The sequence below is a fragment of the Salvelinus fontinalis genome, chromosome 38 (genome assembly GCF_029448725.1).
Source record: "Salvelinus fontinalis isolate EN_2023a chromosome 38, ASM2944872v1, whole genome shotgun sequence".
Lineage (NCBI taxonomy): Eukaryota > Metazoa > Chordata > Actinopteri > Salmoniformes > Salmonidae > Salvelinus > Salvelinus fontinalis.
The window spans coordinates 31,136,447-31,197,394 of record NC_074702.1 but is presented as its reverse complement, the minus strand read 5'-3'; the positions used below and the strand labels follow the sequence as shown (position 1 = coordinate 31,197,394).

Genomic DNA, 60,948 nt, shown 5'->3' with positions numbered 1-60,948 from the left:
CATTTCTACAAATTATGAGCTATTTACACTGACTGGAAATATTGTTTCATGCATTTGCCTATTTTCATTTATAATAAGAGGTCATATTTTCTTAATGTAGGCCTTCCACTTAATATAACGTAGAGTTCCTTATATTTCAAAACTTGACTCTAACTAGACAATATGAAAACACTGGCAATAGGCCAGTTGTTGTAGCCTATTACCTGTGAGGCACATCAGAGCATAAACTGAACTTTCATTTTTTTTTTTTTTCACTGGACTGATGGTCATTTCTCAGCCGAGGGAGAGAGTGCGAATCGAAGTGAAGAGTGTTTCATGATTTCTAAAAGTGCTGAATAAAAACAGCATTGTAGTGCTGATCATTGTCTCTGAATGTAATGAAACTGAAAAAAATTGAAGTGAGCTTTGCCCACTTGTTTTTGCGAGTCTAGCTAGCTGGAGTAGCCTACACAGCATTAGCTACTGTTCACTGCACATTGTATCAGTGCGAAGTGACAGAACCCGGCCATTATTATAAAAAAATAAGCTGATCGTTTTTTGAAATGTTATATTTTCCCTGTAAATAATAAAGCAACATTCTAATTCATTATAGGGCTAAATGAAATAGATTTAATATATAGTACCAGATTTTATGTAAGATGTCCTTCAAATGTATCGAGTGTCCTGAAAGGCATCTGCCCAATAAAATGTTTTATTGTCAATATATACCATTTCCCCCCCCCCCCTCCTTGCTATGAATTTTACCCAACGGTAAATGCATGTTTAGGCCAGTGCTTGATTTGGCCTGAAATAGGTGCCAGTACTCATTTATATTTAGGTGCAGGAACTCAATACTTTTGATATATTATATAAGAGGTTCAGGAACTCTATCAGAAGAATATCCGAGGTGCCTTTACTCAGTTCCGGTGACCTCCTGCCCATGTCAAGTACTGCGCTTAGGTAAAAAGACAACTAATGACCCGTTTAACCACGCTGCTAACCTTAAAGACCAAATAGCTAATTTTTGTTTTCATGAATTATTACTAAATCCAAATTTTGACTTTGTGGCTGTGCTTTTGGGTAGAAACCATTCCTGGGTGCAAAAAGGTGAAAAAGAGAGGAAGATGTCTGGTGTCATGAAGAGCATGGAACAGTCATGCTGATGGAGGTATTAGGAAACAGTGCACGCAGTATTGGTCCAGTTTCATAGCTCTCCCTGATGTGGTGCTGAAACCCTTTGGTTGGTCTTGATATGAATTATTAATATACACTGAAGTCATCCCATCATTTTACATTCAGCAGCTTCCATTCAGCCGCTTATCCTACCAGTGCCAGTAAAATATATAACTACAGATGAAACAAACAAACATTGGTTAGCTAGTTTATTTGTTGAGTATTTTTTGTGGTTACATGTTTGAGAGTACAGTAAAATGTGTAAAGTAAAGAAACACAAAAAATGTCAGTCTTAAAAAACAAAAAAGTGTAGATCCGTATCCGTCAAGATACAAGCAAGGGGAAGTCATGAGGACATGAGAGGATAAAACATGGAGATGGTAGAGCGCTGTAGGGCAGATATGGACCCTGCTTAAAAAAGCGTCCTTCTTTCCTCTCATCCTCTGTGTCAGCACTGATCCAACATACTTGGATAGAATAAAAGTAAAGGTTCCACTTTATAGCTTTCACCAATCCAGACATGTCAGATCAGTGATCACTTCAAGAAGGGGAAGGAAGGATACATTTTCAAAGTATTCAAACAAGGCCAGTGTACTGCGAAGCAGGATGTATTTTTCGGGTTGTGCTGAAGCATGGGTAAAGCACGACTTAGGCTATAAATGGAGTCCCATCTGCTGACGCCCATGGTGGTTTTTAGGCCATCAGTGGAGCATCTACATGGCCAGATCACATCTTCCAGTTGAGCAGGCTGGATGACTTCACACACCCTGCAGCATCCAGTTTTCGACCACTGTTACACATTTTCGCCAAGTTCTGTCGATTGCAGAGAAGATGCCAGTCAGTTAAAAGCAAATGACGGTAAGATGAATATTATTGGAAATTGCACATTGTTATGCTTACATTAGCAGCCCTGGCAATGCTGTTGGGAGACTGTAAGGCAGCAAGCTCGTTGAGGATCCTCTTCAGATCGTTATTGTCAGGAGGTGCTGAAAGGAGATAGAGGAAGACAAAATTAAAGCTGTTGTAATTCCTTTTCTTATTAAAAAAAACAACAACTTGGTATTATGGCAGGTATAAGTTATAAATATGCATAATGTGTGGGCGTTTATGTACCTGGCACGGGTGACTGTTGCTGAGACTGAAGCTTTAGGTATGAATGCTCCAGCAGCTCTGCGATGGAAATCCGCTCTCTTGGGTTTCGTACCAAGCACCTCTGGTGGTAGAAAAACACAACAACATATCCCATCAGATCCATGTAATTCACAGTGAATCAAAACTCGGCCAAAAAGCCAATACACAGCGGAATCACTCACCTTCAACACATCTAGCAGATCCTTCTCTGCAATGTCAGGGAATTCTATCTCATGGGTCGGGTCAATGATGGCGTGTAGCTTGGTGATCTGGTTGGTGATGGCCTGGAATGGAGTCTTCCCATAGGTCATGCAGTACATGATGCAGCCAAGGGACCACACATCACCTTTAGTACTAATCTATGAATCAAATCAACAAAAACATTTAGTATACATCATTACACATGCATAACCGTCCAACGTTGATATAAATGAGTCCATATGGAATATGCATGTATTAAAAAGACATTGTTTTGGAAGGAAGGGACATCAGCTCACCTTAAAGCGTGCCTTCCCTGGCTGGGATGAAGTGTCTTTGATGGCTTCGGGAGGCATGTAGTTCAAGGTCCCCACCTGTGTTGAGGATTTTTTTCCTCGAAGATCAATATCCTGATTTTGGCAAGCTTCTGGTTATGCATACATACATTATGAACTACAGTTGGAGATGGGGGTTGTGCTCTTACCTGAGAATCTTTCATAATGCTCGTCACATCAGGCTGGATGCGGTTTGCAATGCCAAAGTCGATCAATTTCAGCGAGGCATTCACAATCACAAAATTGGCTGGCTTCAAGTCACTATGGACAATGCCTACACACACAAAAGTTACTGAAAAAACTAAAAAAAGATTCTCATAGAGTGCAATGTTTAGGTATGAGGAACTTAGAAAACATAATTGTTACTGATGAAGAGAGATATGGAGTTCAAGACAGATGGAGAGATAATAACCATGTTTGTGGATGGTCTGGACTGCCTCCAGCATATTCTTCCAGTAGAACTTCCTCTCCAGCGGGTTGACAGTTTTACGGTTCCGTAGCCAGGTGTTGAGGTCCAGGTTACCACATTCCATTAGCATGTAGATGTAGCTGTTGGTTATTTCACTGGAACACAAGAGAACTCGACTGATAAAATGCACTGCTCACGGGGAATCCCATGACATGTATAGTGGGATGGAACAGAGGACCACAATCGAAATACGTTGTGTTGGGGCCTCCTGAGTGGCACAGCGGTCTAAGGCACTGCATCGCAGTGTTGAGGCGTCACTACAGCGCGGGGTTTGATCCCTGCAAGCTGACTTCACTCGTCAGTTGAACGGTGTTTCCTCCGACACATTGGTGCGGCTGGCTTCCAGGTTAAACGAGCAGGTGTTGAGAAGCAGTGCAGGTTGGCGGGTCATGTTTCGAAGGACGCACGAGTCGACCTTCGCCTCTCCGTTGGGGAGTTGATTCAAGATTGATGAGACAAGATCGTAACTACCAATTGGATATCACGAAGAAAATAAAAAACACATATATATAACATAACTAAAATAAAAAAATAGAATTACGTTGTGTTATCCTTAATCTTTTTTTCTTCTCAAAAAAAAAAAGGCCATGTGACTATGTATTTTATTTTTATGTATGTACCAGTACCACCAGTTTTTGTGTTTTGGATGTACAGTGTATGCATTTATCAAAAAATCGAAATAATTTATTGCTAGACCCAAGCGGAATAAGTCAGAGTAACAAACACTGAACACTCACTAATCATACAGCTTGATGATCTGATCACTGTACTGCTGCAGGTGATTGAGATGCTCTATCTCATTCTTGTAGCTCTCCACTGTCTGGGGATCAGCCTCCTCCAGGTTCACATACTTCACAGCAAACAGCTGATTCCGTTGGTCCAGAACCTGGTACACCTGAAATGACAGAGGACCTACCATCAAACCAGCTAATCGGCCATCCAACCACCTGTAGTACTACTTCCCTGGTATCTTCCGGTTTCAAACAAATTGAAACAGGGAAGTACAATCTTAAATTGTCTAACAAGTAACTATCTTTTGTTTCCCGTTGCACAATGTTTTTGAGAGCTTTTGTTACATTGTGCCCTAATGAACAAGACAACTAGCCCCTACCTTACTGGATCCACCTCGGCCAATCATCTTCAGGACGAGGAACCGTTTGCCCTTTATCACAATGGACTCGTTTGAGAGAGCAGCGGTGGAACCCTGAAGTAAGGGACAAGTGCAGACATTCAACCATCACATTTCACTTGACATGGGCCTATAACTTAAACAGAAAACTCACACATAGAGAACATAACTAGGGCCATGAGTTCGCTCCTCCTGACCTGATGGCGTCTCAAGTGATCAGGGAAATCCCATGGATGGCGTTTGTGCTTTACCTGGTGGGTCTGTTGGGCATAGGACACCTGGCTGAGGGGGGTGCATGGCTGCTGCTGGGCAGGGACGGCTTTATGGGCTGCTGAGAGAGGGGCCGCAAATGGGGGGTTCCTCTTGACCACGGGGGTAACGTAACTGAGGAGAGAAGGGAATTCAAAAGTCAAAGAAAGTCCTATTTTTTTTGCATCACTGCTTCCCATCTATCCTCTTAAATCCAAGACGAAACACTCAAGGATCTCACCACGCTGTCTGCCGTGACTGAAGCCACGTCACAGGATGGATGACAGTCTAAACTTTGCACTACGACGGTTCAGATTAAAATATGATCATTTTTCAAGAGGTAGTTCTCAAAGTAACCTTTTCAAAGTAACTTTAGTTAATAAAAATATATTTTGTTTGGAGGGTAGCTTTGCTGTAGCGCAACTTCTTGCAGTGGGAAGTAATATTTTTCAGGGTAGCTTCCCCAACACTGACAATACCATTTCCTAATACATCTCAAGACCTGAAATAGAATCATTAGATTATGGTGATTAGGATCACTGCACAAGAGCTTTTATGTCAGATATATGTCCACTCCAGCCCCCTCACCTGTTGGCCCTGGGGTCTTTGTAGTTGGGCGTCTGGCAGGCGACGGGTGGGTTGAGTCTGGACGGGAGAGGGAGGGATGGGGTGGGCAGAGAGTCCACCAGACGTGGAATGGGCCTGAGATTAGGAGGAGTGTGCTTCTCCTGATGACGACCAAACACACACACAGATAAACCCAAAGGTTAAAATAGAAGAATCCAAAAGAAAACATAAGTGTTATGTGTCAAAACAGAGGAAAAAAGAGAGACGGAAATGTAGTTAACTCAGCCATAAGAATGAACAAACTAAATTGGAGTTTGATGCCAGCACTTATCATGTTGATGACACAGTAGTAACCCCAAAAATAAAAGAGCAAGCCAAACCTCTGGAGACACGACTCGGCTGACACGGGCTGGAATTTTCCACCCTGAAGACAGCTCCATGCTAGAGGGTTTGGGCTGTGTCTGGCTCAGAGGTAAACGGGCGGGAATCTCCGGCTCCCTCTCTCTACCATAGTTTGACAGACTCAATGACCCGTGGGACTGCGGCTCTGTAAAAAGAAACACGCATAAGGAATCTATTCAACTAAAACTTACATCAGGTTTGCAAGCTTTAAGCCGTTATCACTTTGTAGTCAGGATGAACAGGGTCATGTTCATTAGGTACCAAACAGGAGAAAACAGAGGGACTGCATTCTCCATTGCATGCCCTAACGAACACCACCAAGACATACAGCATAATTGACTAAATGTAAATGAAACCTACCTGGGACACACTCTCTGTCTTCTGCGGGGAGAAACTGGTAATTCCCGGCTTTTAGCTTCTGCATTGCCGTCTCAATTAGTTCAGTGGGCTTTGCGTTCACCTGAAGGGCTTTCTGTAGTATTGAGGTGCCTTTCTTGACCTGACCTATTGGAAGAACATGAACAAAAATCTCTTTAGTATCAAAACTCTATATTACGCACAATCGTTTATGTAAAATACAAAATGGGCAATCTACCTTGAGCCACCTCAAACTGAGCATGTGCTATGTGCACAAAGGCAAAGCCTTTGCAGTTGGATCTCACAACGATGAAGTTGTCCCGAGCGTCGTCTGGGTCATCAATACTACGGAGGACATTTTTAGACAGCCATCAAACCAATTCTAGAACACTAGAAACACATCTGAATACATGCATGTTTTTGTTTTTTTTGTTTTTTGTTTTCAAAAATATCCTGAAGTACACTCACCCTTTGAGTTCGGCAAATCGGACCAGCATCTTGACATAGCTTTCGTTTCTGCTGTACATTCCCAACGGCAGTCTGGAGAACACTCTGGAATAGCAGTCCTTAAGCTTTAGGAGAAGGTTGGTGTCTGTCTGAGGATTGCCCCTCTTCTCCAGCTTCGTCAGATAGAGCCGGCAAGCCTCAGGGGAGTTGGAACCGATTATCTGGTTTATATTGTCAGTGGTATCTACCATTGAAACAGCAGAGAACATAAACTCGATATGAGTGAGAAACTTTTTCCCCCACAAGTTTACCATTCCGTTAGTGAGCACCTCTTTGAATATGTGGGTGTGCGCCAACTAATGCTTTTCACTAAACACAGCTTTTTTGCACCGTCAACTACTAGGTCAAAATGGTTTCACTTCAATATAAAAAGGTACCTACCTTCCATCCTAGTGGCATCTCTCCTATCTTGCCTGTGCAGCAGTGTAGTGGTGGAGTCCACCATTCCCATGTCCTCCCATGGGCGTGGCTCAGGGCTAATGATCGGTGTCTGAGAGAGCACATCAAGAATGATATGATTGTCCAATCAACTCGTCTTTAAAATAGGATTATGTAAGATATCACATGCTCTGCTCTCCATGTTATTTTATATAATTGTAAACAGTTGGACCGGGTAAAAAAAATAATAATCGTACGCAATCTATAATTACAACTGAACCGGTGGGATTTTCATTCACAGACCTTTAGATTGAGGAGGTCCCCATCTTCAACACGCTTTTGGGCTGAGGACAAGGTGAACATGGCACTTGAACCAGATGTTTGCCTAAAACAAAGTTCCATTCATCAGTTTAGGCTTTGTAATCCGGTGTTTCCTTGAAATAGGTAAAAAACCTGGACCTTACCTGGACAAGTTACTTGGGATGAGAGCCTCCCTCTTCACTCGTCTTCCATCACTATCATCATCATCCATTTCTGAGAAAGAGCGGTGGACTACAGGCACTCTCCCTGGCTAGAAGGGCAGGATAATAAAGAACAAGAGATGATTTAAAGCCAGATAAGTGATGGGAAAAACTACTTTAAAACGAGGGCTCAAGATATGATATTCTCACGATACTTAGGTACCGTTACGACATGTATTACGAATCTCCCGATTCTATATGTATTGCGATTCAAAGTATCGATACAATATTGGAGTAAAAGTATCGATACAATATCGTCCAAAGTAATATTGCGATATGTAAATGTATCAACCCCACCCCAACACTATTTAAAACTACTACTAATAAAAACTCATGTAGGATCTTTAAAAGACTAAAATCAAACTTTACTATGCCAACGGCTCTCTTTCGTTGAGACGCAGACCTCCAAGCTGGAGCCTGGTCCTCTAGGGGTCCATTCCGTGGTTCCATTGTTCTAAGGGAATGAGAAGAACAATGTCAACATCAAAAATTTCACGAGACAGAATAGAAGAATGTAAATCCAAACAGAGAGAAGCTTGGTGTGAGAACTTGGCACTGTAAAAACAAAAAACTTGTCTTTTACCCTGAAGAAAATATACTGGATAGCTGCAAGTCGCCTGTACCGTCTGAGTTTCTGGAGACTTTGTGAAATTCTTTGCCATTTTTTGCAGAACCATTTATATTATAAGTTGAGACTGAAAGAAAAATTGTTTTGACAACACATTAAGACAATCAATATACAGTACTAAAACCCTAAAGCAGCATAATAGTGATTTCATTCAAATCTAGGGTGAAGAAACATGTTCATGTATTATACTATTTTTTGTCTTTGACGTAAAAAAAAAATAAACGAAGAAGATGGGCTTCCGGTTAATACAGATTTCAAATTGGATTGGAAATTGGACACAACTAACCTGGTACATTTTCCTTATCCTCAGAGGAAAGAAGTTCTGCTTTGCCCAGTGTCAAGTTCTGCATAGCAGCCTCCAGCAGGTCATTGGGTTTGGCATTCAGTTCAATGGCCCTCTGAAGTATCCAAGTACTTTTCTTCGTGTTGCCTTTTGAGATGGGATGGTAAAGACATAATAATCTTACTGACTAGATACCAATAATACTTTCCTGCAGCAGTATGGAGTTCCTGAATGGGAGTTTCACAGATTGGACTGATGCATTCATCATTGTCAGGATATGAATAACATGTTAGAGATTCAATAGTTGCTCTGTATTGGGTGAATATGAAAAAGCTGGTAAAACCATGGAGCCAAAGTTGAGTAAATAACCCAAATTGTGTTGCCTGTGTGTATAAATCATCTATGCCAGTCGACCCAAAGATTGTTGTGCATCTCTCTACCTTGAGACAGTTCAAACTGAGCGTGTGCAATGTGGACAAAAGCGAAATCCTGGCAGTGTGTAGTCGCAACGTTGAAGTTGCCCTCTGCCCCACTGGGGTCTTGAATTCTGAAAGAAATTAAAAGGACTCATTTCGACCATATGAAGGAAAAAAATAAATACCAAAAAGTTGTCTGTTAAAGGGGCAATCTGGGATTGGTACATACATTTCTAGACCTAAATTCTGAAATAAGCCATTGATTTTTTGAATAAAATAATTTACTGGTGTAAATGAGCTTAGTTCAACTGTCGGAATGCGTCAGAGACCCCAACATATACGCTTATTTTACTTCCATTATTTGTAAACCATGTAATTGTAAACAAACACTGAATAGCTTCAAAATGTTGATAGAACTGTAATGAAACAGCAGGGAGCAGGTCTCGAACCCTCGACCTCCTAGCCCGAGGTCCGGCGCGCTATCGACTGTGCCGCAAAAGCATGCTCAAGCGGCAGAGTCGATTTCCACGCTTATAAACCCAAGGTCGTTACAGAACTATTATTTTGAGCTCATGGATGGTCAGTCCTTGCATCCATGAATTTGAGAATGGTTACATCTTTGCTAGCCTTATCCCTCAGCTGTTAACCAAAAAGTGGCAGTGTGGCCACTTTGTAGTTTTCCCAAATCCTAGATTGCCACTTTAATATTATTAATTCACACCACACATTGTATTTAACTGATGTAGCTAAGTACAGTCAACAGAGGAACATGTTGCAAAACAAAGCTCAAGCCTCTCATGGTACACAGTATGATCATGGTTCACTCACACATTCAGCTCTGCAAATCTGACCAGCATTCTGGCATAGCTCTCATTTTGGCAGTGTTTCCCCAGTGGCATAGTTGAGAATACACGGGTATAGAAGTCTGTAAGCTTTGTGAGATGACTAGGATCCAAGTGAGGGTCTCCTTTCTTCTCCAAGACCATCAGATATGCGAGACACGTTTCAGGCGAATTTGAGCCAATGGCCTGGTTGATATTATCAGTGTCATCTGCATGAAAATGGGAGGAAAAAAGACAGTGAGTGACCGTTTGCAAACTCAGTAGCCTTCTATGGGCATATCATTATGTACAATATATGAGGCATGTTGTCTTCGCCATGGAACGAAGGAAATGGTTTTATTACCTTCGATTAGACATCTTGTTTTAATTCGGTCGAGCTTCTGACACAACATGGCAAGTTGGTGCTGTCTGTCTGTATGTTCCTCCTCCAACATCTCTGCAAAGAATGTAGCTAACGTCACCGTCGATTCGTTAGCTAATGGATATTGAGGTAGCTACTGACTGTACGCCTAGCTAGCTATTCACAGATATGTCATCTACGCTATAGTGCGATATATGCTTCTGATGTCTGAATCAACAAGCAGACAACGGACCCTGATGTAAATAACCAGCTCGCTGCGATATGTGTTGCTAAGTTAACGTCCTTAGCTAGCTAACCATTTGCATCTCGTCTAGCCAAAGCAAAGCTAGCTTAGCTAATAACGCGTTAGCTACTAGTTCTAGCTAGTTAGCTACCGGATTGTGGCGTATGCCGTAGCACAGATTTGCAAGGAAAGAAAACTATAAAGCAATCAAAAATATATATATTTTTACGTCGTACATTAGATTAAACCGCATCTCACCTTTTTATGAATGTAGTTTCACGTGAAATAATTACACTTCCCAGCTAAAAAAAAAATCAACAACTTCAGTCTGTCTGTTTAACACACATTCAAATCTACCACGTCCAAGTACTTCGTCAGCTCATTGGCCAGTTTGTATGGTTGACTACGCCCCAAATATTCAAAATACTCCGCCCACTTCGATTAAAATTATTTGTCATTTTGTAATTATGGAATTGCTCAAATGTACTTAAGTATCAAAAGTAAAAGTATAAACCATTTCAAATTCCTTACATGTTTTATTGACGGATAGCCAGGGGCACACTCCAACACTCAGACATATGTGTTGGAGTAAAAAGTACATTATTTTCTTTAGGAATGTAGTGAAGTAAAAGTAAAAGTTGGCAAAAAATATAAATAGTAAAGTAAAGTACAGATAGCCCAAAAAGCTACTTAAGTAGTCATTTAAAATATTTTTACTTAAGTACTTTACACCACTGGTTAATGGTCCTAATTATTTGGTCATAATAAATCCAGTTTGCCTGGATGACATTTATACTTTTATTAACCAAATGCTGTTTCTTTTTTGTTGCCTATTACATTTCACATAACAGCTCTTCTTTCAAGGAAGACAAAAAAAGCCAAAGTCCTATGATATGTTCTACCACTGGGGGGCAGAAGACCAACGCCTACCATAGCCCAGAGATACTTAGTGTGCCTCTTGCCCCGGCTTTGGTTCCACATCCTCTCCCCAGTTTCAAGATGGCAGCCATGAGGCTATGAAGAAGCGACAAATATTTATGGAATAAATAATGAGAACGGATGCTAGGTAGCAGCTGTTAAACACATACGCTTGGGATATGACTGGTGTCATTGTTGCAAGTGTGTTGTTTCGAGAGTGAAATTTACAAGGAAAAATACGTTGCATATCGGTGTGCTGATTTGCTAAGTTAGCGCTAGCTAGCCAAACACATGAATTCTGGGGACGGCCACATCTGATTCGCCAGCTGTCAACTAAGCAAGTATATTGAGCTGTGCGGTGAGTGTCTATTTTAGCAATGAAGACAATTAACTACCTGTCTATATCCGTTTCAGGCCCCCAAAAATCTAGCTAACGTTACCTAGACTTGATTAGAATGCCGCGTTCAAAACAACTGGGAACTCTGAAATCGCCGACTTAATTGCGTTCAAAACAACTCGGAACCCAGAAAAAAACGATCTCCAATGGGAAATCGATTTGAACGGTCATCCAACTCGGACCTCTTTCTTGAGTTCCGACCTGCATGATTTGAGATTTATATTTGTATGAGTTCTCAGTTGTTTTGAATAGATGATGCAGCAATTGAGCCCCACGGTGGTGGTCTCATAATATCCATAAACCTAGCGTTCAAACAGGGAAATTTACATTTAAGTCATTTAGCAGACGCTCTTATCCAGAGCGACTTACAAATTGGTGCATTCACCTTATGACATCCAGTGGAACAGCCACTTTACAATAGTGCATCAGATCTTTTAAGGGGGGGGGGGGGACAGAAGGATTGCTTTATCCTAGGTATTCCTTGAAGAGGTGGGGTTTCAGGTGTCTCCGGAAATGGTTCCAATAGTTCTTCGAACTTTAATTTTTCCCTTAGAGGATTTTCGAAACAATTAAATAAGGGTTGTTTCGTGTAGGCTTACCCTGGCGTGACGTTTTGATAACCATGGAAATCTCTCGGACAAGGTGACTTATCAATACATTTCTTTTTTAACCTTTATTTAACTAGGCAAGTCAGTTAAGAATACATTATTATTTACAATAACGGCCTACCAAAAGGCCTGTGTGGACGGGGGCTGGGATAAAAAAACATAAGACAAACACATCACGACAAGAAAAAACACTACATAAAGAGAGACCTAAGACAACGTAGCGTGGCAGCAACAAGTGACAACGGCACAACATGGCACAAACATTATTGGGCACAGACAACAGCACAAAGGGCAAGAAGGTAGAGACAACAATACATCACGCAAAGCAGCCACAACTGTCACTAAGAGTGTCCATGATTGAGTCTTTGAATGAAGAGATTGAGATAAAACTGTCCAGTTTGAGTGTTTGTTGCAGCTCGTTCCAGTCGCTAGCTGCAGCGAACTGAAAAGAGGAGCAACCCAGGGATGTGTGTGCTTTGGGGACCTTTAACAGAATGTGACTGGCAGAACGGGTGTTGTATGTGGAGGATGGAGGGAGTGAGGCCTAAGAGGGTTTTATAAATAAGCATCAACCAGTGGGTCTTGCGACAGGTATACAGAGATGACCAGTTTACAGAGGAGTATAGAGTTCAGTGATGTGCCTTTGGCTACTCCCTTGGTGACAGACAGTGGCTGAGATAGCAGATGTTCTGACTTTATACACTGCACTCTGAGAGAAGTAGTTAGCAAACCAGGCCAAAGACCCCTCAGAGACACCAATACTTCTTAGCCGGCCCACAAGAATGGAATGGTCTGCCGTATCAAAAGCTTTGGCCAAATCAATAAAAATAACAGCACAACTATTTACTCTCAGATTCGAAAATGCTAAGTAGCATCAAAGTAGACATGTTAAACTACAAATCCCTGCACGTTATCAAGCTGACACCTTTTCTAACAGGCATTATCAATTAACTTGCACAAGACAGTTTACATTTTTAAAGAAATATAGCCAATTTATTCATTACTACATTTAGCTAACATAGTTAATCCAGAGATTCCTACCTTTGCCTCGATTCGGCAGTCTCGTCCAGATCATGGCATTTGTAGTTCTTTATGATAGCCACATTAGCAGCTAATTAGCATTTCATTTTTGGGGGGCTAAATACAGGCAGATATATTGTTAGTCACATTGTCCTAGAGAGATTTACACGGTTATCAAAATGTCACGCCAGGATAAGCCTACATGAAACACAGCCCTTATTTTGTTCTAAAATCCCATATGGGAAACATTAATGGTGTAAAAACAATTGGAACCATTTCCCTGTTTGACCGCTAGGTTTTATGGGTATTATGACTCATAATGTGATACTTTTTTTAATTGCCAGGAGGAAGTAGTAACCAGGAAGAAAATAGCTAGCTAACTTTCTAGCTATGCTAATGCCAAAAGCTATTACAGCTAGCAAACTGACTCATTATTAGATGGATGTTGATGACAGTCTTGTTGGAAAATTCAGATTTATAAATCCAATTTGCTAATAATGGTATGTCCTCCTTTTAGCTCAGCTTCACCATGGCCATCTCTCAGTTTCGCCTTTTTAAGATTTGCACATGGCTTGCAACCTTCCTTTCATTCTTCAAAAGGTTGATATGCAGGTAAGGAACACCCATTATGGTGTATTGAAAGAAGCAAAACTGATCTAGAACCCTTTTGCCGTGTCAGATTTGGTCAAATCTGAAAGCCGTGGTCTGTAAGCTTTCCAGTCATTTTACTCTATGTGGAAATTAATGATATGGAATGTCACTCCTTGAGCACAACCAAACACATTAGCATAGAAATCAAATGCTATTTGCATGTGAAAATTGCTTCCTGTGGAATGCCTTTACTCTAAAATGTGTGTTTTTGTGGTGGCCCACAGTAAGCATATTTCCTGTTTTGACATAGATCTGGGAGGTTGCGAAAGCTAAGCGGGGATCAGATATCTCTTCCAACGACGGTTGATTTTTCATCAGTACCCAAACCGGTCAGTGATATACAAGTTTATAAGATGCATCATGTTAGCAATAATGTGCCGCAAGTGCTTAGTCGATTCCCCTAACAAACCTGCTTTCCCCCTATTGTCATTAATTACATCATCACCATTTATTGTGCAACCAACAGTCAATTTTTACTTTGTGGCATACTTAAATCCTTTCTCTTTATTTTCGTCATATTATCTGACCAAACCCTGTGCAGGCAGAGATTGAAGAATGGAGCTCGTGGGATGAAGATGGTCCCACAAGTATCAAGATCGAGGGCGGTAATGGCAATGTGCCACCACAGCCTGGCGAGGAAGAGGAACCAGACTACTTCAAAGACATGGCTCCCACCATCAGGAAAACACAGAAAGTAGGCTGGGTCTTCATTTAAAGCTGAAATTTGTGCCATTGTTCAACCCAGCGTCTTTTGTTGTTGTATTTGTTTTGTTTAGTTGATGAAACTCGGGAGAGGAGTGTCAGGCAACATGTAAACATTTTTTTGCAGTACTCCTTATACTCTCGTGTTATGTGCATGCAATGATGTCCAAGGGGATAAAGGTATTTGTTGTTTGACTTAACGTCTTTGTTGAAATATCCCAAATGGATGAGGCATTTTCACTAATTACGGATTCCAGCTCTAAGTGCATTTCTCAACACTAATTGGAGGTAGACTCAGCAATATACGTTTACCAGAAGGGAGTAGCAGGGTAACTCCAAACAAAAATAGTCTAAAGGGCGAGGCTGCACTGTTCAACATTTGTTTTCACCGAGCTATCACATGGCATGAGAGGGCGACGCAAACTGCCGTGGACATGCATTGATGCTTAACAGTATTTGTTTTGGTGATGACAACGAGTGCATCCTCTTGCCTCACACTCTGTCGACAATAACGCTGGCCACACTGCTGCTTGTAGTCACGCCATATCATATTGTTGAGTCTTAGTAGTTTTAACTTGTCTCCTTTCTCTCTGTCCCCACCCCAGATTGTACTGAAGAAGAGGGAGCCACTCAACTACTTGGTACCCGACGGCAGTGCGGGCTTCTCCAGCAGACTGGCAGCCACTCAGGACACCTCCTTCATCCAGCCATCTGTGAGTTTGTGTAGCATCGCACAAAGTACAGTGCCTATAGAAAGTTTACACCCTCTTGAGCTTTTTTTTCTCACATTTTGTTGCCATAAAATGTCATCTAAAATTAGATAAAATTGTAATTTTTCTTCCTACAGAGCTACACAACCTACTCCACCTTTTCAAAGTGAAAGTTATAGAAAATGTTCTAAATTAAGAAACACAACTGAAATATCATAGTTGGATAAGTCTCCTCCCCCCTATGTTAATAATTGGTGGAAGCACCTTTGACAACCTTTGCAGCTGTTAATAATTTAGAATGAGATTCTAACAACTTTGCACAACTCTCAGGGCAACAAACTCAGAAAAAAAAGAAAAGTCCTTTTTTCAGGACCCTGTCTTTCAAAGATTATTTGTAAAAAGCCAAACAGATCTTCATTGTAAAGGATTTAAACACTGTTTCCCATGCTTGTTCAATGAACCATAAACCATTAATGAACATGCACCTGTGGAACGGTCGTTAAGACACTAACATCTTACAGACGGTAGGCAATTAAGGCCACAGTTATGAAAACATAGTACACTGAAGAGGCCTTTCTACTGACTCTGAAAAACACCAAAAGAAAGATGCCCAGGGTCCCTGCTCATAAGCGTGAATGTGCCTTAGACATGCTACAAGGAGGCATGAGGACTGCAGATGTGGCCAGGGCAATGCGTTGCAGTATCCCTACTGTGAGACGCCTAAAACAGCGCTACAGGGAGACAGGGTGGACAGCTGATCGTCCTCGCAGTGGCAGACCACGTGTAACAACACCTGCACAGGATCGGTACATCCGAACATCACACTTGCGGGACAGGTACAGGACCGCAACAACAACTGCCCGAGTTACACCAGGAACGCACCATCCCTCCATCAGTGCTCAGACTGTCCACAATAGGCTAAAAGAGGCTGGACTGAGGGCTTGTAGGCCTGTTGTAAGGCAGGTCCTCACCAGACATCACCGGCAACAACGTTGCCTATGGGCACAAACCCACCGTCGATGGACCAGACAGGACTGGCAAAAAAGTGCTCTTCACTGACGAGTCGCGGTTTTGTCTCACCAGGGGTGATGGTCAGATTTGAGTTTATCGTTGAAGGATTGAGCGTTACACCGAGGCCTGTACTCTGGAGCAGGATCGGTTTGGAGGTGGAGGGTCCGTCATGGTTTGGGGGCGGTGTGTCACAGCATCATCGGACTGAGCTTGTTGTCATTGCAGGCAATCTCAAGATTTTGACCCCCCCCTTTGTTCAGGGACACATTATTCAATTTCTGTTAGTCACATGTCTGTGGAACTTGTTCAGTTTGTCAGTTGTTAAATTTAGTTACGCTCATACAAATATTTACATGTTAAATTTGCCGAAAATAAACACAGTTGACCGTGAGAGGACGTTTCTTTTTTTGCTGAGTTTATTTCCATTGTTTTTGTCAAAATTACTCAAACTCATAACATTTGGTTGGGGATCATATTGCTGACAGACAGCAATATTTTAACTTTGACTTAGATTCTTTTAAGCTGATTAAAGTCAGGACCGAGACTAGACCACACAGGAACACTCAACACCACTTGGAAAGCCATTCTGGTGTGTCTTTGGCATTAAAATGTGTGTAATTGTCTCGCTGAAAAAATGTACGTCTATCTCAGGTTTAGGTTTACAGAAGACCGAGTCGGGTAATCCGCTAACTTTTTTTATCCTGACAAAATCCGGATAAAATAAAGCATACCCATAAAATGATGTTGCCACCACATTACTTGAAAATAGAGAGGGTTTCACTCTGTTGTATTGGATTTGACCCTATCCTGTAGTTTTTAATATTACTTAACAGCCTTGTTGCAAACAGAATGGATCATTTGGAGTGGATTTATTTTTTATTTTTTACACAGGCTCATTTATTTTCACTTTGTCATACAGGCCAGTAATATGGAATGAATGCAACGCTGTTGGGATAGACCCACTAGAAATGCTTTTTAGTCCTAAATGAAATTTGCTTGAAAATCTGAGGCCAGTTTTTTTATATATTGCTGTCCGTCAAAGATTTCCAACCAAATGTAACGAGCTTGAGCAATTTTGACGAAAACAATGGATTTATGTTGCCCTAAGAGTTGTGCAAAATTGTTAGAATCTTATTCCAAGTGATTCACACACAGCTGTAATGGCTGCCAAAGGTGCTTCCACCAAGTATTGACTCAGGGGGGTGGAGACTTATCCAATTATGATATTTCAGTTTTTCTTCTTTTTCCTTACTTTGGAAAATGTTCTATAACTTTCACTTTAAAACTACGGAGTAGGTTGTCTTAATTGAATCCCTTAGATTTAAGGTGGAGAAATTTGAAAAAAGTTCAAGGGGGTGTTTACTTTCTATAGGCACTGTACTACTAGTCTCTTGTGACAGGCTGTTCTATAAATGTTATCTGTTGGCCTCTGCTGAATCTTAGATTCAGCAGAGGCCATCTCATTGTACGGTGGATTAGCGTTACTTATTATATTGATGAATACTGATTTTGCAAAGGTTGTATTTGAAGTTAGGGTGGGGTTTTTAACTTGAACGTTCTAATGCACACTGCTAACTGCTAAGTGTTGTACACAAATGTCTTTTGAAAGGGGCTGGGGAGGGGCTTTGAGAGAGGTGGCACTGCTCTATCCACTGTCTAGATTTCAAAACCTCAGCCACCAAAAGCTGAGAAGCTAGCCAACGCCTGTCCAATTTCTTGTTTCAAGGATTACAGACCATCTCTCTCTAGCAATATGATGAAGTCTGAGCTTCTTTTTAGTTCACCATCTCAAAAGTTGTCTGTTTTAGTTGGACCAGTGCCGTGACATTGTTCATTCCCAGGAGTGCACAAGTCCTCCAGGGCCACAGTTCTCTGTATTCAGGTTGAATAAAGGTTTTAGAATGTTGTGAAGAACAGTTGCTAATGGAGATTAGGTCCCACTGCCATCCTATACTGTGTCAGCGACTGTCCTGACTGCATTCCTGTCCTCCTCTCTGTCCCACAGTCTGAGCTTGGAGACATGGATACCTGGCATGAGGACGCCAACGCCTGGGAGGATGAGTCGTCAGATGCTGCCTGGGAGGCCGATTTGGTGCTCAGGTGATAGCATTTTTAATAATTTGAAGAGCAGGCGTATTCAAATTTTATACTACAGGTCCAGAGCCTGCTGGTTTTCTGTTTTACCTGATAATGAATTTCACCTAACTGGTGTCCTAGGTCTAAATGGGGGGGGGGGGGGGCGGGCAGTGGAACTGGCTTCGAGGTAGTCTGCGTGGGACTGATTTCTTCATCCTGCTCCCAACCGCTATCTGCATAACTATTTCTGAACCCGACCGCTGTCCTGCGATGTTATTTTAGGCGTATGTGACGCAGCTCACTTGCCAGCCATGGTCCCAGCAATGTTGTGCTCATTAGGTAATATTGCAAAAATGCACATTTGTGGCCTGCTGGAGGTCATTTTGCAGGGCTCTGGCAGTGCTCCTCCTTGCACAAAGGCGGAGGTAGCGGTCCTGCTGCTGGGTTGTTGCCCTCCTACGGCCTCCTCCACGTCTCCTGATGTACTGGCCTGTCTCCTGGTAGCGCCTCCATGCTCTGAACACTACGCTGACAGACACAGCAAACCTTTTTGCCACAGCTCGCATTGATGTGCCATCCTGGATGAGCGGCACTACCTCAGCCACTTGTGTGGGTTGTAGACTCCGTCTCATGCTACCACTAGAGTGAAAGCACCGCCAGCATTCAAAAGTGACCAAAACATCAGCCAGGAAGCATAGGAACTGAGAAGTGGTCTGTGATCACCACCTGCAGAACCACTCCTTTATTGGGGGTGTCTTGCTAATTGCCTATAATTTCCACCTTTTGTCTATTCCATTTGCACAACAGCATGTGAAATTTATTGTCAATCAGTGTTGCTTCCTAAGTGGACAGTTTGATTTCACAGAAGTGTGATTGACTTGGAGTTACATTGTGTTGTTTAAGTGTTTCCTTTATTTTTTTGAGCAGTGTTTTTGTGTATTGGGAATACATAGACTCTCAAGGATACAGTTGAAGTCTGAAGTTTTTCACAATTCCTGACATTTAATCCCAGTAAAAATGCCCTGTCTTAGGTCAGTTAGGATCACCACTTTATTTTAAGAAAGTAAAATCTCAGAATAATAGTAGAGAGAATGATTAATTTCAGCTTTTATTTATTTCATCACATTTCCCGTGGGTCAGAAGTTTACATACACTCAATTAGTATTTGGTAGCATTGCCTTTAAATTGTTTAACTTGGGTTAAATGTTTCGGTTAGCTTACTACAACCTTCCCACAATAAGTTGGGTGAATTTTGGCTCATTCCTCCTGACAGAGCTGGTGTAACTGAGTCAGGTTTGTAAGGCCTCCTTCCTCGCACACGCCTTTTCAGTTCTGCCCACAAATTTTCTATAGGATTAAGGTCAGGGCTTTGTAATGGCCACTCCAATACCTTGACTGTGTTGTCCTTAAGCCATTTTCCCACAACTTTAAGTATGCTTGGGATCATTGTCCATTTTGGAAGACCCATTTGCGACCAAGGTTTAACTTCCTGACTGATGTCTTGAGATGTTGCTTAAATATATCCACATTTTCCTTCTCATGATGCCATCTATTTTGTGAAGTGCACCAGTCCCTCCTGCAGCAAAGCACCACCACAACATGATGCTGCCACCCCCGTGCTTCACATTTGGGATGGTGTTCTTCGGCTTGCAAGCCTCCCCCTTTTTCCTCCAAACATAACGATGGTCATTATGGGCAAACAGTTCTATTATTGTTTCATCAGACCAGAGAACATTTCTCCAAAAAGTACGATCTTTGTCCCCATGTGCAGTTGCAAACCGTAGTCTGACTTTTTTAGGTTTCGGAGGTTTTGGAGCAGTGGCTTCTTCCTTGCTGAGCGGCCTTTCAGGTTATGTCTATAGGACTCGTTTTATTGTGGATATAAATATGTTTTTACCTGTTTCCTCCAGCATCTTCACAAGGTCCTTTGCTGTTCCAGGATTGATTTGCAATTTTCGCACAAAAGTACGTTCATCTCTAGGAGACAGAACGCGTCTCCTTCCTGAGCGGTATGACGGCTGCGTAGTCCCATGGTGTTTATACTTGAGTACTATTGTTAGTACAGATGAATGTGGTACCTTCAGGCGTTTGGAAATTGCTCACAAGTAGGAACCAGACTTGTGGAGGGCTACAATTTGTTTCTGAGGTCTTGGCTGATATCTTTTGATTTTCCCATGATGTCAAGCAAAGAGGCACTGAGTTTGAAGATAGGCCTTGAAATACATCCACAGGTACACCTCCAATTGCCTCAAATGATGTCAATTAGCCTATCAGAAGCTTCTTTAGCCATTACATCATTTTCTGGAATTTTCCATGCTGTTTAAAGCCAAAGTCAACTTAGTGTATGTACATTTCTGACCCACTGGAAGTGTGATTAAGTGAAATAATCTGTCAGCATACAATTTTTGGAAAAATGACCTGTGTCATGCACAAAGTAGATGTCCTAACCGACTTGCCAAAACTATAGTTTGTTAACAAGAAATTTGTGGTGTGGTTGAAAAACGAGTTTTCATGACTCCAGCCTAAGTGTATGTAAACTTCCGACTACAACTGTATACGCATAAGACTGTTCTTGTGTGTGCAATGTAGGGCTGACCCCATTTAGTCGATTGTTTGGTCGATAGGCTGTTGGTCGACTGCGATTTCTTTTGTCGACCAGTAGCAAAACAAAGTGAATCATGGTGTACAAGACACCTGTCAGATTTGTGCCTGTCAGAGTGGACTGTGTGGAGGCTGTGGGGATGGCACAGTCCCATCACTCTACAATTTGTGCTACTGGGAATGTGTATGGTTACATTACGTAAGAACAGTGATGCAACACTAAGAAAAAATATTATTTCATAACAAATGTGCTTTCTCCCGCGATGGCGGTCGCTCTCTGCGGAAACACATAAGTGCGCTGTTGAATTGGCGCTTTTTCCTAGACCATGTTGCTATGTGAGTAATATCAAAGTTAAACAGCATATTGGTGTTGAGAACCAGTAGTGGCAAAAGTACCCGATTGTAAAAGATAACTTAACGGTACTGTTTTTATTGTATTTATTTTGTTGTATTAAATTCTTATTTTTTAGGATAGCTAGGGGACACTCCAACTCTCAGACATAATTTACAAACAAAGTGTTTGTTTAGTGATCCCGCCAGATCAGAGGCAGTAGAATGACCAGGGATGTTCTTGATAAGTGCGTGAATTAGACCATTTCCTGTCCTGCTGAGCATTCAAAACGTAACAAGTACTTTTGGGTGTCAGGGAAATTGTATGGAGTAAAAAGTACATTATTTTCAATTCGAATGTAGTAAAGTAAAAGTTGTGAAAAATATAAATACCCCCAAAAAGGACAAGTTGTATTTTACTCAAGCAATTTACACCACTGTTGAGAACAATGGGTGGAGGCAGCAGTGGTGTTAGGAGACGAGAAAACAGCCCTTGCCTTCATTTTCTAAGAAAAGTGAGGCGAGAGGAAACCCCAACTTAATTAGGTCTATAATCAATAGCCTAAATGTTAAATGTATATGTGGCAAGAATAAGTATGTGAACACTTTGGAAATACCTGGATTTCTTCATCAATTGGTCATAAAATTGGATCTGATCTTCATCTAGTTCACAACAATAGACAGTCTGCTTAAACTAACAACACACAAACAATTACACGTTTTCATGTCTTTATTGAACACACCGTGTAAACATTCACAGTGCAGGGTGGGAAAAGTATGTGAACCCTTGGATTTAATAACTGGTTAACCCTCCTTTGCCAGCAAAAACCTCAACCAAACGTTTTCTGTAGTCAGGAGGAATTTTGGACCATTCCTCTTTGCTGAACTGAAACAGTTTAGTAATATTCTTGGGATGTCTGTTGTGAACTGCTCTCTTGAGGTCATGTCACAGCATCTCAATCGGGTTGAGGTCAGGACTCTGACTGGCCCACTCCAGAAGGTGTATTTTCTTCTGTTGAAGCTATTCTGTTGATGATTTACTTCTGTGTTTTGAGTCGTTGTCCTGTTGCATCACCCGACTTCTGTTGAGCTTCAATTGGCGGACAGATAGCCTAACATTCTCCTGCAAAATGTCTTGATAAACTTGAATTAATTTTTTCTCGTCGATGATAGCTGGCTGTCCAGGCCCTGAGGCAGCAAAGCAGCCCCAAACCATGATGCTCCCTCCACCAGACTTTATAGATGGGATGAGGTTTTGATGTTGGTGTGCTGTGCCTTTTTTTTCCTCCACACATTGTTGTGTGTTCCTTCCTTCCAAACAACTCAACTGTATTTTCATCTGTCCACAAAATATTTTGCCAGTAGCGCTGTGGAACATCCAGGTGCACTTTTGCAAACTTCAGATGTGCAGCAATGTTTTTTTGGGACAGCAGTGGCTTCTTCCGTGGTGTCCTTCCATGAACACCATTCTTGTTTAGTGTTTTACGTTTCGTAGACTCGTCAACAGCGATGTTAGCATGTTCCAGAGAATTCTGTAAGTCTTTAGCTGACACTAGGATTCTGCGTTGTGCTCTTGCAGTCATCTTTGCAGGACGGCCACTCCTAGGGAGAGTAGCAACAGTGCTGAACGTTCTCCATTTATAGACAGTTTGTCTTACCGTGGACTGATGAACATCAAGGCTTTTAAAGATACTTTGGTAACCCTTTCCAGCTTTATGCAAGTCAACAATTCTTAATCATATGTCTGAGATCTATTTTGTTCGAGACATGGTTCGCATCATGCAATGCTTCTTGTGAATAGCAAACTCAAATTTTGTGACTTCAATTATTATGATTTTTTTTATAGGGCAAGGCAGCTCCTAACTAACATCTCTAATCTCGTCTCATTGATTGGGCTCCAGGTTAGCTGACTCCCTACCCCAATTAGCTTTTGGAGAAGTCATTAGCCTAGGGGTTCACATACTTTTCCCAACCTACACTGTGAATGTTTAAATCATGTATTCAATATAGACAAAAATACAATCATTTGTGTTATTAGTTTAAGCACACTATTTTTGTCTATTGTTGTGACTTAGATGGTCAGATCAAATTTGATGACTAATTTTAAGCAGAAATCCAGGTTATTCCAAAGGGTTCACATACTTGTGACTTCTTGCCACTGTAAATAATCCATATATATCAACAGAAATAAGACAGATCCTGCTTTTGTTGCTTTTTTGTGTGTTTGTTTAATAGCCTATTCATTCCGTCAGCACCAAGCCTCGCGCAATCACGTCGGATAAACAATTTCACATTCGTCTGTTTTTAATCTTTGCTATGCTGTAATAAAGGTTCCAAATTGTCAGGAAAAATAATATTTTATAATAACCCTCTTTTTTTCTTGATCTTCTTATTGTTATTATTATGATCATCCTTATGACATTATCATTAGTAAGCTTATATAACATCCTTGTATAACCACCATCGAGCTGTAGGCCTAAGAGTGCGTCCTGTTTAGTCTTAATACCGGAACTTACTTAGGCCTATATTTAAATACTTAGGTAGGCTACTGTATCAATTAATCATTCATTCATGTCATCACACAGCATACGAGTCATTCATGATTTGAAATGCAATCCAGCATTTTTGTTTTAAAGTAACGCATTCCTTGAGTAATTGACGTAAATAATAATTAAACCGTTCCATTTCGGAAATTGCGTTCATGAATGAATGCGACTGTTTTGAGTCTTTGCTGTAATAAAGGCTTCACACAAAAAAAGAAAAAATATTGACCTCCAATATTTTCCATAAAAAGTTACATTTATTCCACACATCTGACTTCCTCCTGAGCATCCATTAAAACATTCCCCCGTTTCGAGTTTATTTGTCACGTCCTTTGCATCCATTTCGCTGTCACGTGTTCGGAGTTTGTTATAACCAAGTTATTGATGTGATTTTGGTATACGGTCAGTCCCCATTGGGCACATGCATGCGATGCATACATTTGTCATGTAAATAGAGCAAGGGTTTAGGGAATAAGGAATGTTTTTCCTAAACAAATAAAGGATTTCGGTAAAATAACTTTTCAGTCAGAAATGGCTGTATTTATGTTGTAGCTTCAGCAAAAAAAAATACAATAAATTGATGTTCTGTGGTGGTCACTGCAGCAGGGAGGCCAGAGAGACGATGGTTGCTAGTCACACAGTCAGGCCCTACACAATCAAATCAAATGCGGTCATACTCCCTGTAGTCATTTGTGTGTCTTCAATTATTTCATCAAACGGTGTGCTTAAAGCATCAGACAAGCTCAGTGCATATAGTTGATTTGATTAAAACACATAGGATGTGTAATTTTATGGAAAAATACACGTTTAAAAATTTGGACCAGACGACTCGAGGTCGCCCAAAAAAATTAATTGTCTGGGACAGCCCTAGTTCAATGTGAAAATCCTGTCATATTACTGTCATATTGTCAAGAGATCTGCAAGTTTAGTTGTTATCCAGCAGGTGGCAGTGTATTAAGAATGTTCAGCACTGAGTCAACATGAAAGAAAGGCATTATTTGCACACAAATTCTGGCTTCAGGGTAACTTGGTTGGCAGTACTTTTTTTTTTTTCTCTCTCTACCTCTGAACTATCACCTTTGCTCTCAAAAAGCTTAGTAATGAGGTTTGTTGCAATCCTTTTAAACTCGCACCTTTTTGTGTTTCCCTGTCTACCAGACAACAGAAGATGGCCGAGAGAGAAAAGCGTTCCATGGAGCAGCAGAGGAAGAAGATGGAGAAGGAGGTTCAGAGGATGATGAAGAAGGACCAGAAGATTGCTGTCAAGCTCTCGTAACATTTTTTTTTTTTTAGAGCACTCATCCCGTGAGCCGGAGGGCAATAAAAGAAACACTTAGACAAACGTCATCACGCTATCCTCTAGTATTCTCCACACGAAGATCATCTATACTCAACAGAGCGGTCATTTAAAAAAAATCTCTGTCCACCAGCCATCATTCGAGACATGGCTTGGCCAATGTGATGATTGTTCAATGACTGTTGCATTTAGCTTTCGGGAAGGCACCTCATACCTGGGATGTGTTCATTAGGGCGCACAATGGAAATTAGCGTTTTTTCTTTTATCTGACAAGTCCAGGCAGTCACCCCCTGTAATCAGTCCATTTCTTTTTCTTTCTTTTTTTTTGCGTAGAATGAACTCTACCCTGGTTTACAGTAGAAGTCAGAAGTTTACTTACACCTTAGCCAAATACATTTAAACTCAGTTTTTCACAATTCCTGACATTTAATCCTAGTAAAAAATGCCCTGTCTTAGGTCAGTTAGGATCACCACTTTATTTTAAGAATGTGAAATGTCAGAATAATAGAGAATTGTTTATTTCAGCTTTTATTTTCATCACATTCCCAGTGGGTCAGAAGTTTACATACACTCAATTAGTATTTGGTAGCATTGCCTTTAAATTGTTTAACTTGGTCAAATGTTTCGGGTAGCCTTCCACAAGCTTCCCACAATAAGTTGGGTGAATTTTGTCCCATTCCTCCTGACAGAGCTGGTGTAACTGAGTCAGGTTTGTAGGCCTCCTTGCTCGCACATGCTTTTTCAGTTCTGCCCACAAATTTTCTATAGGATTAAGGTCAGGGCTTTGTGATGGCCACTCCAATACCTTGACTGTGTTGTCCTTAAGCCATTTTGCCACAACTTTGGAAGTATGCTTGGGGTCATTGTCCATTTGGAAGACCAATTTGTGACCAAGCTTTAATTTCCTGACTGATGTCTTTAGATGTTGCTTCTATATATCCACATAATTTTCCTTCCTCATGATGCCATCTATTTTGTGAAGTGCACCAGTCCCTCCTGCAGCAAAGCACCCCCACAACATGATGCTGCCACCCCCGTGCTTCACGGTTGGGATGGTGTTCTTCAGCTTGCAAGCCTCCCCCTTTTTCCTACAAACATAATGATGGTCATTATGGCCAAACAGTTCTATTTTTGTTTCATCAGACCAGAGGACATTTCTCCAAAAAGTACTATCTTCATCCCCATGTGCAGTTGCAAACTGTAGTCTGGCTTTTTTATGGCGGTTTTGGAGCAGTGGCTTCTTCCTTACTGAGCGGCCTTTCAGGTTATGTCAATATAGGACTTGTTTTACTGTGGATATAGATACTTTTGTACCTGTTTCCTCCAGCATCTTCACAAGGTCCTTTGCTGCTGTTCTGGGATTGATTTGCACTTTTTGCACCAAAGAACGTTCGTCTCTAGGAGAAAGAACGCGTCTCCTTCCTGAGCGGTATGACGGCTGCGTGGTCCCATGGTGTTTATACTTGCGTACTATTGTTTGTACAGATAAACGTGGTACCTTCAGGCATTTGGAAATTGCTCCCAAGGATGAACCAGACTTGTGTTCTTGGCTGATTTTCTTTTGATTTTCCCATGATGTCAAGCAAAGAGGCACTGAGTTTGAAGGTAGGCCTTGAAATTCATCCTCAGGTACACCTCCAATTGACTCAAATGATGTCAATTTATCAGAAGCTTCTGAAGCCATGACATAATTTTCTGGAATTTTCCTAGCTGTTTAAAGGCACAGTCAACTTAGTGTATGTAAACTTTTGACCCACTGGAATTGTGATACAGGGAATTATAAGTGAAATAATCTTTCTGTAAGCAATTTTAGGACAAATTACATGTGTCATGCAAAGTAGATGTTTTAACTGACTTGCTAAAACTATAGTTTGTTAACAAGAAATTTGTGGAGTGGTTGAAAGACGTTTTAATGACTCCAACCTAAGTGTATGTAAACTTCGACTTCAACTGTAATTGCAGTTCGTGTGACAATGCTTTATTGAATCTGGTTAAATAAATACTTTGCAATGCCCTATATCAAAGACTTGCTATCAAATGTCACTCTGGCTAGGTATGACTCTGGGTTCAGTAATTAGATTTGTGTTATAGAAAACAAAGAAACTGTACATTTTTGTATTTCCCAGGAATATGTGTAAATATTCTGGTACCTATAGTACAAGTGGACTCTCAAGAGACCTATTTCTCTGACATTGTCTTATAACATGAAGGACGAAGGTGTGTAATTAAATGTAAGTCTCACTGTATATCAGTTACATACATCCCTTTGTTGCCTTGGTTATTGTGCTTTTTAATTATGTTTCTCGTCGTCATTGTTCGAAAACACATTCTCTCATTGATGTTGCTTGATATTCCTGATGTACTTTTACTGTACAGCCTTCAATATACTGGAATTTCACATTTTAATTGAAGGCTTAAAAATAAGTTTCAAACTGAGGGTGTGGACACTGTCAAAGGGATTTGGGAATTTAATTGAGCCTTACTCAAGAGTTGGCTGTGGATTCCTATGGTAATCCTGTGGTTACTGATCTGCCAGGCTCAACATCTTGAACATCTTGAATAATCAAAAGATTTCCCTGCTTGTTCTTATCCCTGCTTTTTAATACACCAAAATAGAAGCGACTCCTCTTTAATGACTTTGCCTTTTGTTATTATGTTGAATGTGGGTTTTTATTTTATTTTACACGTTCAATGTAGCGTAACACACACAAACTGTGTTATCTGAGACAACTTGGTGATCAGACTTGGATGGCCAACTGACATCCTTGATCGGTGATCATAGTAAATACAAAGATGCAGAGCTCCGTGCTCCCCTCCTGTAATTTGTGGCCAGTTAGTAACAGAATCGGTCAATAGATTTCATAAGTCAAAGCCTTTTGCATTGACTGGACTAATAACCTGTTACGTATCAATATGATTTTGGTATGGTCAATCGATGTCGAATCAATTGGAGCTTTTTGTGATGGAAGTGTGCGTGTGCGCTTGTGTGCGAGTGCCCAGCAACCGGTGTATGAGACTGGAATGTCAAGCAGAAGGGTCTAGTTGCCATGGAAACATATATGCAGAGATGGAGCTGAATTCCATAAGGCATTTGCAATTAAACAGACCTGTTGGATTGGAATAACTGATAGTCCCTTTTACACATTTGTGTTTTCCTTGTACCCTCACTGGGGTATCCTGTATATAATATGGGGATTCTGGCAAAAATAGTTTTTATATTGAATGTCTAAATGAACGATGCCTTTGAAACAGTGGTGTTTTCATGGTTATTTTAGGTGTGGCTTTGTGGTAAATGAGGGATTCATTTCTGTTTTTTCAGAGACTCTTGATATCGACGATATTGAGAATATTGATAGTATTATATTACCCATTGCATGGAACATTGGATCAGGAAGAAAGAGGTTGTTAGCCACAGAGAATTATGAAAATAATACTGCTGACATTTTCCCTTTTTGCTTTCTTCGCAAATACTTCTTCCAATTGTTATCAAAGTCAGCATGATGGGGATACATGCTTATGTTTGTCTTTGTCAAATGTCTTTTTTTGCACATTCCTTAATTTTCTGTAATAAATCTCTGGATCCCTTTTCAATTGTCTGAATGTTAACCAATATTAGAGTCATGACTGAAACAAAGGTACAAAAACAGTAAAGCAAGTGAATTTTAAGATTAAATCAGTATTAAATCACTTTTGTGAATTTCAGACTTGGTTGGGATTGAACATCATTTTTAGTATTGGACTAAAATGTCCTCCCGAGATTCACCCAAGCCATATTATTTCTCTGAACCACCCACGATTTATTGCGTTAGGAAAAACGACCATTATGAATGAACCTTTTACGTGCATGGAGAGCCCAGTGTCATTAGATATGCTTGTTCTCTAAGTAGATTTAATAGGGCATTTTAATCTTTTGCAATGTTAATTCCTTTCAAATGCTTTTCAAACCCAAAACCTAGTTGTCCTGACTCTTTTCATTTCCGGCCATAACATGTAACATCATCGTCACAAATTCACTATCTGTCTCCAAAAACACCCCCGCTTGACCAAACCACTCAGACTGATCATGACCTACTTCTAGGAACAAAATGTCTCACTTATCAGTTATTTGGCAAGAGTTGGGGTAGAAGGACCTCTGAAGGATAATCTGCTCTGTTCCTGCAGATTTATAATTAATGTTCCATTGTAAAACTGAAATTGTCTTGTGTCAATAATAGCCATTCTAAGTAAAGTATCCATAATTTATCCTGTTGGTAGGTTAACCACAACTTGCTCTCTCTGGCACAATCTCAATCCATCTTTCCTTGATTCCTCACATCTTATCGCCTCGCCGCCTCAGAATGCATTGGAGAAGGTCAGAGGGGAGGGACCTTGGTTCATCATCTCCAATACAATTGAGAAGGATGCAGGGAGATAGGATGCATGGAATCAAAGAAAGACAAATTGAGGCAGCCCTGAACTCAGCTGATGCTGCATTCGTAACCAAGTGGGAGGTGGGAATTGACCAGTTGTGAAGTCATAAATAACAGTTGGATGCATTCAAATGCTATGAACCCGTTGAGAAACGGCAGATGGCCAACAAGCTGAGTAAACCATAAACTATAAGTTCAGCTATCAAGCCTGTAAACAAATGATCAAAAACCATAGTAATAGATTGCCTTTTATAAATAAAGTTTTATTCCATTTAACTGCTGTGAATGCTGTTATCAAGTTCCACACGAGTAATTACCTGTTGGAGGGCCATTCGTCTGTGGTAAATTCCCACTTCCCACTGGTTACGAACGCAGCATGACTCAATCCCCCCTCCCCATGTTGATTCAACCTTCTCTTTTCTACCAGGCCTGGTTGCAGAGAGAGATTACAGCAGATGGAATGATTCATCAGTCTGCTTGCACTCTAATGAACAGAGAGTCATGGTTATGTAATGCAACATCCCCATATGGCAGTAGGGGGAATGGCTTATTTAGCATCGCATGGGGCTTCTCATTCCAACTCGTCTCATTTCATCAGTCTGCCGGTTGATTAGATTTACTTTAACCATCACACAAACGTAGATGTAACGTGACAAGTGAAAACATAGTCCATGTGTGTAAACAGTCACTGCTGATCTGTGGCATGACCTTTCTTCGAAGATGGTCAGTCAATTGAATAAACGAATTAGGCCCTAATCTGTGGATTTCACATAACTGGGAATACAGATATGCATCTGTTGGGTCACAGATACCTTAAAAAAAAGGTAGGGTCGTGGATCAGAAAACCAGCCAGTATCTGGTGTGACCACCATTTACCTAATTCAGTGCGACACATCTCCTTAGCATGAAGTTGATCAGGCTGTTGATTGTGACCTGTGGAATCTTGTTCCACTCCTCTTCAATGTGCTTAGTTGCTGGATATTGGTGGGAACTGGAACACGCTGTCGTACACGTAGATCCAGAGCATTCCAAACATGCTCAGTGGGTGACATGTCTGGTGAGTATGCAGGCCATGGAAGAACTGGGACATTTTCAGCTTCCAGAACGACACAGAACTGCAGTGAAGAAAAGACAATCCCGCAGGTGAAGAACCCAGATGTGGAAGTCCTGGGCATGCGTGGTTACACGTGGTCTGAGGCTGTGAGGCCAGTTGGATGTACTGACAAATTCTCCACAATTACGTTGGAGGCAGCTTATGGTAGAGAAATGAACATTGAATTATCTGGCAACAGCTCTGGGTGACATTCCTGCAGTCAGCATGACAATTGCATGCTCCCTCAAAACTTAATGCAACAGATGACAAAATTACACATTTTAGAGTGGCCTTGTGTCCCCAGCACAAGGTGCACTGGTGTAATTATGCCATTTAGTCAGCTTCTTGATATGCCACACCTGTCAGGTGGATTTATTATTTTGGCAAAGGAGAAATGCTAACTAATTTGTGCACCAAATGAAAAGCTTTTTGAGCATATGGATAATATTTGGGATCTTTTATTTAGGCTCAAACACTTCACATAATGCTTTAAAAAAAAAAAAAATTCAGTGTATTATGCAGTCATACGGAAAGGCTCAGACAGATCTGTTTATCAATTCATTTGAACTTGTCCCTTAGTTAAGAGCTGTTGTGCGGATGCAGAAACCTCGTGTTTGGGGCCGGGAACATTGTGTTCTGCCGTTCTCAGAGCTGGCCTCTGACATTTGTGTGGCTTCGCAATTAAGGATTCCCCCTCTACTCTGGAGATTAAAACAGTTAACCCGAGAAGTCTTTAATTTCATTTGCTCACTCAAATATCCTTCTAGTTGGCATTTAAAAGAGAAACTATGAAAATAATCAATTGAAATTGGCACCCATGAGAAAGACAAGAGCTGAACAAAGCATCTCAATTGGTTGTAGAACGAGACTACGGTTGTGTGCTGTTGCTAGATATGCCATATAGAATGTATGGTCACTATAAGAACGCTTGGGATGAAAGTCCGCTAAACCCTTCCCACCAGAAAATGCCCAAGAGGAATCAAACATGGATTGGATTATCATGCTTTAATAAATATATTAGGACATTTGATGTTACAAGTATTACACAGTAGCTCAGGCACAAACGAGTATGGGATGTTCTGAAGCGTTGATCTCATACTCCTATCAACAAGTTGTTCCACGTACGTAAAAAGCTCTACTCCCAGGTAGAAAAATAAACATTAAGAGTGAACGTTCACTAATAAAGCTTTGGCTGCAGGTTTAAGATTTGGGAACATAAACCATTACAAACGCTTGCTTAAACTAACATTCAATTTCATCCCCACCCTCAGAAATCCTAATACTTTCAGAAAAATAACATGGCTGCTTTAAGTAGGGGTAACTAGTGCCAGCCCAGGACATCAATGATGCATAACCACCTACTCAGATTATCCATTTTAGACACAATTATGATAACAGAACAGATGGAAAGTAAATAAAATGAACAAAATCCCTTCACCATAAATAATTTCACTATTTGACATAACTCACAACTGTACACAGTGCAAAGTAACCGCGTGGGAACCTAAAGTAATAACTGTAGCTTTAATATTCACAAGTGTAGAAAAACTAAAGATTTTCACAAATACTCTTTGATTAACTGATGTTGAAGTGCTTCAAGTTGAAGGGTCGGGCTGTGCATGCGGGGGTCAGAGGCCGTTACACATCTGCCCCATGATGATGAGTGACATGACGGAGAGAGTGCAATCCCATCATGCAACAGCCGCGGATCAGTGCTGCGATGTTGTAGACTGGCGCCGCCCCATCCACTCCATGCCGGGAATACAGCCAGGCCACCGTGGGCAACACTGGTACGGCCACAGCAACAAGATCAACAAGGAAGCTGCTGCTCCAATAGCGTTTGTTGACCACGTCCATCTCGGGGGCCCTGCAGGGCTCCTCACTGCTCACCTCAAAATCCAGCTCCTCCATGAAGCGCATGGAGACCACCACCTCAGGGTCTGAGCAACACAGGCCTGAATCACTGGACATGTCAGGGCTCACTGGCAAAACTGGGGTGGGCTGGCTGGGGCTAGGCAGGCTTAAGGTGGACTGGTTAGGGGTGGATGGGATAGGGGCCGAGTCTGGGCCCTGCAGTGCTGGGATTTCTAGGAGGCTGGTCGAAGCTGGGAGGAGAGCATCTCCAACTGCACCGCCATGGAGCTTCAGCAGCTGCAGCAGGAGGGTGTGCAGGTCAGGAGGGAAGGACACCACCTCGGTCTGAACGGCCTTGTCCTCTGGAGCGGGGAAGGGGAGTGTGCTGTAGCAGAATGTGTTGGAGGGTTGTGAAGGCAGTGGTGTGATCTCCTCCAGACTGTGGAGTAGAGTGGACACCCCCGGACCAGCCTCTGGGTGGCAGCGCAGCTTACCGCTAGAGTCGTGGCTGGAGTCCACCGCCGTGGACATGAGCACGTGCTCCAGGTTGTCGTTGACCAGCAGCCCACTGTCCGCCATCTCCTCCGCCGCCTGGTCACCCACCTCCCCCTGCTTGTCGTTGACAGGGGAGTCGGAGTCGCCACAGATGAAGTCCATGGTTGGCTCGTCTTGCAGCGTGGAGCCGCTCTGGGCCATCTCCATGCTGTGCAGCAGGGACTCCAGCTTGCGGTTCTGGATGTTGATGTCGACAAAGTACTTCTGGATGCCCTTGTCCTTCTCCATCAGGCTGCTCTTCATGGTCTCCACAACCTGCCGGAGCTGCTTGATCTCCTTGCGTGCCTCTTTTAGGGCCAGCTGTGCCTCGACGCGGTGGCACTCCTCCTCGATCCAGTCCTCCCTCATCCGTCCCAGCTGGGACTTGAGATTCTCAATCTCAGACTCCCTGAGGGAGAAAAGAGAGGGTTAGCTAGTAGTTACAGCTGAGTGGGATTGCAAAGTCTGGCTACACTGTAGGTGGAATGCACTCTATGGGATGCATTTAGGAAATAAGCTACACATGTGATGTTCACTGAGAAGGTAACCTGTCGTGGACGGTGTTCTCCACCTCCCTCAGCTTGCTCCTCAGGTGGCGAATGGCCACCTCCTTCTGTTGCAGGGGGGTGAGGTACTGCTCTGGATTGGGGGGTCTGATGCCATGGTTGTCCCCACAGGAGTGATATCTTCTGGGGGTCATCCTTCTGGGGAGACGAGAGAGGAAATTACAGCTTAGCCCCAAGTCACATAGTGCATGTTCTGCTGGTCAGACGCCATCTTTTTCTCAATGTGGATACTGACGAAGAGGACACCACATCTATTATACACACCATCCCGTACTGTGCTGAGCCCCATCTAAAGTAGGCTCCCTCAGTTCTGTGGGGAAGGAACTAGGCCATGCAAAAAAAAATAAAAGGGATTTGTGCAACTTGCAAGATGCAAAGCTCAAAATAGTTGATTGTGTCGGACTGGAGATAGCACTGTCAGGACACAAGCTAACCAGCCAGCAGACGTCATGCTGCAAAAAAGCCAGGTTGGTCAAAAGCTGGCAGTGATGGATAGGAAAACAATGAATTGGGAGAGAAAGCCCATATTACATTTGCTCGACTCTAGTCTACAAGGTAAGTGTTTTTGCCCGAGAAATCCCTGAAACGCCTACATTTTTCAATTACTACAAGCACATTAACCTTCAATTGTACATTAGCAGTTCTGGAATATCCCTGTGATCAGGGCTCAGGTTAAAAAAGGGTTGATGAAACACATTTTTGTTTCCGAGGATGGATTTGGCTAATATGCAGAGCAGCCCCTCTTACAAACAGGCTTAAAAGCTAGCGCTATATCCTAGCAACAACCTGGGACTTGCTCTTTGATGCGAGCTCTCTGCATCCCTGCCAGAAATAGAACAGGCAAGCAGAAGGTAGCGAGAGAACTGGGACGTCACACGAAACCCAGCCAGGCAGAAGAGAGCTGAGGGGAACAAGGACAAAAATCCCGTGGCAATAAAAGGACTTGAGAAACAAAAAAAAGGCAGTCGCGGACGTTTTCATGGATACAAGTTTTCATAAGATACATAAGTATTATCTGCGTTGCATAGAGAGTGACTCACATTAAGCCTGTGGGCTGAATTCAAGAGGACTCAGGTTATTTATTTTTTTTACAGTCCGAGCAGAAAGGCAAGGTTGAGCTGGTTTGTGCAGTGCTGCTGTCATGGCAGCACAGGAACCCTCAAGTGAATATTCTGCCACATAGCAACATGAGAGAACCCAGACGCTCTAACACAAATGTCAGACAGTAAGTGAAAAAAAGGCAGGGATGCAGCCAGGCAAGCACGTCTGGCTATCGACTGAGATACAATGAAATATTAATGAACTCTTCCTCTCCTATAAACCCAAGGTTGACACCCACACACACCAAAATAATCCTGACTGTTTATAAAATCCTCTAATCTCAGCATAGCCCAATCCTGACCGATATAATCCCCGTCTCTCAGAAGAGGGGGGAGAGGAGACAACAAACAGTCCCGGCATAGAGCCTAATCTATCCACCCTTGCCCCACACCTAGTGAATGCCCTCCCCTCACAGAGCAACAGATGCTTCATTGCAAGTTGACCCCTAACCCCTTCTTCCTGGGGCATTTCATGTTGATCTGAAAGGATAGGAACATGGTAGTTGCTTGTGTCCTTTGATAGGCTAGCTGGAATTATTGATATGGCCGTTTACCTGGAGGGTACTGTGGGGCTGGAGTTGCTGCTGCTGTTGGTGGATGAGGGGACTGTCCTGTACGGGGCATAGAGCTCCGCATCACGGGATGCTGAGGGGATCCCTGCCAGCTTGAACACAGGGAGGCTCCTGATGTGGGCACCACGACTGTGGGGAAAGACATGCAGTAGTTAGGCGAAGCTGAGGAGAAGATATTTTCCACAACAGTCTTGTAATGTTGAAACATTTATCATTGAAAAAAAAAAATACCAGTGGGGGAAAAATATACAGCAATAAAGAAATAGTATAGCTATACTTCTTGGAACAGTTTCCCAGACCCAATTAAAAATTGTTGAAAGTGCATTTTAGTTTAGGATCAGGCTGAATCTGGGTCTGGGAAAACAGGCCCTTTTACTATAACCCCCACTAGTGGGGTAAGATAAATGGTAAAGGCATGGCGTGTCTGCTTCTACAATGGATGCAGTAAAGACACAGAGCCACCCCATACATCACCTGCGTGAGGAGATCTTCCCTGTGGAGTTCTGGGCCAGGCTCCCCCCTCTCTTTAGGCTGCCCGTGCTGCTAGAGGAGCTGAAGTCTGCCTCACTACCTGCAGAGTCAGACAAACACGTCAGGATATTACTACTGACCTGGCATCAGCGGGCAGGAAACACTAAACACTGGTGCCACACACACACTTGCATTCTGCTTTTCCATGACTACACATCTTGCAGTTGTGTTCCATGTCTATTTCAAGAAAACTTCTCTGCATTCAGATGTCAAAAACATCACAGAAATGTAAAAAACAATAAAAAAATAAAGTGAGCCACTTCAAAACGGTAAACAAACCGACGAGCTTCATCCTGCTGCAAAGCCCTTCCTTGTTAGAGGCTATGGTGCGTTTGTGGTTAGCAACAATGGCATGATTCAAGCAGAGGCTATTAGATTACACAGCTGCCATAAAATAAGCAGGCCCGATCATTTCAACCTCGCACGAGAGAGTACCTAATGAATTCAGCCTCATCCGCTAACCCGTTCATAGACGCAAACTACCTTTAGCGCCTATTGACGATTCGCTCTACTGGCCGAGCGAGTTTATTAGGAGCCCCAACGCTCGTGCTGAACGTTAACATGCGTCGCTTCCAGTACGGTTTTGGAAACATAAGGAACGCATCTTATTTTTTTTCTCGCTGATATGAAAGGTTAAATTGTTACACACCTTTCTTTATAGGTTTCCCACACCGCCATATGTCCATGTTATAGCGCTTGTTTATGGAGGACAGACAGAAGACAGTCAACTACCAGTGTTAATTAGCTATCTGCGTCTTCGAACACCCGTGTCATTGAACAATACTGTGAGCTGCAATTTAAAACCGTGTACAGCAAGTAGATTTTGCATTTAGGATATGAAATTAGAGGGCAAAGTTTAGAACCGACTCAATTTAAATATTGAGTATTTGGCTGCCAAAGCCAATTCGCCTCTAAAACAGAACCTGTGAGTTGCTTGGACTATTAGGAATTACATCAGTTTCCTTTAGTCCATTATCGGGCAAGGCCATGAGATCTGTCACTCAACACCTGTCTGATGGCTGCAGGACAGGCTGTGGTATCCCTTTCCCTAACCGCTCCCTCCCTTATGCACTACAGTAATATACTGCCATGAAGGGTCGATACAATTTGTACATATCATTTTTGCTTCAACCACTTCATAAAAACATGTTAAATCCAGACAATCCCTAGCAAACCAAACATAGTACATTTAAACATCATATCATCTAGTAAAGATTCAGACCAGATTAATAATGAAACAGGGCTAACGTACCTACAGTAGAGCTGTACCAAATCATGACAACCAATTTCATTCCATAAATAACCTCTGAAGACATGTTGCTAAATTAGTGCAAAAGTACTAATGCAATAATGTATTCTCAAACAAAATAATCACGCTCAGAATGGGCCAGCGTAGCAACTCAATATGTGGATCATTCTCCCTAATCAGTGATTGGTACACTCCTGAAAGGAAGCATGGGACACTAATGACGTATTTTCAGTGAAACCATGACATACCTGAGTAGCATCTCTTTCCATTCGATAAAACCATAGTAAAGTGCTCACAGTGAATATATGACTAAATAACAACAAAACTGAACCTTCAACACCGGGTGAGTGAATCAATTGCAGGTACAACGTGAAGTCTGACTGCTAATCAGCCTAATTGGAAAACCTCAGGTCCAACATTATTTATCCAATCAGCAGCCTCTCTGGATTTGAACCTTGATTAAGCCGTTGGTCGGATTCAATAATGCCGAGCCTCGGGGCGCATGACGTGAACGGGCAAAAGGAGTGAGGGAGGAGTGCCCATCTCAAATCAAACAGTAAACTGCGTTTCTCGGTCATGTCGTCAACAAGGCAGCATGGCGAGTCGTCCAGAAACATACATTTATTTTCCATACAGTATATATTGGAATTTTCTAACTTTTTTAATTTGCAAGGCAGATAAAGCATTTTTTTTGTATCAAAAGCAATCAATTTTGCATGTGAAAACACAGAATCCTACTCATTACTCCACATGCTTAATTACATCACTTTTGTTTGAGCCAACTTCAACTTGGGCTTTAAACGGGATCCCCGGGCCAGATTAATCAATCCCCTCATTGTTGGCATTCTTCTCCACAGACCTTGCTGACACATGCCAGATTTTACAAAGCCTGGATAAGTATTTTACATATCAGCTAACCACATATGTCAGCAATCTGGTGCCCAAAGGCACAGAAGATGAGGTGTCATGCAACCATTGGTTGATACATGCAATGGCTGAGCAGGGGAACACAACCATTGAGTGCGTCTCAATAATATCTCCTTCTTCCTGCATTTGTTCATTATTCCCCAGAAATGTAAAAGCATTGGATTTGGTGTAGACATGGGCTAGAGGAAGTTTCTATCATATGTCTTATACCAGTAGCCATAGGGAGAACCTCAATTGCATACTCATTAAAAAAGTATATGTTTTAGCGTCTCGCCTCCTTCTCAAACCCCATTGGATGAGAAAGCCAGAGGTCCTGCCGCTCTGACTGTCTCCTCCAATGGATGTTTTGCAATTGAGATTCTCCCATTCTCTCACCAAGCAAATCATTGTTGCTTATGTAACAGTTTAGTTTCCGTCCCTCTCCTCACCCCTACCTGGGCTTGAACCAGGGACCCTCTGCACACATCAACAACTGCCTCCCACGAAGCATCCTTACACATCACTCCACAAAAGCAGCGGCCCTCGCTGAGCAAGGGGAACGACTACTTCAAGGTCTCAGAGTGAGTGGCGTCACCAATTGAAACACTATTAGCGCGCACACCGCTAACTAGCTAGTCATTTCATATCGGTTACACTCACCCCCCTTTTGACCTCATCCTTTTCCGCTGCAACCAGTGATCCGGGTCACGGCACCAATGTAACAGTTTAGCTTCCGTCCCTCTCCTCACCCCTACCTGGGCTCAAACCAGGGACCCTCTGCACACATCAACAACTGCCTCCCACAAAGCATCGTTACCCATTGCTCCACAAAAGCCACAAAAGCCTTGCAGAGCAAGGGGAACAACTACTTCAAGGTCTCAGAGCAAGTGACGTCACCGACTGAAACACTATTAGCGCTCACGCCGCTAACTAGCTAGCCATTTCACATCGGTTACACTTACTTTCTACTGCTAAAATTACATGAAAACAATACTATGCAGATAGTGTATACACACAAAGCATGTAGAAATCAGGTTTGGGCTCAATTTGAATTAAAGGCAGTCTATCAGGAAATTATTAGAATTTAAAATGCAGACATTTTTTATATTATTGGATTGTGATTTTAGTTTACTTCCTGAATTGACTGCTTTCAATTCAAATTGAGCCCAACCCTGGTCTACAAGAAACCATTTCACACGGCTATTTCATATATATTTTAATCTGATGTAGATGTGTTTTGCAGATCTTTTTTAATTGACAGTTAGACAAGTACTTCAATCAAACAAATACATAGAATCAGAATCAGCATAGAGAGAAATGCCTAAGACAGGGCTGCCCAACCCTCTTCCTGGAGATCTACTGTCCTGTAGGTTTTCAGGCCAACCCTAAGTTAACATATCTAGTTAAGGTCTTGTTGAGCAACTAATTAGTAGAGTCAGGTGTGTTAAATTAGCGTTGGACTGAAAACCCACAGGATGGCTGATCTCCAGGAAGAGGGTTGGGCAGCCCTGACCTAAGATCTACTAGGTCAACGTATGTATGATCCTCCTAACTCCACCTACAAAAAAACGGAAGCCATTCCTTGCAGCAGCCTACCTCTGGGCAATGTGGTCGATCGCTGCTCCCTCTTGTGCCTTGGCGGGGGTGCGTGCCACTCTTCCATCACCCTCACCCTCTTCACCTTGGTCTTGCACTCGGCGGTGAGCTTGGGGGAGCCATGCGGACTGTTGTCTGAGCCTGACGGGGTTTTGGAGGGGGACACAGACTGACTACTGGGGCAGCCGGTGTCATCTATGTAGACAGGTATAGCCAAGAATATGCATGCAGCATGGAACACACAGCAGTCAATCAATCATTCAGAGCTCGATGTTCACTCCCTCGTATCTGTTCATACTGTGACTCATCCAACCAACAGTGTTCATGTTACCAACGCCACAGCACTGTGTTACGGAAGCTGAAGGGAGGTGACAAGAAACTTCCATGATGACTTAATGTTATTCAATATACATCAATATGTTGTAACCTAATTTTGGTTAGGTGTAACTGTTGTCAAAAATGATGTCAATAGAGAAAAGAATCTAGGGCTACTACAGAAGGATAGGTAATTTCTGGAATAATGCCAACTATTATGCAAACTTTTATGTTTGCCAACTTTGTTGTTTATGGTAGGTTAGTGGCCTTGTGTAATTCAAATTTGTTGCAACAGTATGCTAGTCGATTGAAACAACAGTAATCAACAAGCTTTCATATGATATGATGAGGACTTCTCTTTACCTAATTTGACTTGGCAACACTCACAAAATCTCCAACGCATGATTATGTAACCAACGCCCTGACTAGTATGTGATAAGATGTGGACTCTGCCTGCATGGTCAGAATGGCATAACAAAGCCTACATAACAGTGTGTTGGCATGATTTCAGACATTTTTATAAGATGAACCCTGGCCGCAGGGGTGGACTGGGATCAGAAATCGTCCTGGGCATTTCTAACACACCGGCGGCCATTCATTCTGCACACAAAAAAATTATATTTAGATAGACCAGCCCATCTGCCATTGCCAGAACTGCCCTGGCTGCCATCAACAATGCCCTGGCTACCATCAACAATGCCCTGGCTGCCATCAGCAATGTCACAATAGTGACAGGTGAAGGCAAATTCCTATCAATTTTATGTTTTCAGCTAAATTTTGTGAGATTAGAAGAGGAAACTACTTTAGACTTTTAGGATGCATCCTAACCTTGATCTGAAACATGGGAACCACTTACCTGAGCAAAAGCTGTTGGTGCTGATGGTCCGTTTGGAGTTGTCCGAGCTGATGTCACAGTCCTTACCCTCCTCCTCTGAAATGGGTGATTCGGACAGGGGTGACCCTTTCTCATTAGGGTGGAAAGGATGTAGGATCAAGCGTGGGATGCGGCTGCGGGGGCTCTCCTTCCCCGGTGACTTCTTTTCCTGAGCACCATACAAGTATCACAACTATGCTCACCACTTGAATTTTTGCCACAAGAACAGATCAGATTCATATCAGAATCGGTGTGCGCGAATGCAACTTTGCGCATTTTGTCTTTATCGCACTAGCTCTGTCACAGCGACACAGTCACGAACTAATTATGGTCTGCTATTGTGACAGTGACAGTCTAGATTAGATAACTATCATTCTCATGATGTGAAATTTTATCCAAAACATTAGCTGAATTGTTAAGATTCAAAATGATAGCCTAATATAGCAAGAATGATTGACTTTGAAAGTGTTGCAATGACACGCACCTCATATTCCTGGAATGGTCCCATTGTGCTTAACGCTGCCTTTTCCCCGTTGGATCTGTGAGAAAAGTAAAACGAGGTGAGATGTATTTCTGTCCAAAGGCATCATGACGTGGCACACTGGCACTGAACACTTTACGAACAAGGGCGACTCTGTCTGAAATCTGTTACGTAAATCATGTCACCCCCGCCCACGTCCACCCCTGCCTGGCACAGATGGCACAGACACTGACCAGACCTTGGTCATTAAACCAGTGAGCCCCACATCAAATATAGGCTACCAGATTGAAAATATTTTTGTTTCACTTGAGAATATTTTGCATGTGTTTCCTCAAACATGGAACAAAGGCATGAGACTGTTTCTTAAATCCAATAAAACCCCAGGCTTACTGTCCTTCACATGCATGTGCCACAAACAAATACAACTACCTGAAATCCAGTATCCGATTACGTATCGACGTAATTGAATGATGATTGAAACCTAGTCGTGAATGATGCTGCAGAGAGGAACTTGGTGGGGGTTCTAACTCTTAATTTATTCATGTATTTCGAAATGACGTCCCACTAGGTGGAAAACAGACAGCAGCATCTTCAAACATCTATAAGAGAGAGGTTGACTAAGTGCCATGAGTTATTCTGCCAAGATAAAAAAAAAAAAAAAAAAAAAAAAAAATATGACATTTCTTCCCTTTGGGATCCTGTGCCAAAGTGCCTTCTTCCTGCCAAAAAGATGACACCAGAGAGTAACACACCGGCAAACCGCTCACTGAATATTGAGATAAGAATTACAGAATAATAGTGTACGATGTTTGGGTTGTATATTGATTTTCACAGACCTTATACACGTAGTTCAATTCACCCTCTCCATTTTGACATAGACACACAAAGGCCCCCAGGCTCCAGTACAAGCACAAAAGTGCATGTTTTATTGATGTTTGACGGCTGAATAATTCAAGGTCCACATAATGCCCGACTGCACATTATAACATAACTCCATTCTTTATCCCTTCCCTCTCTCCTGTTGAATGTTGTGCCTCTTAGCATCATCGCTTAAAGGAGTTGGTTATGTAAGTGTGTACGTCTTTGGTCTACTCTTTTTTTTTAATCAAGAATGACGTAATTGACCCCTAAGGTCGTTATCGCTTTACTGAATCCAGACTTCTTTACCCCCCCTTACAGTCCAGATGCTATCTCTTTATCTTGACTGCATGGCACCCAGGATGTTGGTAAATATAGCAGCTGTCCCTGTCCCCAAGCAAACACCCATCTTGAAATACACTGTGTAGCCTGACCATCATGTCTTCCACTACAGGTACGTTTTCAGCAAGTAAGGGCGAAGAAATCAGTTAAACAGTTAACCCACAAAAAAAGAATACTTGAAGTCAGGTTTCATACCAGATTGTATGCACTTTTAGTCTTCTAGGTCCCCCAGCCCTGATATGAGAACACCCCAAAAGTTCACCTGAAATGGCAACTGAGAAGTGTGTCATGAGCATCACAATAAAACAGCAGTACCCCAGGATTTTATGCCTCGATATGTTTTCCTTTTGTTTCTACCCACCTCTGGATAGCTGGCACACAAGCACACAGCTTCAGAGTGGAATCAGATTAGGAAGCAGGCACAGTTGCAGAGCTACCAACCAAACAATGCCCTAGCAACAGACTTAGCAACAGAGGAAAATTACTGCAAGGATGACACAGGCTAAATGGGACCAATTAAATTTGCACAGTTCTGTGTTCAGCATCTTCCGAGAGTGCAATAGGAGGATTTTCCTCCTGCAACATAACAAATGTCAATGTTGTTTACTTTGGGAGTGGCCTATGGCAGTGTGGGGGGAGTCTTACAGACTGTAACAAGGTCAGGTGTGCTCCCATATGAGCAAGTGCGTGTGAGCCGTTGTCTCTGTGCACATCAACAGCAATCAATGTCAGGAAAATGCAATCAAGTCTGTGCATTGCTATACTCAATAGTTGTTATCGTATCATGTCCATACAGTGTCTCAATGCTGATTGAATCTCAGCAGTGCTTGTAAACCTTCTCCTGGGTCATGAGGAATGACCCAGGTAGAAGAAAAGGTAAAAGAAAATGGACTGAAACGGTGAGGGACTACCTGGACTTGTCGAATAACAAGCACATATTTTCCCTTTTACGTTACAAAATATTTTAAAACATTTCATTTTCCATGCAGGCAAATGTAACCCTGGTGGTCCCTTAGAAGATAGAGACCTGGGTGAGGGGTTGACAGCCTCAGATTCACAGAGATGTTTTCATCTAAGCCTGCCCATGCATGCTCTCGGTAGATAAGATGCAAAACAACATGAGCATCTCGACAGCGGGAGCCGTACGGCTGCAACAAGCTCTCACGGTCTCACGTTAGAATTAGACGTTCGTCCATCTTTCTCAAGCAAAATTTGATGCTTGCGAAACATGGACAAACGTTTAATTCTGACAACAGCCAGAGCACCAGATGGCTCCCGCTGTGGAGATGGTCACATTGGTCAACACCTCTCTGTGAATCTGTCAACCCCTCACCCAGGTGTCTATCTGCTAAGGGACCACCAGGGTTACATTTGTTCCCCACGTCAAATTTCGAAGTGTTTTAAGGTTAAATTTAGACATTAACTCTTAATTTTTAATGTTAGGGCCAAGTTTAGGCATTAACTCCAAAATCTTAAGGTTAGGCATTAACTCTGAATGGGCTATGGTAAGGGTTAAGGTTTGGGGGAAAAAAATCTAAAAACAACTTTCTATCGCTGGATTCAAACATGCAACCTTTGGCACCAGAGGCAGATGCTTAGGCATTAACTCTGAATGGTTAAGGTAAGGGGAAGAAAAAGAAAAAAAAACTTCTATAGCTGGATTTGAACATGCAACCTTTGGCACCAGAAGCTAATCCTTACACCCATCCCTGTCCATATCAAAAACATAAACCGACTTGAAACTAACACCGCTCACTGTTGCCCCTTGTGGCTGGTTTCCACGTGATCTCTTGACGTCCTCAGATATGGATGGAAGTCTAACAATGACTTGGCATCACGGGTGAGCTGGCTGTGTTGTTCACAGTGTTCCTGGCTTTGGTCCTATGGCTGGAACTTATGCAATCAACTGGGTATCAAACCCAGGTGTTTTGCACAACTCAAGACTATGTTAGCCTACCAAGCTAAAGTCTATAGACCTCAGCTCTGGGAGTTAACAGTCATTTTCTGTTCTGCAGGCAAGGTTACTCATCTCTGCGAGTGGTTTGCAGCCGTTTATCTCAATATCAAATCTTTCCTGGGTAATAATGATGTACCTTGCTCTAATTCTTTTAAATGAAAATGGTCAAAAAGAAACAAAAATACCTTCTTAGCAAAGAGCAATTTCTCAAAGAAGAATTTTGCTAGGAATATCTGGTAGTGGTCTGAGTGGGGAGGGGAAGACTGAAATTAGCTGTCATTGGCAGAGAGGTTTGAAACACTCTTTGTTATTGGTCTATTAACACATTTACCACCTGGTGGTGTCACCAGGCAGGCCAAAATGCCATCCCAACAAAACAGGCTGACATTTTAGGTGGTCTTTTCAAACAGCTCTTACACTAAAAGGGCATTATCATACTTTTCACAATTTCACAGTATTTTTCCAACCTCATAGTGTGGACATATATAAGACCTCTGGGCCTTTAAATAGCTGCACAGATCTGCAAGCTCATATTCTAACAAGATAACTCATTTAGTTATGAAAGCCCATTTAGTGGGTATAATGGTTTCATTTAATTCAAGCGGTTTTATTTGTTATTTGCATTACACGTAGATGTAAGTATATTTCTGAGCTGGGAATTACCTCACGATACTGCGTCCTCATTCTGTTCAATCTGTATATTGTCTGCCTGCTTGGCCTGAGTATGCACTTCAGGGCAGTCAACTGTATGGAGCGTTATATAATCCAATCTCTTCCTCTGAGTGGGTTGACATATGGTATGGCACATAATTTATTGAAAGCCATATAAAAACAGAACATAAGCTTATTGGACATGTCGTGTGTGTGTGTGTGTGTGTGTGTGTGTGTGTGTGTGTGTGTGTGTGTGTGTGTGTGTATACATGCAAACATGTGTGAGCATTCAGGATGATGATAGAAACTATGTTTCAAGGTGTCTAATTTTCTGTCTTTTGATGATATTCACAAACTAATACATTACAGTTTCTCCAATAAAACCACATCTGAAAATGTCCAGCTCTTTAAAGTGCTATGATAGATTTCCCCCAAATCCAACATAGATTTTCCTTATCAACCTGAACCTTATGGTGTGCGTAAATACCCATAACAATGGCAAAGTGTAAAAGCTTTCATTTGCTTTTTGGTGGTTGATAACGTGCAGTTATCAACAGTTATCCCATTCAGTGCACGCTAAATACACACATTATTTACAGAGGGAATACAGACAACCAATGTATGATGGCAAAACGTTCCTTAATATCCTTATAATATCTGTTTCTGCAAATGCTGACCATGTTTGTCCATGTTTAAGTTACATTATGTGATGTGCTTCATGGTGACTTGGATGAAGGTCTCCCCCTTTTTGACATCAAAGGTAGGCCTAATATCAAAAGTTATCCGCCACATGTATAAATTCTTAATATTGACTGTTTGAAAATGATTTTAGACCATTCTCCTAAAATCCAACAACGAAGGCAAAACATACAGTTTAGCCCATAAATTTACTGAAATATAGCTACAAAAACATGCATTGTCGCTCTTGTAACCCCAGACGAAAGATATCAAAGCGTAGGGGGGATGGTCGCCCAAGGGATTATCGTAATACGCAGTTGAAATCAGTGGTGCTGTCCACTGTCTCGTGGTGCTGAATGTGATCAAGCGCTGTATGAGTTCAAACTTAATCTGACCATCTTTTCAACCAGCCCCACCTTTAACATTTGGTTAGTGCGCAGTAGCTTAAATAAATTAAATGTATTTTACAATTATAATTTCGGACTTAACTAAATACAACAACATGTCGATGGATAGCAAATTGTTATTAGAAATGGGAAAGTAAACAACATCATAGGCCAACTAGAAGTCAGAATTACAAGCCTATCGTTTTTTCCTAATCCGATTTTTTCCTAAATGTTTTCATCAAGCTATTTACATAAACATATACTTATACTTGCCTGGATGTTTGGTGTTGATTCCCCCAGTCGCAAAGGATGCGCGTGTAGCCTAAATCACCGACACCACAACGAGTTCCGCGTTACTCCAGTGTTCCTCACGAGTCTGACCGTGGAGCCCATCCCACTCTGTGTTTTGATATGAGGAAATTACACTGTGCACACAGGATTGGACGAGGATGAAGCTGCTAAACACTCACCACCAGTGACAGCGCGTGCTTGAAGTCAAGTATGACCAATGTTCCAGCAGTGTAGGGTTACATAACGCAGGCATGATTGTTCCGTCCTGAAATTGCCTTCTTCCGCCTCCCATAGCCTATGTAGCGAGATTCAGATTACATTTTGTTCCCCCAAAATGACACAGACAATAAGATCAGGATGTGTGACAACAACAAATGCATGAAATAACAACAAATATCTACATTTTGAAACAATATAGTTGCATCTCAGGCAATGTCAGTACGACTGAGGCGCAGCATGGGTTTCCTGTCCATGGTGCTGAAGTCACTGGTCCAGGAATTGAGCAGTAGCGTCATTAGGCGTGGGCTTCCGGGACTCATGCCCCGGATTTTTTTGCTCCAGCCCCCAACCTTCTTACATTTCAGTCTGATATGAGTTTCCATAACCACACATCACTTGCACTATGCAGTATTTATAAGAAATCATTTTACTGACACATTTTTTGTGACAAAAATAAACAATACAATGTAATGCGCTAGGCAGAAGGCACTGAAAGAAGCCCCTAGAATGACCACTCACATCCCTTGACCCCTCGCCCACCCTTGCAGCACCGGTTAGATGTCAATGTCGTCACTCAGCAAAAGGCGGGTCACTCAGTCAGAATCTGGATATTCGGAACTTCTTCCAAAAGATTTCAAGCAGGTTGAGCAGGTTGAGGCAGCAGTGAATGAGGTAGAGAGGTTGCAGAACAGCCATAAAGTCAATGTGCAGCAACAGCCGAGTTGCAGGTTTGTGCAGGGTTGGTAGTAGCTAACTGAATTGTCTCTCTCAGTATAAGGGTTGGCTAATGCTAATAAGCTAGAATTAGCGTTATGCATCCTTAAGCTATTGGGTGTCAGTCAGAGTTATTTAACAGTATATTTAGTGAATGGGCAAGCAAAGGATGTTGATGATGAAAAGTGTTCATTTTCAGCTAGTGTATTTGATGGGTTTTGTTTCTGGAGCTAGCTTGGCTGGCTAGACAATTCGGTAGCTACTGGCTGGTTTTCATGGTTCGGGCTAGGCCTCTTAGTTCCAGTGAAGGGAAATATTAATGCTACAGCATACAATGACATTGTAGATGATTATGTGCATCTAACTTTGAGGCAACAGTTTGGGGAAGGCCCTTTCGTGTTTCAGCATGACAATGCGCCCGCGCACAAAGCGAGGTCCATACAGAAATGGTTTGTCAAGACTGGTGTGGAAGAACTTGACTGGCCTGCACAGAGCCCTGACCTCAACCCCATCGAACACACACATCGAACACACACCCCATCAGTGCCCGACCTCACTAATGCTCTTGTGGCTGAATGGGAGCAAGTCCCCGCAGCAATGTTCCAACATCTAGTGGAAAGCCTTTCCAGAAGAGTGGAGGCTGTTATAGCAGCAAAGTGGGGACCAACTCCATATGAATGATTTTGGAATGAGATGTTAGATGAGCAGGTGTCCACATACTTTGATCATGTAGTGTACATAGGCCCTTAAATTTTGCAATCTAAAACATCAACGATTAGCTGGTGGAACTGATGAAATGAAATGAATAATCTCGGTCTTATAACTTATTCCGTTCTGCAGGTCCATGTTTTGGCTCATATATCTTGATATTGATATACAGTGCATTCGGAAATGATTCAGACCCCTTGACTTTTTCCACATTTTGTTACATTACAGCCTCATTCTAAAATATACTTTAAAAATCCCCCCTCATCAATCTACACACAATACCCCATAATGACAAAGCATAAACTGTATTTTAGACATTTTTGCAAATATATAAAAAATTCTCCCATTCTTCTCTGCAGATCCTCTCAAGCTCTGTCAGGTTGGATGGGAAGTGTCCCTGCACAGCTATTTTCAGGTCTCTCCGCTCTGAATGGGCCACACAAGGACATTCAGAGACTTGTCCCGAAGCCACTCCTGCGTTGTCTTGGCTGTGTGCTTAGGGTTGTTGTCCTGTTGGAAGGTGAACTTTCGCCCCAGTCTGAGGTCCTGAGCGCTCTGGAGCAGGTTTTCATCAAGGATCTCTCTGTACTTTGCTCATCTTTCCCTCGATCGTGACTAGTCTCCCAGTCCCTGCCGCTGAAAACATCCCCACAGCATGATGCTGCCACCACCATGCTTCACCGTAGGGATCCACCACCATGCTTCACCGTAGGGATGGTGCCAGGTTTCCTCTAGACGTGAAGCTTGGCATTCAGGCCAAAGAGTTCAATCTTGTTTCTCATGGTCTGAGCGTCATTTAGGTGCCTTTTGGCAAACTCCAAGCGGGCTGTCAAGTGCCTTTTACTGAAGAGTGGCTTCCGTCTGGCCACTCTACCATAAAGGTCTGATTGGTGGAGTGCTGCAGAGATGGTTGTCCTTCTGGAAGGTTCTTCCATCTCCACTGAGGAACTCTGGAGCTCTGTCAGAGTGACCATCGGGTTCTTGGTCACCTCCCTGACCAAGGCCCTTCTCCCCCGATTGCACAGTTTAACCAGGCGGCCAGGTCTAGGAAGAGTCTTGGTGGTTTCAAACTTCTTCCATTTAAGAATGAGCCAGGCCACTGTGTTCTTGGGGACCTTCAATACTGCAGACATTTTGAAGTACCCTTCCCCAGATCTGTGCCTCGAAACAATCCTGTCTCGGAGCTCTACGGACAATTCCTTTGGCATCATGGCTTGGTTTTTGCTCTGACATACACTGTCAACTGTGGGACCTTATATCGACAAATGTGTGCCTTTTTAAATCATGTCCAGTCAAATGGATTTACCACAGGCGGACTCCAATAATGTTGTCGAAACATCTCAAGGATGATCAATGGAAACAGGGTGCACCTGAGCTCAATTTCGAGTCTCATAGCAAAGGGTCTAAATAATATGTAAATAAGTTATTTCTGTTTTAATATTTTATTAATTAGCAAAAATGTCTAAAAACCTCTTTTCGCTTTTTCATTATGGGGTATTGTGTGTTGATTGATGAGGACTTTTTATTTATTTAATACATTTTAGAATAAGACTGCAATGTAACAAAATGTGGAAAAAGGTAAGGGGTCCGAATGCACTGCCTAGGACAGGGATGGGAAACTCCAGTCCTCGGGAGCCTGATTGGTGTTTTGCCCCAGGCCCAGTTCACAAACCCGACTCCAGTAATCAACTAATCATGATCTTCAGTTCAGAATGCATTTAGTTTAATCAGCTGTGTTTGCTAGGAATGGGGGAAAGTGTGGCCCCACTCCAGCCCCTGAAGACTGGAGTTGCAAATCCCTGGCCTAAGGGCTAGTTAGGGACCATTGGTTAATTGCACAATGTAAATGGGACAATATGTTAAAATTCCAATAGCTCCGAATGTCAATGACTTAAAAACCTCAAACACACTATAATTTGTAGAAATTCATAAACAATTATTGAAAGCATTTAATGAGAAAACTAAAAGGTGTGCAACATGGCAATATTGTCTCATTTACATTGTGTAATGTAATGTCTGTCAAAGTCAGACAGACTGCTGAAGATAATTGGCAAAATAATTTGGCTTACTCTTCCCATCTGCGAACACACACACCAGACACCCACATCACACTACACCCCAAAACCAACTCCTGTTTGAATTCATTTATGGTCGCTAGCATTTCTTAATTAACCAAATCTAAGATGAAGCCAAATCAGGAAGTTCAGTCTCTTTAAAACTAACTAAGGACATGTTGCACGTCTACCTTTCAGATGAGCCTAGAAGGAGAACAGATGCGAATAGGAGGCCAGTGGAGTAAAAAAAAAAATACACAGTAGATGTATGTATTCCAGAGTAAAGATTGTTCTAGAGTAGAGAGACCCACAGCAGCAACTGTAATTGAGTACTGGCAGTGTCTGCTGTGACAGGTGGGAAGGTGCAAGTTCATCTCAAAGTGCACCAAATTCATGCATACAGCTGTTGAAATTGCTTATTTTTTTGTGCTGGGGGAGAATGCCCTCAGACCCACCTACTGGTTTAGGGCTAAGCCCTGAATGTCTTCACATCATAGAAATACCCCAGATTGTCAGTATAGAAAAGCAATTCTGTCTTTGACTAGAATTTGAATAGAATTAATACTTCTATGTCTAAAGTAACAGTAAGGCTGAAAATTGGCAACATTGAACAATGGATTTGAAGCAAAGCATGGTTAATGTGAATGATAGGTCTACGGTTGGTTTCTATTACAAATCAAATCATATCAATGTAATTAGTCCACTATCTTGTTTTAGCCTAAGCAAATGTCAAAATAAATGATTGCTTTTTCTAAAAAAAATAATTGCATTTCTGTAACTGTTTTAAAATAAATAAATACAAATACAATACCACAATCTCATTGTCAGTTCAATGTGTTTTTTTTTACTGTACTCTTCCATAATGTATGGTAAAGCATAAATGCATTAACCTTATTTTATTTCTTACAACCTTCAACAGCACAGATAACCTTCCATCATCTTACAAAGAGAAAAAAACTGTCTATCAGAGATTTTCTGTACTCCGACTTTCTATTAAAATATTGTAAAATCTGAGGGTAATTTGAAGCCTAGTTTATAGAAAACTATAGTCTTTAGTTATTCTCGTTGACTTTGCAAAGGATTGTAAGCGTTCCTTTGAAATGACGTCACACACTACTCTACTTATCACCTTTACTTGCAGCTGAGTTTCGCGCCGGGCGCGGGGGCGCATGCCTGTAACCCAAGTCACCTGAGGAGGCTGAGGTTGGCGCATCGTGTGAGCTGAGGCGCTCTATGTCGAACGGGTGTCTGCACTAAATTCAGTATCGATATAGTGCTCCTGGGGAGGCCAGGCCCTCCAGGTCGTCTAAGGAGGGCTGCACTGGCCCAGTTCGGAAACGAAGCAGGTCAAATCCCCGGTGCAGTCCAGTAGTGGGATAGCGTCTGTGAGTAGACTCTGCAGCGCATCCTTCGCAAGACTTCACAATCCAATTTGTATCATCCCCCAAAATCATTTTACAAAAAATCTGCTTCATGGTAAGAATTGCTTCTATAACATGTTTAGTAACCGTTCGACCAATTTAACCAGGTGCTCTTCTGAGAAATATACTGACTCATACTGACGAAAGAAGTGAATAACGTAATTCAGCTGAGCCCGTTGAGAGCAACATTTATTTGAGGACAAGTAACTGCCAAAGCTCTCCAAACTCAATGTTTAGATTGCAGAGATCATCAGACGGAGGCTGCTAAAAAGCACAGGTCAAAGAGGTGGGGAATACTGAGTAGCTTCACACTTGTGGCCAGAACATTCAAGTAGCCTACCCCTGTGACCAATGGCTACTTAATTGTGTGAGACATCTAAGGCCTATTCTCATTTGACACATTTGGAGGAAAATACTGACCCTATCCATGTGTCTTAGAGTAAATTTAAAGAGTGAAAGCTCCATGTCAAAGCCACAGATATCAGGAGGTGGTGGACAAATGCTGCCCTCTGCTGGAGTGTACTGCCACACAATGGAATAGTAAATCATGCTATTTCAACCACATGCTATTTTACGGACTGATTTAATCATGTTTATTCCTCCACATACCAATTTATAGAAATGCAAATAGGTAATCATTCTCATTAAAGTTTTAGATAAATGTATTAAATACATTTAAAGGTCTTAAATTCTAATTTAACTTCTACTTCATCACAATCCCGGATCCAGAGCACCCCCATCAGTAAAAAAGCTGACTAGCATAGCCTAGCATAGCGTCACAAGTAAATACTAGCATCTAAATATCATTAAATCACAAGTCCAAGACACCAGATGAAAGATACACATCTTGTGAATCCAGCCATAATTTCTGATTTTTAAAAGGTTTTACAGGGAAGACACAATATGTAAATCTATTAGCTAACCACGATAGCAAAAGACACAACTTTTTTTTCCCACCATTTTTTACCTGCATAGGTAGCTATCACAATTTCGACCAAATAAAGATATAAATAGCCACTAACCAATAAACAACTTCATCAGATGACAGTCTGATAACATATTTATTGTATAGCATATGTTTTGTTAGAAGAATGTGCATATTTCAGGTATAAATCATAGTTTACCATTGCAGCCACCATCACAACTCTCACCAAAGCAACTAGAATAACTACAGAGACCATCGTGTATTACCTAAATACTCATCATAAAACATTTCTGAAAAATACACAGCGTACAGCAAATGAAAGACAAAGATCTTGTGAATCCAGCCAATATTTCCGATTTTTTAAGTGTTTTACAGCGAAAACACAATATAGCATTATATTAGCTTACTACAATAGCCAACCACACAACAGCATTGATTCAGGCCAACAATAGCGATAACGAATAAACCAGCAAAAGATATACATTTTTTCACTAACCTTCTCAAACTTCTTCAGATGACAGTCCTATAACATCATATTACACAATACATATAGAGTTTGTTCGAAAATGTGCATATTTAGCGGCACAAATCGTGGTTATACAATGAGAAAAGTAGCCAAGCTGCCAACAATATGTCGGGAGAAATCTTGGGAGAGGCACCTAATCTAATCAGTAACTAATCCTAAACTTGACTAAAAAATACAGGTTGGACAGCATTAGTTCTTAATGCAATCGCTGTGTTAGATTTTTAAAATTAACGTTACTACGACATACAGCGTGCGTTAAAGCGAGACCGCACCGAAATTAATGGCGGAATATGAGTTTAACATTTTTCAACAGAACAACGAATTAACATCATAAATAATTCTTACTTTTGGATGAGCTCCCATCAGAATCTTGGGCAAGTTGTCCTTTGTCCAAAAGAATCGTTGCTCGGTTGTAGAATGTAGTCTTCAACGTTGGAATTAGCAGTAAACATTAGCCATGTGGCAAAGACGTGTCCAACTCACTATAACGCGGCACTAATAAATATCCGAAAATCGCAATATACTGATTGTAACGGTAGTCCTCCTCCTCTTCATCCGAAGAGGAGGAGCATGGATTGAACCAAAAAGCAGCTTCTGAAGTTGACATTTATTTACAGAAAAGACGAAAACATGAACTTCACTATAACCTAACAAAACAACAAAACGGAGTAGACAAACCTGGACATGCGAACTCACATACAACGCAGAACTCACAAACAGGAAAATGACTACACAAAAGACCGAACGTACAAACAAACCGAGAACAGTCCCGTGTGGCCTAACATACAAACACTGACACAGGAGACAACCACCCACAACGAACACTGTGAAACAACCTACCTAAATATGACTCTCAATTAGAGGAAAACGCCAAACACCTGCCTCTAATTAAGAGCCATACCAGGCAACCCTAAACCAACATAGAAACAGAAAACATAGAATGCCCACCCAAACTCACGTCCTGACCAACTAACGCATACAACAAACTAACAGAAATAGGTCAGGAACGTGACATAACCCCCCCCTTAAGGTGCGAACTCCGGGCGCACCAGCACAAAGTCTAGGGGAGGGTCTGGGTGGGCACCTGACCACGGTGGTGGCTCAGGCTCAGGGCGAGGTCCCCACCCCACCATAGTCAATCCCAGCTTACATCTCCCCCTACAAATGACCACCCTCACATTACACCCCCTTAATCTTTTGGGTAACATCGAGACAAGGGGCAGCACCGGGATAGAGGGATAGCTCAGGACAGAGGGATAGCTCAGGACAGAGGGATAGCTCAGGACAGAGGGATAGCTCAGGATAGAGAGGTAGCTCAGGATAGAGAGGTAGCTCAGGATAGAGAGGTAGCTCAGGATAGAGGGGCAACTCCGGAATGAAAGGCAGCTCCGGACAGAGAGACAGCTCTGGGCTGAGGGGCAGTTCTGGATAAATAGCCGCTCTGGGCTGAGGGACAGCTCATGACTGGCTGACGGCTCTGGACGCTCATGGCTGGCTGACGGCTCTGGACGCTCATGGCTGGCTGACGGCTCTGGACGCTCATGGCTGGCTGACGGCTCTGGACGCTCATGGCTGGCTGACGGCTCTGGACGCTCATGGCTGGCTGACGGCTCTGGCAGATCCTGTCTGGTTGGCGGCTCTGGCAGATCCTGTCTGGTTGGCAGCTCTGGCAGATCCTGTCTGGTTGGCGGCTCTGGCAGATCCTGACTGACGAATGGCTCTAGCGGCTCCTGACTGACTAACGGCTCTGACGGCTCGGGACAGACGGGCGGCTCTAATGGCTCGGGACAGACGGATGGCTCAGACGGCGCTGGTGAGACGGATGGCTCAGATGGCGCTGGGGAGACGGATGGCTCAGATGGCGCTGCGGAGACGGATGGCTCAGATGGCGCTGCGGAGACGGATGGCTCAGATGGCGCTGCGGAGACGGATGGCTCAGATGGCGCTGCGGAGACGGATGGCTCAGACTGATCCTGTCTGGCGGAAGGCTTTGTAGGCTCATGGCAGACGGACAGTTCAGGCGCCGTTGGGCAGACGGCAGACTCTGGCCGGCTGAGACGCACTGTAGGCCTGGTGCGTGGTGCCGGAACTGGATGCACCGGACTGGAGACACGCACCTCAAGCCTAGTGCGTGGAGCAGGGACAGGGCACACTGGACTCTCAAAGCGTACTATATGCCTGGTGCGTGGTACCGGCACTGGTGGCACCGGGCTGAGTGCACGCACATCATGACGAGTACGGGGAGAAGGAACAGTGTGTACAGGGCTCTGGAGACGCACAGGTGGCTTAGTGCGTGGTGCCGGAACTGGAGGCACTGGGCTGGAGACACGCACCATAGAGAGAGTGCGTGGAGGAGGAACAGGGCTCTGAAAATGCACTGGAAGCCTGGTGCGTGGTGTAGGCACTGGTGGTACTGGGCTGGGGCGGGGAGGTAGCGCCGGAAATACCGGACCGTGCAGACGTATTGGCTCCCTTGAGCACCGAGCCTGCCCAACCTTACCTGGCTGAATGCTCCCCGTCGCCCGACCAGTGCGGGGAGGTGGAATAACCCGCAACCAGGCTATGTAGGCGAACCGGGGACACACTGCGTAAGGCTGGTGCCATGTAAGCCGGCCCAAGGAGACGTACTGGTGGCCAGATATGTAGAGCCGGCTTCATGGCACTTGGCTCAATGCTCAATCTAGCCCTACCAGTGCGGGGAGGTGGAATAACCCGCACTGGGCTATGCACACGTACAGGAGACACCGTGCGCTCTACTGCGTAACACGGTGTCTGCCCGTACTCCCGTACTCCCGCTCTCCACGGTTAGCCTGGTAAGTGGGCGCAGGTCTCCTACCTGCCCTTGGCCCACTACCTCTTGGCCCACTACCTCTTAGCCACCCCCCCCAAGAAATTTTTGGGTAGTACTCACGGGCTTTTCGGGCTTCCGTGCAAGACACGTCCCCTCATAACGCCGGTTCCCTTCTCCGATTGCCTCTGCTCTCCTCAGTGCCTCCAGCTGTTCCCATGGGAGGCGATCCCTTCCAGCCAGGATCTCCTCCCATGTGTAGCAACCTTTCCCGTCCAAAACATCCTCCCATGTCCATTCCTCCTTCTTGTGCTGTCCCTTCCTCCGATTACACCACTGCTTGGTTCTGGTTATAAGGTGGGTGGTTCTGTTACGGTTCTCCTCCTCCTCTACAACCGAAGAGGAGGAGTAGTGATTGAACCAAGGCGCAGCGGGTTGTGAATATATAATTTATTTAAAGAAAAGACGAAAACACTATAACCTAACAAAACAACAAAACGGAGTAGACAAACCTGGACATGCGAACTCACATACAACGCAGAACTCACGAACAGGAAAATGACTACACAAAAGACCGAACGTACAAACAAACCGAGAACAGTCCCGTGTGGCGTAACATACAAACACTGACACAGGAGACAACCACCCACAACGAACACTGTGAAACAACCTACCTAAATATGACTCTCAATTAGAGGAAAACGCCAAACACCTGCCTCTAATTAAGAGCCATACCAGGCAACCCTTAAACCAACATAGAAACAGAAAACATAGAATGCCCACCCAAACTCACGTCCTGACCAACTAACACATACAACAAACTAACAGAAATAGGTCAGGAACGTGACACTGATATAAACTGATATAACTCGGTTTAAAATAACAACATTATGATGTCTTTAACACCTATATCGAATAAAAACAGAGCCGGATATATCTAAGGGATATAACGGGAGCTTTCTAGAACGACATCCAGAGGTCCATTTTGCATTAGGGCGAAGAGAAGAAAGGAAGGACCCCACGTTGCCAGCCCATTTATAAGCTCTCAGATCTGCCTAGCAACACCATTTCAATTCTCACTATTTACTGACATCCAGGGGAAGGCGTATGCAGTGCATCTCAACCAATAGAAGACAGGCAAATTAATAAACCGACCTCAGAACTGCCTGCAGATTTCAGCATTCTCACATCCTCATAGGAAAATTGCTCCAACTCCAGTTCTGTTTTACTCACAGATATAATTCAAACGGTTTTAGAAACTAGAGAGTGTTTTCTATCCAATAGTAATAATAATATGCATATTGTACGAGCAAGAATTGAGTACGAGGCAGTTTAATTTGGGAACGAAATTTTTACAAAGTGAAAACAGCACCCCCTATTGAGAAAAGGTTTTAAGACCTCAAATTTGCCATATACACTACCGGTCAAAAGTTTAAGAACACCTACTCATTCAAGGGTTTTTCTTTATTTTTAGTATTTTAGTGAAGACATCAAAACTATGAAATAACACATATGGAATCATGTAGTAACCAAAAAAGTGTTAAACAAATCTAAATATATTTTCTATTTGAGATTCTTCAAATAGCCGCCCTTTGCCTTGATGACAGCTTTGCACACTCTTGGCATTCTCTCAACCAGCTTCATGAGGTAGTCACCTGGAATGCATTTCAATTAACAGGTGTGCCTTCTTAAAAGTTAATTTGTAGAATTTCTTTCCTTAATGCCAATCTTCTTCTTTGAGCCAATCAGTTATGTTGTGACAAGGTAGGGCGGTATAAGTCCATATTATGGCAAGAACAGCTCAAATAGGCAAAGGGAAACGACAGTCCATCATTACCTTAAGACATGAAGGTCAGTCAAAACGGAACATTTCAAGAACTTTGAAAGTTTCTTCAAGTGCAGTCGCAAAAACCATCAAGCGCTATGATGAAACTGGCTCTCATGAGGACCGCCACAGGAATGGAAGACCCGGAGTTACCTCTGCTGCAGAGTATAAGTTCATTACAGTTACCAGCCTCAGAAATTGCAGCCCAAATAAATGCTTCACAGAGTTCAAGTAACAGACACATCTGTGTGAATCAGGCAGTGTGAATCAAGTCATCATGGTCGAATTGCTGCAAAGATACCACTACTAAAAGACACCAATAATAAGAAGAGACTTGCTTGGGCCAAGAAACACTAGCAATGGACATGAGACAGGTGGAAATGTGTCCTTTGGTCTGGAGTCCAAATTGGAGCTTTTTGGTTCCAACTGCAGTGTCTTTGTGAGACGCGGTGTGGGTGAATGGATGATCTCCGCATGTGTATTTCTCACCTTAAAGCATGGAGGAAGAGGTGTTATGGTGTGGGGGTGCTTTGCTGGTGACACTGTCTGTGATTTATTTAGAATTCAAGGCACACTTAACCAGCATGGCTACCACAGCATTCTGCAGCGATACGCCATCCCATCTGGTTTGGGCTTAGTGGGACTATCATTTGTTTTTCAACAGGACAATGATCCTGTGTCAGGGCTATTTTACCAAGAAGGAGAGTGATGTAGTGCTGCATCAGATGACCTGGCCTTCATCCCCTGACCTCAACCAAATTGAGATGGTTTGGGATTAGCTGGACCGCAGAGTGAAGGAAAAGCAGCCAACAAGTGCTCAGTATACGTGGGAACTCCTTCAAGACTGATGGAAAAGCATTCCAGATGAAGCAGGTTGAAAGAATGCTAAGAGTTTGCAAAGTTGTCATCAAGGCATGGGTTGGCTATTTGAAGAATCTCAAATCTCAAATATATTTTGATTTGTGTAACACTTTTTTGGTTACTATATGATTCCATATATGTGCTGTTTCATAGTTTTGATGTCTTCATTATTATTCTACAATGTAGAAAATAGTAGAAAATAAAGGAAAACCCTTGAATGAGTAGGTGTTCTTAAACTTTTCACGGGTAGTGTAGATAAAAGCTAAAACTTTACATACTACAAAAAAACCTGCATCAGAAATGGATTTTGTGGAGTTTTTCCAAAAACAGGTAAAGTATTTGGTTGGTGAATCCTGGATCCAATCTTACCCAACTGTCATTAGAAATAGGGTCTGCGTAGAGATAGGCTATAATCCTAAACATGCATAGAGTAAAAACTACAGCAGACACACAATTAGTGAATGCATCAACACCTGCATGCATTATAAATCACTGTGAAGTTGTTTCCTGTCTCAAACGATTTAAAATCTTATCACTCTGAAGGACCTTGTCGGTTTGTTGACCTACTAACACCACAGTTAGTTAATATGTTACTGGCAAGGCCTATGCACACATCTTATCTCTGACTAACCCGTTCAAGATTGGAGATTTCCACAAGGGATTTTCATTGTCCTTTATCTGGAGGCACGATGGCCTTATCATGAACTGAATGACATATTTTTGAGGATACATTATTATCATGTCTTCATCAAGTGGGCCTAGATATTTAGCGAAGTATGGGTCGTATGATTTTGAAGCAACTTGCAGTTCATGGCAATGCCATTGGAGGCCGGTAGAGTACAGCAAAAGGAGAGGCTGAATAGCGTAATGAATAGTGTTCTTCGTGCCATTTATTTTTCTTGAAAGGAACACATTCTCTTCAGTACTTTCAGAATCTATTGATACCCTTTGCCAGTTTGGTTTACGCACAGAAATACAATATATATAACCGAGGTCCTTTGTCTTGAAAAGTAAAAATTGCACCTGTGACCTTCGTTAGGGATGTAGAACATCGCACCAAATAGCTGAGCTATTGCTAAGGTTTTTATAAAGTTAAACAAGATGGCCCCAAAATCTTTGCATGTTTGAAATAAATAAAATGTTTTCGTGCCTAAACGTTTCTTGGGGGTTTTTAATTAGATAATTGGTTACATTCATCAATATTGGTTACATTCATCAATATTGGCCAATAGGCTACTCTCTCAGTTGGTTAGAAACGTTCCATGACCTCTGCTCTGTTGAAATCTTTGTCCACCTCTTGACCTTTGTCAACGTGTTATTGTACCTTTAAACTTGGCTTCCTGTGGCGTTACTTATGGCGGTGAGACACGACTTCTCGGCCGTCGGAGATGTCTCCTCCGTCTTAACGTCCATAGAAAGACTGGGAAAAGTTCTCCAATAAGTAGGCTACATGAGCGTCTGCAAGTGGGCGTGTTTCACTATTTGATTCAACAGTCTCCGCTCTTGTGTGAAGTCGAGGGCGCGAACGCACTTTTCTGGTGAGAAGGGAACGCAGAAGTCTAACCGACGCGCAGTCTATCTTCAGCTCTTGCTGTCTAAAATCGCTTCATTGTGGAGAGGGCTTCGAAACATCTTTGGGACACTACCACCATGGACGCATTTCAAGTACTATCGTTATATTTGTTACTCCTCTACATTTGGAATATACCATGTTTTCAGTCAGCTGCCATCATATCCCCCTCTATGCCAAGGAGAAACAAGGGAGTCAAGATCCTTCATGATGGACAAAGGTCAACCACATTTCTCAAAGAGATCTTCGCATCTTCCCCAATGTTAAGCCATCACCGAGAAGACTTTAATAAGGACGCAATTGTGCCCCACGATTACATGCTCTCCATATACAGAACGTATTCGGCTGCAGAGAGACTCGGACTAAACGCAAGTTTTTTCCGCTCCTCAAAGTCTGCAAACACCATAACAAGTTTTGTGGACAGAGGAACAGGTTGGTCTCATCTAAAATGACTTAGCTATGTAGCCTACTACCGTTGCATATGACCAAGTAAGAATCTTGCTACATTTGTTTTAGATTTGCACACATCGCTGCAGCCATGGTATGCATTCTTTTAAATCTAAAAAAAACCCCAGCACCCCCTTTCACAATAGCATAAACTATTACTTTTACAATGGCTGTCTTATTGAATTAAATGCTGCAGTTGCAAGTTGAAATGTGGAAAAATGGTGTGCCTCTTCTACTCAACTCTTGACCCATAAAGAGTGCCATAAAATAGAATAACCACATCAAAATAGAGTGTGCTGGCCAATCTAAATATGTAGAAGTTTGAATTGTAAAATGTGCTATTAATGAATGCATAAAACGATATATCACAAGCTAAAGTGCAATTATCTTGCCAGCCTCAAAGTTGTATTAGTTGCCCTGGAACGTTATCACCGTTTATGAGGGACGCATTACGCTTTGTCGTCGCATTCAGTTCCCTTGAAGCCCTTGGGACACATTTTAAAGAGCCATAGGCGTACGTCAGTTTTGCAAAGTATAAAGTTATATTATACTTACATTGACCCCCAGGTAAGACGACAATAAAACACTAATTGAGGCCCTATCTAAATGAAGGTAGTAAATCATTCTCTATTGGT

At 42.4% G+C, this 60,948-nt stretch overlaps 4 protein-coding genes across 11 annotated transcripts in view; 2 read left to right on the top strand and 2 right to left on the bottom strand.

The window, feature by feature from the left end:
- Positions 1 to 1,344: 1,344 nt before the first annotated feature.
- LOC129837236 (dual specificity protein kinase Ttk-like) lies at positions 1,345 to 10,538 on the bottom strand. Of its 2 annotated transcripts, none has more exons than XM_055903244.1 (25): positions 10,407 to 10,538; positions 9,908 to 10,015; positions 9,551 to 9,773; positions 8,747 to 8,853; positions 8,310 to 8,453; positions 7,979 to 8,090; positions 7,765 to 7,849; positions 7,339 to 7,445; positions 7,178 to 7,259; positions 6,878 to 6,986; positions 6,458 to 6,680; positions 6,228 to 6,334; positions 5,993 to 6,136; positions 5,611 to 5,777; positions 5,252 to 5,391; positions 4,666 to 4,798; positions 4,397 to 4,489; positions 4,023 to 4,180; positions 3,229 to 3,380; positions 2,966 to 3,090; positions 2,781 to 2,855; positions 2,466 to 2,642; positions 2,266 to 2,365; positions 2,053 to 2,138; positions 1,345 to 1,965 (listed from the first exon to the last, which is right to left on the bottom strand). In XM_055903244.1, the coding sequence occupies exons 2-25, from the start codon at positions 9,996 to 9,998 to the stop codon at positions 1,879 to 1,881; spliced, it is 3,027 nt and encodes a 1,008-aa protein (XP_055759219.1). In that variant the 5' UTR covers positions 9,999 to 10,015; positions 10,407 to 10,538; the 3' UTR covers positions 1,345 to 1,878. The 2 variants fall into 2 exon arrangements, with proteins under 2 accessions (XP_055759219.1, XP_055759218.1); XM_055903243.1 differs by having other exon boundaries at positions 9,908 to 10,000; positions 10,407 to 10,537.
- On the top strand, positions 9,682 to 28,603 carry LOC129837238 (receptor-binding cancer antigen expressed on SiSo cells-like). The gene is made up of 8 exons (XM_055903245.1): positions 9,682 to 9,801; positions 11,000 to 11,424; positions 13,609 to 13,703; positions 13,993 to 14,071; positions 14,284 to 14,436; positions 15,050 to 15,157; positions 18,171 to 18,265; positions 24,874 to 28,603. Exons 3-8 carry the CDS (start codon positions 13,621 to 13,623, stop codon positions 24,989 to 24,991), a joined length of 636 nt encoding a protein of 211 aa, XP_055759220.1. The 5' UTR covers positions 9,682 to 9,801; positions 11,000 to 11,424; positions 13,609 to 13,620; the 3' UTR covers positions 24,992 to 28,603.
- Positions 28,604 to 31,500: 2,897 nt separating this feature from the next.
- LOC129837235 (syntabulin-like) lies at positions 31,501 to 46,754 on the bottom strand. Of its 7 annotated transcripts, none has more exons than XM_055903237.1 (9): positions 46,435 to 46,753; positions 46,238 to 46,363; positions 41,096 to 41,150; positions 40,594 to 40,780; positions 39,423 to 39,617; positions 35,615 to 35,711; positions 35,123 to 35,269; positions 33,451 to 33,606; positions 31,501 to 33,311 (listed from the first exon to the last, which is right to left on the bottom strand). In XM_055903237.1, exons 3-9 carry the CDS (start codon positions 41,117 to 41,119, stop codon positions 32,153 to 32,155), a joined length of 1,965 nt encoding a protein of 654 aa, XP_055759212.1. In that variant the 5' UTR covers positions 41,120 to 41,150; positions 46,238 to 46,363; positions 46,435 to 46,753; the 3' UTR covers positions 31,501 to 32,152. The 7 variants fall into 7 exon arrangements, with proteins under 7 accessions (XP_055759212.1, XP_055759213.1, XP_055759214.1 ...); XM_055903238.1 differs by having other exon boundaries at positions 46,238 to 46,550; positions 46,657 to 46,730; XM_055903239.1 differs by having other exon boundaries at positions 33,451 to 33,603; positions 46,238 to 46,754.
- Positions 46,755 to 59,748: 12,994 nt separating this feature from the next.
- Positions 59,749 to 60,948, top strand: part of LOC129837722 (growth/differentiation factor 6-A-like) — a 7,256-nt gene continuing 6,056 nt past the window's right edge. The window contains exon 1 of the mRNA XM_055904111.1: positions 59,749 to 60,298. Coding sequence (XP_055760086.1) covers positions 59,947 to 60,298 — 352 coding nt within the window. The 5' untranslated portion in view covers positions 59,749 to 59,946. The remainder of the gene's footprint in view (positions 60,299 to 60,948) is intronic.

What these genes read in the sequence shown, in the direction of transcription:
- LOC129837236 (XM_055903244.1), bottom strand. Translation starts at nt 9,998, where the DNA reads ATGTTGGAGGAGGAACATACAGACAGACAGCACCAACTTGCCATGTTG. An exon ending in ATGCCCAACAGACCCACCAG is followed by an intron (nt 4,490 to 4,665) that starts GTAAAGCACAAA and finishes CCCTTACTTCAG; the next exon opens with GGTTCCACCGCTGCTCTCTC. An exon ending in ATCATCAAGCTGTATGATTA is followed by an intron (nt 3,381 to 4,022) that starts GTGAGTGTTCAG and finishes CTTGTGTTCCAG; the next exon opens with TGAAATAACCAACAGCTACA.
- LOC129837238 (XM_055903245.1), top strand. Translation starts at nt 13,621, where the DNA reads ATGGCCATCTCTCAGTTTCGCCTTTTTAAGATTTGCACATGGCTTGCA. An exon ending in CCATCAGGAAAACACAGAAA is followed by an intron (nt 14,437 to 15,049) that starts GTAGGCTGGGTC and finishes TCCCCACCCCAG; the next exon opens with ATTGTACTGAAGAAGAGGGA. An exon ending in GAGGCCGATTTGGTGCTCAG is followed by an intron (nt 18,266 to 24,873) that starts GTGATAGCATTT and finishes CCTGTCTACCAG; the next exon opens with ACAACAGAAGATGGCCGAGA.
- LOC129837235 (XM_055903236.1), bottom strand. Translation starts at nt 41,119, where the DNA reads ATGGGACCATTCCAGGAATATGAG. An exon ending in GACCATTCCAGGAATATGAG is followed by an intron (nt 40,781 to 41,095) that starts GTGCGTGTCATT and finishes TATGGTGCTCAG; the next exon opens with GAAAAGAAGTCACCGGGGAA. An exon ending in AGCCCCACAGTACCCTCCAG is followed by an intron (nt 33,607 to 35,122) that starts GTAAACGGCCAT and finishes TCGTCTCCCCAG; the next exon opens with AAGGATGACCCCCAGAAGAT.